At 44.7% G+C, this 72,089-nt stretch overlaps 1 protein-coding gene across 3 annotated transcripts; it reads left to right on the top strand.

Annotated features, from left to right (window-relative positions):
* The first annotated feature begins 33,254 nt into the window (after positions 1–33,254).
* On the top strand, positions 33,255–40,949 carry OSR2 (odd-skipped related transciption factor 2). Of its 3 annotated transcripts, none has more exons than XM_059672127.1 (4): positions 33,255–33,682; positions 37,647–38,410; positions 39,510–39,609; positions 40,370–40,949. In XM_059672127.1, the coding sequence occupies exons 2-4, from the start codon at positions 37,755–37,757 to the stop codon at positions 40,550–40,552; spliced, it is 939 nt and encodes a 312-aa protein (XP_059528110.1). In that variant the 5' UTR covers positions 33,255–33,682; positions 37,647–37,754; the 3' UTR covers positions 40,553–40,949. The 3 variants fall into 3 exon arrangements, with proteins under 3 accessions (XP_059528110.1, XP_059528112.1, XP_059528111.1); XM_059672129.1 differs by having other exon boundaries at positions 33,257–33,682; positions 40,452–40,949; XM_059672128.1 differs by lacking the exon at positions 33,255–33,682 and adding an exon at positions 36,403–36,426.
* The last annotated feature ends 31,140 nt before the right edge of the window (positions 40,950–72,089 follow it).

Below are 72,089 nucleotides of genomic sequence, written 5' to 3'. Positions count from 1 at the left end.
CAAGACACCCAACACAGCACACGTGCTCCCTGCACCACAGAGCAGGCATTACCAAGCCATCCCAGTCCATCCGGCATTGTTTCCTCTGATCCTAGTAGCCTCACAAGTTTTCTCATGCATCAAATCAGCCAACCATTATCAATCCACAAAAGCAAAAAATTTAAAATTTTTAATTAAAAGAATTTTTATTAAAAATTATTTTGAAAAAGAAATGTCTTTTAACCCCCTGTAGTAAATATAGCTCTCATCCTGTCATTCAATAAACTCTTATTACCACTTAACTAGAGGCCTGGTGCACGAAATCTGTGCACCCAGGGGGGTTCCTCAGCCCAGCCTGTGCCCTCTCGCAGTCTGGGAGCCTTTGGGGGATGTCCCACTGATGTCCAACAGGGAGTGGGCCTAAGCCGGCAGTCAGACATCTTTCGCACTGCCGCAGAGGCGGGAGAGGCTCCTGCCAGTGCCACTGTGCTTGCTAGCCATGGGCCAAGCTTCTAGCTGAGCAGCGCTCCCCCTGTGGGAGCGCACTGACCATCAGGGGCAACTCCTGCGTTGAGCATCTGCCCCCTGGTGGTCAGTGGGCATCATAACGACCCGTCGTTCCACCGTTTGGTCGATTTGCATATTAGCCTTTTATTCTATAGGACTATAAAAACGTTTTATGTGTGGTTCCTCAGTTAGACTATAAAAAGCTGGAGAGTAAGGCCTATATTTTCTCTTTCTTTCCCTTGAATTTCTAGCTCAGTTCTAGAAGTTCACCTAATAGTTACTAAGAAAATACACATTAGAGGAATGAATAAAATAAATATTAATTTGTGCTTTAAAGCATGCTTAGATGATCACCTCAGACAATCAAGGCATGAGGCAGCCCAGCAGCCAGAAGAAGTACATTCGGCATCCAGAACATGAATTTCTCTCCCATGAGCACTTGTGGCCATTTTGTCTTCTGGGCCTCGGTTTTCCGCATCTGTAAGAAGGGACTCGATTAGATTATTTCTGAGGGAAGACATTAGGGATGGTTTTGCGTTTGCTGGGAGAAGAAGCACTCAGATGACCAGGTCGCCTGTGGAGCAGGGGCCCATGGGAAGGATGTAGGACCTTCTCCATGTCCCTGCTGTCATATGGGTCCCTAAACTTCCAGGCCGTGGCCATGTGCCAGGCCTCATGGAGAACCCGAACCACAGGTGCTGACAGGGAGCCTGACGGACTGCCCTTCATCAGTCTATCCCTATTGCAAGCTGCCAAGAGCAAACACTGTCAAGGGCAGTTAACCGCCCCCTATTCAGCCTACAGGTGATTGGACTGGACACCAATCCCTGGTCTACCCAGCTGGGCCAAGCTCTCAGGGTTGCTTTCACTCAGGGGAATAGTCTAGCATTTTATATAGGAAGGAACTGGTTTGGGCCACTGTTTGCAGAAAAGGGGGCTGCAGGTATGGCACAAACCTAGTGCTCTATAAACTCTTTTCCTCTTCCAAAATGTTTTATGTGATTTAACCAAATAATGCCAATCCTCATTTTTTTTTTAAAAAGAAGTATTTAGAAATGTGCATTACGAATGAAAGATTACACTTTTCACTTAGTAACTTAATTTTTCTACACAGTAGGAAGTATACAGAAAGTAGAACTAGAGAGGAGGGAAACTGTACAAATGCATAAAAACCAACTCCCTAAAGACTTTCTGGGATCCAGAAACCTTAAACATAATACAGTATTCCTTCAGTATTTAAAAAAACATACGTTTTAAAGAGGACACAGAGTATGAAAGTGTTTATAACCTTCTAATGTGTCACTCATCCAAACACAGCCTGCAATGTATGCTGATTACAGAGAAATGAAACATTTTTCTCTCCACCTCATTGTGGGGGTGGGTAGGTAACATGGTGATGCAAAGTTTGGACTCCATGTGCGAGAAACCTGGCCTAGAACCCTCAGTTTCACCATTTTTATCGCCATGTGACTTTAAGAAACTTTCTTAACTCTGTAAGCCTCCATTTATTTATATGAAAAGATGGGGATCATGATTCCCACATCACAGAATTATTGTGAGGATTAAGTGAGATGATACATAAGTAAAGCCCCTATGCTTGTCTGAGTCACCATAAGCTTTTATTATGAACTATGGCTATTCTTAATTCTAAGCTTCCTCTCCTTCCCTATCCAAACAGCACTACCTCACAGTCTCAGTTCATCAACGGCTTTGCAGAAATTTGCTTAGAGATGACATAGGTTTAAGAGAGAAAGAGGAGAAATGTGAAAGAAAGAGAGGAGAGAGGGTAGTTGCTGGGAGGCGCTGTCGGCACGTCAAGCCGGCCTCAGCCTCCCAAGCCGGCTCAGCGGGAGCAGCAGGGGTCCCGGGGCTGAAATTCCATTCCCAGGTAGCTCACAGGGCAGATCTGGTCACCAGGGCGATGTGCAGACTGTGCCCACCTGCTGCCCGGAGCGCGGCCTCATTCCAGGCGGGCTCCCTCGGGATGCCCCAGCCCTGCGGCTGGGATGGAGGCAGCTGGGCAGGGCAGAGCAGCTTTATGTGTCCTGTAAGAGCTTCTCAATTTCCGAAATCCTCAGCTTTTCAAAGTAGAGCTGATCTCTACATAGAAATGTGACACTGCTGTGAGTCAAATAAATCATTACTGGGCGAGCTGGGAAAGAGTGGGCAGGAAAGAGGACAAAGGGTCAACCCAAGGCTTTCTCAAAAGGATTGACTTCACATGTGCTCTCCACTTCTCTAGTGCAGTCACCCTTTAGCTCACAAGATTTCTGCTCTTCCAAGGAAGCGCCTGGGGCCGTGCCAGGGCGGCTGCAGTAGCATTCCACCCAGTTGAGCTATTGGAGTTTCCCTGATTCTTGAAACTCTATTCTCTTGGCTTCTATGACATCATCCTCTCCTGGGCTTTCTCCTCCTTCTCCATCTCACTCTCCTTTGTCAGCCATTTCTCTCGCACTCGACCTTTAAACGTCACAGTTCCTTAGGGCATGGCTCTAAGCCCTGTCCTCTTTTTTAGCTTTCCTTCTTCCTTTAGGTCGCCTCATCCATTTTCATGACTTGAAATACCATCTACATCCTGGTGACTCTGACATTTTTATCTCCAGCTCAGATTGCTCTTCTGAGCTCTACACCTGGACATCACCAGGAGCACTCTGTGCCCCAGTCACAAAGAACCACGTACTGAATGATTCCATTTGTGTGAAAGTCCAGAACAGAGGAGTCTATGGAACAGAACATAAATTAGCGGTTGCTTAGGGTTAGGGGAGGAGGTGGTGACATAGAAGGGTGGTAGATAAAGGTTATGAATTTCTTTTTGAGGTGATAATGTTCTAAGTTAGTGAATATACTAAAAACCATTGGGTGGCACACTTTTTTGAAAATCCTCATCCGAGGATATGGTTTTATTGATTTTTTTAGAGAGAGAGAGAAAAAAACAACATTGATGTGAGAGAGAAACATCAATTGGTTGCCTTTTGGACATGCCCTGACCAGGGATTGAACCCAAAATCTAGGTATGGGCCCTGACCAGAAATCGAACCCCAACATTTTAGTGTATGGGGTGACACTCCAACCAACTGAGCCACCCGGTTCAAGGCTGGGTGGCACACTTTTTATTGCTGAATTGCATATGAAAATTCAAGCTCAAAAAGCATGTGAACAAAAGGATTCAATATCACCTATTAATAAAACATATCTTATGGAATAAAAAAATATCACAAATAAGACAAAACAAAACTAACACACACAAACCTCATAGGTTAAATGGATGCTAGGGAACCAACTCTTTATTCTGAAAACGAATAAAGAAAAAAGAATCAAGCATTTATCCTGTCTTTCCTATCTATTGTACCTTGGGATAATCCAAAGTTGATGATAGTAGGCCCTGGCCAAGTAGCTCAGTTGGTTAGTGTCCTACTGATATGCCAAGATTTTGGGTTCGATCTCCGGTCAGGGCACATACAAGAAGCAAACAATGAATGCATGAATGAATGGAACAACAAATCTCTCTCTCTCTCTCTCTCTCTCTCTCTCTCTCTCTCTCTCATCAATAAACAAAAATTTTTAAAAAGTTGAGGAGAGTACATTTCTCCTTATAGAAGTATTCCACCTAATAAATAAGGACGCAATGATAGAATAGCACCATTTGTACCCCTAATGAAATAGCAGATCCTGGCAATGACGACCAAAGGCTATCATAGCACAAAAAGAAAGACAATGAAGCATTACAAGCCTCCTGGTGAAAGTGCTCAGTGCCACCTATGAAATATTCTTGCCGCTGAACAAACAGCATGCATGTGATAAAGCCCCTGGAGCTAACTACTGGTCTCCCAGATAAGGGGAACCAGAGGAACGTGTAATGTGATACCGCAGGGATGGGATGAGCAAAGGCCAGGTGTGGGAAACGCTAAAGGACCAATCAATAAGCACACGCTATGAAAAGGAAAAAAGAATGAGAGGAAGGGAGACGCCTAGAGATGAACAGAAAAATAAAAACTTCTCGAAAATAGATTGGAGAAATCATTGTTTTGTTTGTATAAAGTTAATCCAGTGCATAACTCTGGTAAGGAAAGCACATCCTCTCAGTCGGAGTTGCATCATCTGCAAAGAAGAGAGAATCATCACCTGGCATGTTGACTCAACACCCACTCCTGCTGTGCAAGACTCTGGCCTTCGTCCAGACTCCTTGGGACAATATGTCCACATGTGTCTGCGCGAGCCAAGGAGATAGCGGGCAGGGAGATTCTCACATAGGTATTTCAGGGTTCCAGCCTCTTGCACCATATTTGCCCACTCAGGCATTAGATCAAATCCCTTTCCACATCTCTCTGTGACCGAGCCTGAGGAAGAGAATCTCCCATATCAGGCACAGATCAATCAGGAGCACACAGAAATCCAGGAATGGGAGCACAGTCCCCCTGGCAATCACCGCTGGCAGGCACAGGCTGCTACCTGGGGCCTCTCTACTGAGAGACCTCAGTCTCTTTCAGCCTCTGTTTCCTTATCTCAGAAATATTGACGCTTGATTGATAAGGCTGCATTGAAATTCCAAGGTTCTTCCGTTTCTTTGCATCTAAATATTCACATGGTAATGCAGTAAATTAAGGTGAAAATGATCTCAGCAACTGATTACTCAGTTAATGCCCATTTTTTAAAAAAATCTGTAAGGTAGACTTACTTGCATACACACACACACACACACACACACACACACACACACACTCCACTCAAAAAGTAAGGAGCTTGAATTATTTCAATTGTTCACACAGGCCCACATTACTCAACGTTGCACGTCAAGGCTGCAACTGACATATTAATTGTGCCAGCTTGTTTTTAGTCCTTTCCAACTGTCCTAGCGTCTCATTAAGTGGGATGGATTTCTAAATAAGGGTCCTCAAACAGGATGGCTGAGCCAGCACCGTATGCTCTGGGGCATGTGAGAGCTAAACGTACTGATATGCTGAATATGTGGCTGAATGATGGCTCTATGACACAAGGAGGGAAACTAGTGGTTGACAGAAGAAAAACATGCTGAGAAATTGACAATGAATAAATCTTTCATTAAATGAAATCATATTTTACGTGATGTAGGACAATTCCCTGTGTAGGACTACATTTTAGAAAGAACACTGGATGTAAGTATAATGTATTTCTGCCACTTACTGTATAACTTTAGGGAAGGTCCTTCACCCCTTTCTCTAAGCGTTAGTTTCCCCTGTGAAAAGTGTAGATGAAACACCCCCTCAAAGGGTGGCTGTGAGGATGAATTAGAAATTGCATGTGAAAGTGCCTGACATAGCACCTAATATACACAAAAGTTACTTAGATATTAAAAGAATTATTTTATCAGTTGAGGAGTCCTTTTGAAATGCAAATAATAACCAACACTGGGGATGTGGAGGGGGTGAGAGATCAGCTAAAGGACTTGTTTGCATGTATATAGCATAACCCATGGACACAGTCAGTAAGGGGGTGAGGGCATGTACTGGAGGGGGTAGGAACAAGCAGGGGGAGGTCAAAGGGGGGAAAGGATTCATATGTAATACTTTAAACAATAAAGAATTACAAATAATAATAATAATCAACACTGATTGTATGTGTGTGATTTTAAAAACTGGGTCTTGTTAAAATAAAATAAAAATGTCATCAGGTGAGACATTCATTATTCCATCATGCAGAGCACCAACCACTCTGAGAGAAAATACCTTCCACCCCTAAGGCCAACATGGTACCTCATATTTCCTCTACAAGTGATAGAAATCACGGATTAAGTCACAGATTCTTCCTGCTTCAAAGACCTACAAGGGAGCAGCGGATTCAACACCTCTTCCTGGAAGCTCTCAAGGAGTCTTCTTTTACTATTTCAAATGCCCCTTTTCCCCTGTTGTGGCGCAGCCTGCACAAGCTCCAGAGGTCAAGTCCTCAAGGCAAGAGGAGCATTAGCCTAGTGCTGGACATGCAGGGAAGGGTTGATAAAGAATTGAAAAGGCAAATAGAGAACAAGCACCAGGTCTAGAATCAGCCTCCACAACTGAGCCTCAGTGTCTCTCTGTGTGGGACCTAAGCATCGTTGCCCTCCCTGTCTCCCCTGGTTACTGGGAGGACCCCATGACTATGTGTGACAGCGAAGCATTGTCCAAATGGAACGCGTTATTGTTAACCATCACGCATGCAACAAACATTAGCTGAGCTCACCATTCTAGGGGTAGAGGCTAGCGCATTAAATCTGCCCCCTGTGCAGCTTCCTAGTAATTGGAAAATACTTTCAGTTTGAGATTAGTACTAGTGGGAAATAAACAGGGTGATGCAATTAGAAAAAAAAAGTAGAGGCGTGATGAGAGTGGTTCTAAGGTACACAGGCCTCTTTGAGGACGGGAATCTGAGGGATGAGAAGGAGTCAGCCACAAGCAGATCTAGGGGAGGAACATTCCAGTCTGGGAAGAGCATCTGCACAGGTCTTATCTTAAGATGGACATGAGCTTGGTGTGTCAGTGGAATAGGAAGACAGCCAGTGTGGCTGGGGCATGGTGAGCAAATGGGAGAGGCACAGAGATGAAGTCAGAAAATAGGTGGACGCCAAGGCATCTAGGTCACCCTGAAAATGATTTCAGACAACCTCTTTATGTGCACATTTCTGACGACCTGTGTAATTGCCTCAAAACTTAATAGGCACCCAATTTTAGATTGATATTTAAATATTTATTATAAGTAACTATAAATGTTTAGATTAATTGATTTTCTACGCATAATGTCTTGGAAACGTCTGTGATTAACAGCCATCTAACGGGGCAGCACTCTCAGTGACTGGCAGCTGTACCAGCACAGCCTTTCTAAGGAGGACAGTATTGCAGATTGCATTCCAGGGCACAGAATCCGGAGGTGGGCTCCTCAGCATTCTTGATAGGAACCTCTCCTATCCCCGTGTACATTGCAAATCCCAACCCCTTGCCAGATATCTGGAACTGAGCCCAAGGTGAGGGCTGTGTCTTTTGGGTCTGAGGGCTCAGAAACCAGTCCTGGCGGGGGAAAGACCACCAGTTAAAGCCCCCTCTTTGTTCCTTACTAGCTATGCATCTTGAGTAAGTTAGTTACCTAATAATAATAAAAGTAAAAGTTCCTTACTTGTATTCACTCAGTTAATCTTCAGTTTCACCATCTGTAAAGAGGGGATAATAATAGTACTTACTTCATAGGCTGGGATGGCAAGTGTAAAACAGATTTGATAATAAATGTTTGTTCCCTTCCCTTTTTCCTCTAAAGACTGAAATGGCTGCTTTCAAAAACACTAGTAGAGGGATGACAAGAGATAAACCAAAGAAGTTATATACTCACTAGAGGCCCAGTGCATGAAATTCGTGCACTTGGGGGGTTCCTCAGCCTGGCCTGAACCCTCTCACAGCCTGGGATCACTCAGGGAGTGGGACTAAGCCAGCAGTCAGACATTGCCCGAAGGGGCCTAGAACTGGCGCTTTGCTCTCCAGCCATGAACCTGGCTTCTGGCTGAGCAGCCCTCCCCCTGTGGGAGCACACTGACCATCATGGGGAAGCTCCTGCATTGAGCATCTGCCCCCTGGTGGTCAACACGTGTCATGGTGACCAGTGGTCCCGCCATTCGGTCAATTTGCATATTAGCCTTTTATTAAATAGGATATTGCTTAGCCCATGGACACAGGCAATAGGATAGTGAAGACTTGGGGGAAGGAGGGGATGGGAGATATCTGTAATACTATCAACAATAAAAAATATACTTAAAAAATTAAGTCCGGAATAAAAACAACACACTAGTAGAGATAATGTATATAAAGTGCCTGGTCCATGGTGGGTGCCAAGTGTTAAAGCTGTAGCAATAGCAATGTTACCAAGTCCTCCCAGTGAAGCCAAGCCCCAGTTTACCAGGGTCAAAGCCCTGCTGGGTGGCTTATAGAAACGAGCTATTTGGGTCTCTTCCTGCTGCTAGCTTATCCTAGAAAGGGACGAAGAGCCTGGCACATGATAGATGCCCGACAAATATTGTTTCCTCTCTGCTGCTGCACGGTTTTACTATCAGGCGAGGAACTACATTAAAAGGTCTTATCTCAGAAAAGACAACTTAATATCAACTGTAGAAAAAAATCTCTTTGCTTTGGGTGGCCTTCTCCTATGTTTAAACCCACGCCTCTGCAGAGAGGTTGACAAGTGGGACGTCAGGAGGGGGGCCTGGTGCCGCTGTCAGTCATGTCAGGACCGGCCTCACAGTAATGGGAGTAGCAGTGTCACAGCCAAAAGAAGAAAGGGTCAGGGGAGCTCGGCTCAGGCAGATGGGCCCAAAACCGTGAAGATAAACCCTGCTAACGATGGGAGGATTTCTCAAGCAAGATGTGCCTGTGTACCAGTGTCAAATACTATATTCTTTCCAGCTAGCACCATAGATAATAGGCCCTAGGGAGTAAGAGTTGAAGGACCCCTCATTTGTCTCCCCCACCCCAGCCGGCCACAGAACGCATATTGAAGAGAGACCCTTTGATTCTAATATCTATATCTCCAGAGACCTCTGTGCAATGACAAGATTTGGCTGGACAGAGGTAACACATCCATCCATCAGCACGTACCTGTAGATGAGTGTATTGTCTCCACAGATAAGCTGACTCTTGTCTTAGAAAACTGAGAGAAGAGTTCAGAGATAGGACACGGATGAGAACAATCTTTGTCAGTTCTCACACAGGCCAAAAAATATCTGAGATTAAAAAAAACAACCACACACAAAAGAGAACAACAATTGCCTGGGGGGACTGACTGAGAAGGTACATAAGAGATCTTTCTGGGGACACGAAGATTCTATAAATAGCGATGGGGTGCAAGTTACAGTGGGTGGTGTATCCATTTGTTAAAACTATACAGCTAAGAGCTATGCATTTCAGTGTACGTAAATCTTACCTTAAAAAGCTGTGAAAAAATAAGAATGGAGTGGGGAGGGAGAATAGGGGTGCAGATGACATAGAAATGGCAGCATGTGATGGGTACATAGAGTTCATTAGACTATTCGTTTTCCTTTGTACATGTTTAGAATTTACCATGATAAAAAAAAAAAAAACTAATTATGTCTTTGTCAGGAGCAAAGGGAGGTATGATAGACCAGGGGCAAGGAGGGGGCTACATGGGGTGAGGGCCCCTGGGGTCAAAGGGCAGCAGCATGGGGAATGGACTGAAAGTGCTCAGGTGGAGGGACCCCCTTTGTCTCCTGCACATTTCTTACCTGTTACATTTTTTGTGTCTTATGAATCTGGTCCTTTCCCATTGAATTTTCTAACTATATAAGAGTAAGCTAATACTTTTATGTATTTGCACAGGCCACTGTCTTAATCGTTCCAAGCTCTCTAGGGGGAGGGGAAGTAGAAGGTAAACGACGCTGTTGGAACGCGTGCCAGGCCAGCCCTGCTCACACCCAGGGAGAGACATCAGAGGAGAGGGACCCACAAACCCAAACTCGAACTGCACAAGAAACGTCCACGGGAGGTCTGCTGTGTTCCCAGAAATGATTCTCGTCAAACAAAAATTGGAGGTGGGGATAGGTTCGTGAATAGCCTTCATGTGTGGATAGATTACTCCACCAGAGATGGGGTTGACAGAACGAAGCCTGCACACTCATGGAAATTAGCAGTAATGAGACATAAACAGTCAAACCTCAAAATAACATCTCTGGCCTCTAAAATCAACACAGCTCTCCTGTCAGCCTGCACCTGGCCTGTCCGGCTGGGTCTGGGAGCCAGTGGGGTTTTAGGCCCCTTTTAACAGCTGCCAAGAGCACATTACTCATGGCCAGGATGCCGGCCTTTTATGTTGCCACAAGTGGCCCAGCCGTTGTTTGGGCCTGGCGAAGTCCATTGATGGTTTTTCCCAGGGCTGGGGCCTCGCTCTCGGATTTTTCCAGGAGTTTCAGTTTGTCCAAATGTTACCAGTGTACACTGAGCAAGCCCCCCAGGCTCCTGTGCTGGCCTGTAGCCCTGCTCACTGCCTGGCCACATCCTCTGGTCCCTGGAGAGACTGGGCAAGAGGCTGAAGTTAGAACAGCAAAAGGCTGTTTTATTTGTCTTGTTGGTGCCTGTTAGGAGCCTGGGTTCCTAACAAATGCAAATTGCCGAGCGGGTGCCCGTTGAACACAAAATACCCACCCAGGGCATACCTATAACATTGCCAAAAAGCCTAATTGTAATACTTGTGTTTGAAATACACCATTGAAGTGGGTTGGTCAGTTGAGTTGAGAGAGTCCCACCTATACACGTTACTAAGGTCCTTCCTGGATCAGTGGGGCCTGCTGAGATTGGATTTGGGGTTAAGTCCTAATGGGGTCATGATAGTATATGATAATGACACACTCATCATATTTAATGCAGTTATTTGTTTACCACCTGTTGTTTTCTTTTCAAGGGCAGTTGTGTCTGTCTTATCCATTGCTTTATCTTCAGGGTCTGGCTAAGAGAAAACCCTCCAATGAATCTTTATAGAACGAGGGAATATGTTGAATCCTGAATCTTCAAGCTGCTAGACTCAGCCTACGAATGCCTGGAGGTATTTCATACTGCACAGAGTTCTTCGTGACAGCCCTTGTTAGCTGAGAACTTGATGGTGTTGCCCTATCTCCCTTCTTTTTGCACTGCATGTGGACTGTAAAGCCAGACAGTATGGCAGTCACCTTGCAACCAATAAGCCTGGGGAGGAAAACGTGACATCTGAGGGTTATAGAGCAGAAACTTAAACGTGACCTGGGTCCTTGGACTTGGGTGAATCACCAAAACTTTCCTGATACCACCACCTCTAGCCTTCTTGTTTAGTGAGAGAATGTAAACATTTGTAATGTTTAAGCCACTATTAGTCTCCTATTCTCTATTACCTACATTCAAGTAATCCATAACTGGTACTTTCCTGACATCCACATTAGGTAGATACGACAGAGACTGTGCTTTGTTCAACTTATATTCCCAAGCACGTAGCTCATAATATGTAACTAATTACATTCAGCAATTACTTAATGAATGAGTGAACTCATTTACTGTTAATGAATAAGGAATTCATTTACCGAATGTCTACTATATATAAGGCATTGCTGGTTGCTGAGTAAGAGCTGCTAATATTTATTATCTGGTTGAATATTTTAGAACTACGAGTATTTATAAGGTACCCTAAATAATAAAAGCCTAATATGAAAATTGTCCCCTCGACCGGGAGTTTGACTGGGAGTTCGACCAGGGGGTGGGGCAGGCCAGCCAACCACCCGAGGCCCCTCCCCCCAGCCAGCCCCTCCCCAGCTGGCAGTGGCAGGCAGCCAGGGGAAGGGAGGCCCCGGCCTGCAGCCAGTGGCCGTTCGGGACCCTACTGTGCACGAATTTTGTACACTGGGCCTCTAGTTGGTTATAAACTATTATGATTTTTGGTTCTTGCTCTTTGATTTATATAAATTATGGTTTATCAAAGTGTATGCTGTTTGCTTATTTATATACACATATTTATTCCTGAAGTTTGAAGAAAAGTAACTCTTCTTCTATTGTTCATTATGGAATCCTTTCTATGAAACGTGGAAACTATTTTTCTTCCTCAAAATTAGCTAAAATTGGTTCCACTGAGGATTGACAAACTCTGGCTGTTTGTTGGCATTATTTCATTTAGAGCACTAGGATATGCAAAATGTTTGATGTCTAGAACATTTAAATTTTTTAAAAAATGTGGAGCCTTGATCAAATGGAAAGGCTTTAAATATATCGAATGCACATTGTAATGAAGTGAAATTTATATAGTTTACAATCAGTAGCCCATGATAGAAGAAGGTCAAAATAACAAAAAGGACAGAAAAAAATGCAAATATTATGTTAGTAAGTCTGAGGATTGATGAATTATAATAAAATTTCTCTTTGACGCTGTTCTTCAGCAGGACCCAAGTGAAACAAGTGCAATCCGTTTTCCATCAACAGGTGGCAACACTGGTATTCTTAGCTTTGCAGAGAGGGCCTTGATTGCATTTCAGAACAAATGCACTACACTGATAGCTGGTGAAGATGAACAGGATACTTTTTTAAAGCAACCACATCCAGAAATAACATCCCATGCAAACATAATTGAGAATTATGTCAGAAGAAATCATAAAACAATCAAACAAGCCTAAAACCTAGCACTACTTGCAAAAATGGCCCAAGAAACTCAGGGACATTTCCTCAGATAAAGATAGATTCTCCCTGGGCTGAAACTACCTAGAGTACCACACTAGGAGGAGGAATGGTTATGCAGCCTGAGGAATCCTCTATAGCCATTAAAATTTTTAAGTCTGGAGTAGCAACCATGTCATGGAAATGTATACATGGAATACAATTAAGCAAAAACAGAAAGCAGAACATGAAACTGTGTGAACACACAAATTACAGCTTTGCAGAAACACGTGTATATGTTGACAGTGATGGGAGAGACTTTGGAGGCATGTCAACGGTTTTATGTCGAGCCAGCTAGTGTTTTATTTTTTTCCTTTGGAAGTTGTTTAGATTCATGATATCAGAAGAGAGGAAAAGCCTCCCACTGAAGCAGTCCATGGTATCCTGAAAGAGTTGCCAGGCCTTCTTAAGAGGCTCATGGAGTCTCTTAAGAAGTGTTTGTAAGAAGGTCCAGAGAGCTCACGTCAAGAAAGCAGGGAAGCCAAAGACAAGGATGCCGTTGTTACCCTGAAAACTTCGAGGAGACGGTTCCCCTCCCTTGGCAGGCCTCCCAACTCTTGTTTCTTTCAGACTGCAGTTTGGACAGCAGGGAGAACCCTTGTCTGTTTAATAAGTTTGTGAACAAAGGCTGATTGCTCCCCTTGTCAATAAACAAACATTATCTGCTTCTGTTTCTCTGCTAAATTGAATTTCTGCTTACCCTAACTGGTTATATAAAGACTTTATGTACACAGGAAAAAGAAATGACAAGGTTGTGTAAGCAGGCAGCCCTGGGTAGAGTTGTGAAGTCAGTACAGTTTATTTCTTGGGAATCCTTGCTGCTCTTTTATGCACACTTTTCCCTCTTTCAAAGGCCCAGATGGCTCATGAAACCACTGTTTTCATCTTGCATTATCCTATTAAGAGACCTATGGATTTTTTTCCTTGGGATTCTTTAAATTAAAAAAGCAAAAACATGAAAAAGGGCACCTACAAAGGAATGAATCGCTATAAACTGAATTTGGGCATAGAGGTAGGGTTTATATTTGGAAATGAGAACCTTAAATCACACCACATAGACAATAGTCCTTGTAAAAGTCAGAGCTGAGAAACAAAATGTTTAATTTCCTGGCTCAAGGTCGAATAACTAAAAAGAGGGAAAAGTCAGGATTAGAAGTCAGGTCCACAGAAAGCAGTAGGTGCAATGAGACACTGGGAGAGCTCAGAGAAATGGGAATGAACTCAGCTTTCTCTTCCCAGAGGGGAGTGGAGTCTGGGACAGTTTCCCCCAAAGGAGGGGCCTTATGTCCGTAAAGTGCCTCAGGATTGTTGCTGGTGTGTAACAGTGTATGGTGCCCATCAGAAGGAAGAGGATAAAATCCCCTGGATTTGATGAGGCAGGGAGGAGACCAGTAGAGAAAACACTCACTACCAAGTGTTCAAAGCTAGATTTCCTCTAGAAGGTTGTCCTGCAATGAGAATGGGGATGCCAAAGTCCAAACCTTCAGGGTAGCCCCAATAAGGTCAGATTGACTGGATAGAGTGGGTGCAATCCAAAGTCATCCACCAAATTCTGATTGCTGACTTTATGCACCAGGCTGCCATAGCTCTCCTGACAATTCCTTAAGACAAATGTTGGATCTATCTTTTGGCTCAAGCATCCTAATTTTTCTGACAGGCTTAGTGATATAGTGGTTATTTACTTTTTTAGTTAAAATAAATACAAAATAAGGCATCCAGACTTGAAAATTTAAAGATACATGAATATTCTGCAAAAAAAATTTAGCTCTCTCATAGAGCAGATGGGCAGATTGGCAGCAGAAATGGAGAGAAAACTGTTTTCTGTAGCGTATGCTTCACTCACTCATTTATTTAAGGGGCCAAGGTTTTGAGGAAATAGTAATTTAAAATCCTTAGCATCTTACAGTATAGAAGGCAGCACCATAGTCTTCAATTTTAAAAATCTAAACTCATTTAAACACCTTTAATTGTAAGGATTTTTCAAGCCCCTCTTTCCATCTGAAATTTGTATTGTTGTTGTTGGCCCAGACACCACTTTTTTGATTGGCCTTGCTGCTTGCTGAGAATGCAATCTCTAAAGCACTCTGTTTAATCTTTGAATCAGCTCAGGAAGATGGAATTACCACCCCTGGAAAACTGCAGTTTCATTTCAAGGAACTTAGTGCAGCTGCAACAATAAGATGGAAATGTGATGGGTTTGGAGGAGGCAAGGATTAAAGGTATGGGATTAAGAGAGCCTGGCTTGCCCCTGTGGGTAGAATGATCACATAAATCACAGGCTAACCTTGGCTCCACTCAGCTCCTATGAAAGTATGCAGTGTCACAGCCTCCCCACAATTAGGATTTGTCATCTTGAGCATCAGGATGGAAGACACAGCTGCCAAAGAGAGGCCAGGGGGAGAACAGAGGTTGAGGAGGAAATGAATAATTTTGGTGACAGTGACTACTATTTTGATGGGAACCAGAATGTTTGCAATATTTCAAGAACCATGTATAAGGGCAAGAGCTGTTGGAAACGTGCCTTCCAACTTCAAATGTGCCTGGCCATAAGAACGCTGATAAGCGCTAGGAGAAGAGCAGCTGGAAGTCTGCGGGCTGCTTGTGTTTCTTTTCTTGATATTCATTCTGACATGACATTTGCAGCTGCCTTATCTGCTCCTTGGAAGTTCTTGTATTTGGGGAACCATTAATTGTAAAATAAATACCTACTTGCTGACATGGAAATGAAATTTATTAGTCAACTACAGAACTGATTGTCTGTTCATGCATATAGAGGGAATCTGGAACTTTCCATTCTACCCAACATGTCCTTTATGGGAACTCAAGTGTATTGCAGCTCATGCAGCCTGGGCTAAAACATCACAAATAATGTTCTCTTCAAGAGAAATTTTTAAAAATTATGTTACCCAGTAATAGAGATGGGGACCTGGGAAGAGTTTTTTGAGTAAGAGCCAGAGCTTTGAAAAAAAAATGACCAGAAGAGACCAAATGCAAATACAGTTGTAAGAGCAAGGCCACTGAGAAATAAGGCAAAGCCCGGTCTTGCTAAAATGGGGCCAAGACAGGTTGGGATTTGGAGCAACACAGGAAGAAGTGCAGGGCAGAGGTGAAACTGTGAGGAAACTGACTCTAGGCTATCTAAGGCACACTATCTTAGGCTACAGTCAGCTCAGGTGTGGTCAATACCAGCTGGTCCAAACCAGCAGGTGAGGCAGGGTGCCGAAAGGTCCCAGGCAGCAGTGGTGGGTAGTAGAGTGGGTGTTCGTTAGACCTACAAGAGTCATGGGACCAGAATCCAGACCAGGTTTGTAAGAGCCACAGCCAAGCAAAATGAAGTTCACAGTGTGTCCCAGTTATGCACAGGGCCAGAGGGTCAAGGCTGGGTAACTAAGTAGCTATCAAGCTGGAATCGTGACATCTCGAGGGGCCCAGTTCTGAGATGGTAAATAAGGGTGATGATGCTTCCAAGTCAGAACTACATAAGGCTCAGCCTCTGAATGTGAGATCATGCCGGCCACCCAACTTCATTCCAAATCACACCGAAGGGCAGGGCTGAGGCTGTTTCTTTCCTGTCCTGGTCAGGATGAGACCAGGTGTTGGCCCAGTAGTGAACATATGTTGCCCGCCCAACATATGACTTCTCTATGATTCGATGTGATTTAGGTATTAACCTCCCAGTGCACAAGGGTGGGAATGTGACTCAGATCTGGCCACTCATTCCCCCTCCCATACCGATTTATCCAGAGGTAGGCATATGGCATAAGCTGAGCCAACTCTTCTATTGAAGGTCTTCTCCTACTACTAGCATTTATAGAGGGCTTACCATGTGCCAGGAGTTTTCTAAAAGCTTTAGATGCATTATCTCATCTAATTCTCATATTAATTGAATAAGGCAATGCTATTATTATATCCCTTTTACAGATAAAAGAACTAAGACAAAGATAATTTGTCTAAGATCACACAGCTGGGTAGTAAAGGCAGACTGTGTAACTGGGAAGTTTTGTACCAGAGCTTGGGTTATTGATGTGCAAGGAAAGACACCCTTGTTTCCTCTGGGATAGTACACTATAAGGATTATATACACTGGAGATGCAAATGACTATCAAGGCCTGAGTGTGGGAGTTGTCTGCAGTCGGGGAGATGAGGAGGTCATATATTCTGAAAAGGAGAGAGGGCGAGAGACTCATAATATGACTTGAGTTTCTGGGTCTAGGTGTGCCTGAAGCTGTTCAACCCATGGACTTTTCAATTACATGAACCAGAAAATTCTCTTTATTGCTTAAGCTAGTTATAGTTGTGTGTTTTGTTGTTGTTTATTTGCAAATATGAGTCCTGATTAATGCAGGCTTGTCTGTGGGATACTTGGGTATGAGAGCAGGAGAAATGAGTCTGGATGTGAAAAGCAACTGACATCCTATGACATGCACACAATTGTTGTGGCATTCCACGGCTCCAGTTCTCCTCGCATTACCAGTGCGCCCTACCTCCATGATGGCCTGCAACCACACTGACTGTGCCTTCACAGATGTAATCCAAGGGCTTCTGGAGCGAAGTCTAAAGTTAAAGCAATATAAGGCTATTACCTCACCCGGGGAAAATGCTTGCTCTGCCTTTTCAATGCCTGGCCTTACAGCACACTGCACATAACCTGCAGAGTGCTGGCTGGACACAAAAAGGCCACACCTGTGAAACTATGAAAAACAAGATAATAGCAATGCTGATGCTTTGAAATATACCTATAAGCCCCCTTTAGAAGGTTAGGCAGTGATTGGCAAACTGCGGCTGGCGAGCCACATGCGGCTCTTTGGCCCCTTGAGTGTGGCTCTTCCACAAAATACCGACTTCTGCGCATGGGCCACAAAGTTTCAATCGCACTGTATGTGCGTGCCCACATGTGGTATTTTGTGGAAGAGCCACACTCAAGGGGCCAAAGAGCCGCATGTGGCTCGCCAGCCGCAGTTTGCCAACCAGGGGGTTAGGGGATTGAGTGATTGGTTGGTTGGTCAGTCCCTCAGGAATAGCTAGATAGAATTAACCTTTGACTAATCAAGTGTCTTTTCTAGATTCCTGGGCTTTGGCGTGTTCGGCCTTGGTGTTAATACAAGTGAAACACCTTTGAACAATGAATGGGATGTAGTAAGTACTTATTAACCAAACACCATTCTTCTCTTCTCATCTTGATTTTCAAAGGTGGGATGAGTGGTGAAGAGTTTAACAACTGGATGAACTATTTACTATAAGAAGACTCTCTAATCAATATTCCTGCACATGGACAAGTGTTAGACACGAGCAGATTTTTAATCAAAGGTCAAAACTGGAAAAACCAAGGCTAAGTGAATGCCCAGGGTCACACAGCTGAGGAGTATCAGCACTGGGCTTACAAGATCAGGTTGTTACCATTAAGTCGTACCCGCCTCTTGGTGTGCGTTGACAATGAGATAATTAAATCCCTATATTTTTTGACCGTGTTACAACCCAATTTTTTAAAATGTGAATTAATTACCACAATTTTCATCGAATGAATTAGCTTGGTCAGCACAAACCTATAGACCTTTGTAGCTGAAAGGAACTTTAGAAATCAAATAGGTGTGGGGAAGACTGGATTAAACAAATGTCTTTTCTGTAGGACTTCTCAGAGCTCTGATTCTCCAACAGGGGAATCAAAGTAGTTTGCAACCTTTCCCAAACTTATTTGACAGTGGAATCTTTTTTTTTTCTCAGCAAAATTATTAAAATCGTGAGGTGTCCTGAATGCTGTCTAGGAAATGGAGTAAAGGCTGCCATTTTATCCTATAAACCCTAATTTTCCTGCTAAGGCCCAGAATGACAGATCCTTCCTTTTCCTGCTCAGTGGACCGCAACTCCCCTCAGTACCTGGGTTCCTGCAGAGACCTCTGGATTCCGGTTCTCTGCCCTGCCCTGGGCGTCCTGGGAGGAATGGCCGGACCTGCAGCTGTGGCCCAGGCCCACACACTCCACTCCAGCACTGCGGCTTTGAATCCCCCGCCCCTCCCACCGCCCCCCAGCCCCCGTGTGTAATTATAAAGTATGGGTTCAGCTATTTACTGTGTTACCTAATCATCCAGCTCACGAGTAAGCCTAGCTTTTCTGCTGTGAGATCTGAATTTAAAAAAATTACAACCCTGTATCATTCCAGGTTAAAAAGAAACCACTACTTAGGGTGCTTTTCAAAAACACAGAAACAATGATTCTCTGTCCTCTTAGAAATGCAAGCAAAATTGTAGAATTAAGACGTTTACATGGATTTTGCTGTTTCTGACCACCCTAAATTGCCTCATTTTGAAAGGTAAAACATAAAATGCCTATGTTTCTTCAATTTCCAGGAACCGAGTCCGGCAGCTGGCTCACTTGTCTTTCAGAGTTTGAAGCAAGAGAAATTACTACCAAAGTGGTGTTAATTTGCTCTATTTATCTTGGGAATTAACTTTAAAGCTTAATTGTCAGAAACAGTGACCTCTATGCTCATGAAAATCCCCAGGGAATTACAAAGGCAGACTACTTGAGTGGAATGTGAATGTCATTCTGGGGTGAACCGGCTGTGCAGAGCCTGAAGGAAGCGCTCAGCCCAGGAGGGAGGGCGCGGACCCTACAAGTTTCTGTACTTCTCAACGCTCAGACCTGGTTTCTAACCACTGCTCCCATCTGACCCAGGTTTCTGCCACTGAGCTGGTAGCAGAATTGCTTATGGATGTGTCTTGTCAGAGTCTAGGTATCGAAGTAGCTGAGCTGGAGTCCTACCACTGGCCCCATTCAGCTCCTGAACGCCCCTGGGAAGATACTGCAGTGCCTGGGGGGTGGGCTGAAGAAGTTCTGCTTGCTTAGGAAGGTTCTTGGGCAGGGTTTTGTCCGGAACTTCCCCTTACTCTGGCAGAATTTGGAACAAATGTTTGACTGAAGCCAGACACTATCAAATTAATAGAACCATGTAGGATAGAGAACAGTAAGTCAGAAAACAGAAAAGCAAACATACAGCTCATAGTGTCTATTTTGTGGAAGTAGTACAATGCTGAAAAGGGACACATCACACTCAGTGGAATAACCACCCCACCTCACCCTTTCCCAGCCTGATTCATCTTGCACATATTTAACTAAAAAAAAGAAAAAGAAAGAAAGAAAAGAAAAGAAAAGGAGGAGGAGGAGGAGAAAATCATTTGAGCAAATAATGCCCTGGCTTCTCTCTGCTGTGGTCAGTGTAAGCCCAGATACTCAGTAGATGACATCACCATTATAATGAGGTAACAGTGAATAGCTTGGAGAGGTGCTGGGCTTTGGTAACAGCTTTTAAATAGGCACAAAACACTTTGTTGATGGGCTCCACCCTAAGTCATTGCCTTGTAAGAGAGGAGCCCATCAGAACAAAAGCAATCACCGAAACCGGTTTGGCTCAGTGGATAGAGCATCGGCCTGCGGACTGAAAGGTCCCAGGTTCGATTCCGGTCAAGGGCATGTACCTGGGTTGCGGGCACATCCCCACTGGGGGATGTGCAGGAGGCAGCTGATTGATGTTTCTCTCTCATCGATGTTTCTGACTCTCTGTCTCTCTCCCTTCCTCTCTGTAAAAAATCAATAAAATATATTTAAAAAAAAAAAAAAAAAGCAATTAATACTGAACTAGATTAAACCCTACTGTACACAACAACCCCCTTTCCTGGAATGGGTGAGTGCAAGTGCAGAGCTGGTAACTATGGTTAAGTGCTTTCCTTTACTAACATAATAGAGCTCATTAACTGATTTAGCCTTGACTTACTCTGGGATGTTATTTTTGACCAAAGCACAACTTCAGGAGGGACTTTAATTGCTTGGTGAGATAGATGGAGACTTGCACTTAGCCAACCAGATTAGCCCATCGATCCTGGTGATCATTGGCATATCAGATATGGCACCCAGATCAATCCAACGACTGGATCTCAAAGTTATCTAACGAGGCCCCCCAGGATAGTTCACTCCTGTTACTAATAATGAGGGATGTGGAAGAGGACATTTGGGAATCAAGCAAAGTTTATCTTCTCAAATTGGGAGCAAGTGAGCAGCCAATGACAGGGGAGGAAAGTAAGAGAAAATGCAGTTAATAATAATAATAATAATAAGCCTTTGTGACTTGATATCTGAGAAAAACAAGGTTGCTGCTTTCCATGGTTTACCTAGTCTAAATTATCAGTCATTCTCAAACAGCCAATTTAAGGACCCACTGATGGCTACTCACCTGGCAAGAGCTTTAAATATCTAGATTCCCAGATCCACCTATAGAGAAAGTCTAGTATACAACCAGAGAAACTGTACTCCCAGGTTTAGTACAGAGATTTTTTTCAACCGGTGTGCCGCAAGAATTTTTAAAACATGCCATACCTGACTATTTAGTCAGGGGTACTGACCTCTTTTCCCTTAGATTGTCAAATTAAAAAAAAAAAAATGACAAGAGCCAACACAACAATAGCCATCTAGTGTGAACGAATCAAAATTATACCTATTTTCTGTCAGATCGGCAAAAGATATATTTTTTGGCGTGCCGAGGAATTTTAGTAATTAGTTTATGTGTGCCATGAGATGGAAAAGGTTGAAAATCGCTGGTTTAGTAATAGATTGAGACTGGACTTTAACAGCATTTGTATAAGAACAGATACGCGGTAGGAAGCCATATTAGGTTCTTAATGCACCAGAGGAAAATAACAGAACAGGTCTTCAAGGAAACAATCTGGCAGGAGAGGCAAACCGCCTCGGGCCTAGGATCTCGTTCAAATGCAGATTCTCATTCAGCAGGTCTGGCTGCATTTCTAACCAGCCCCCAGGTGAGACCAAAGCTGCTAGGCCTCCAACTGCATTTTGAAAAGCCGAACCCTGAAGGTTGGCTGAGGCTGGAGTTCTGGGACTCCCGAGGCTCTTGGGATAGCACAACAGGCCGCTGGGATCAGCTCCACATCTTTTCCTGGAGGGAAATTCCAGCTTCAATCTAGATGAGATTGTGAGATAGCACAGGGCCCTCTCTGGAAATCAGGAGTCCCAGCTCTGGGTTGTGGAAAAGTCAGCTAGCTAGAGAAAATTACTTGCCTCCTCAGCTTCTGTGGCCACATTAGGTAAGATGACAGGACTGGATTATATTGCCTCTAAAATACTTTCTCATTCCACGATCCTAAATTCTCCAACCCCAGCACATAGAATAAGGTCAAACCAACTTAGGTGGCCTTTTCTAACCCTGTAGGTTATTAGTTACTATATTTTAAAGAATCAACATGAATATCTTACATCTTTTCGGTATGTTTGCTATAAAGCAGAGGTCCTATACATCAATTGTATACATTATGATTTAGACATGTAATTACACCCTAAAAGGGGGAAATACATTTGTATGTGGGGGGTTGATAAAAGAAAATGCTATTGTATACAGACTGAAAAACACTATACTTTATTTTTAAAATATTGTAAGGGCTGGTATAAACAAGTCATAGCTTACAGATGTGTATAAAAGCTGCACGAACTGTGCACATTAACTATTTGGAGGAGAAAAAAAACGTTGGTTTTAAAAATTGTTTGGACTGTATGTTCTTTTCCTTCTTAGCAGGGTGGGGAGACAAAGGAATTGAGTTACAGGGGAGAATATAAAATGCCTCCTTTAAGGAAATAAATGTGTAATAGGAACTATCCGGCCAGTTCTCTCAGGCATGGGGATCCCCTGGGGCTCGTGTAAATGTGTATAAGTATGTCCTCCGTGTCACTCCAGATGTTTCTGCAGGGAAAGAATCCTCTCCCCCACACATTGGCATTAACACTCTGCGTGCAACCTCCAAGCCAAGCCGCATCCTGAGGGGGTACCCCAGGTGAGATTGGGGATACACAGGCCCGTTCTGCCCCCATCTCTCTACCCCTGGAAGGTTATGTACGTCGCTAAGTATCCTCCTAGGCTTGGCCTGTACATATGAACACAGGATAAGGCCCAGGAGCAGTTTATCAGGCAGAGAAGTCAGGCCACCTTTAAGTGGTAATTAAGTCTCTCCACACTTATCTTTCGAGATTGTCCTTGGGTTCCAGCTGAGCAGGGCTTTCTCTGCTGTGTGTGGGGTCTGCTTGTAGTTTTGACTCTATCCCTCAGGGCGACCTGCCCTGCACATAAGCTGTAAAAAGACAGATCCTGGCTTCTGCACTTGCCCCGCCCTCTTCCCCACCCCCCACCCCCACCCCCAGTCTGTTTTACATGGTCACAGGGCCAGAAAGAACCCTGGGCCTCCTCTTTTCCTCCAGCATATTCTCTCTCATTTCTCATCCCATGTTCCAAGGGGAAAAATGAAGTTCTGCAGAAGACCCACTCACATGGCCTGGCTGACACCCCAGGGCCATCCCACAAAGGAAATGCTGCCACGTGGTAACAGTGGCATTCTCCACAATCCACACCCAGATCTCCCCCAGGCAGGCTCCTGACACATCTTATCCCACTACCCTCACCCACCTTCTTGGTTCACATCTCCCCAATCTAAGCAGCAAGTCACATACCAGCAGCCACAACTAAGAGTAAGTAGTGGCAGCATGCTGAGTGGTTCCAAAACAGAATCCTACCACTGCATATAGTGCCTAAAACCATAGAATCAGCAAAGGGGACAGTGAACACTATCTGGGACCAAGGACAGTGATTATGTTGCCAACACATGTATGATAACATATGTAAAAACAAAGCACCAGGCCTAGACATCCTATAGAAGACACTGGTCATCCCCTAATATACATTCTTATTTAGTAATACAAGCCTGAATTTTAGCTGAGCCTACGGACACCAGATTAAAGACTACAGCAACCAGCCTCCCTTTCAGGAGGGTACAGCTATGTGACTAGGTTTTGGTTTCTGTGGAATCTCCTTAAATCTCCTTAAAGCCGGTTTTGGAAGGGCAAGGCCGGCTTGTCCTTCTTCATGTCTTCCTTCTTGCTGCTGACAGGAATGAAGCCATCTTGGACTATAAGGTGAAAGTCATTTTTTTGAAGTTGGTGGAACAACAAGGAGTCAAAGTACCTGATAATCAAGGAGTTAGCCACCATATTAACGCTGGCTGGCCTTTGTTTATGTAAGAAATACATGAACGTCTCTATTGTTTAAATCCATGCTCTTTGGGTTTTCTAATATCAGAGCTCAGTTGTGTTCTAACCTGTACTATTGCCTTCCTCTTAAGACCTGAAATAGCAATGACATCCCCAGATGAATTGCATCATTATTTCATTGAGAGTATAAATGATAGCTTTAAAGCCTAAAAAAAAAAAAATCTATTCATAATAGATCTATTCCATGTATTCTCTAATTACAATGAAATAAAACAGCGTACAACAAAATGTAGTGCACGGTACAGTATTCCCACTTTTCAATTAACAGTGAAAATATAGACATTTTCTCTTGATAAAAGGCAGATGAACTTGTCTCTAGAAATACTTGTTGGGGCAACTTAATTTCTGTACTCTTGACCACTAAATACTAGACAATGGGTCAGATTTCTTCTTCTTGGTCTCTTCTCTAAGTCCTTGGAGGGGTGCAGCGGTTCTCAACCTGTGGGTCGCGACCCCTTTGGCGGTCGAACGACCCTTTCACAGGGGTCGCCTAAGACCATCCTGCATATCAGATATTTACATTATGATTCATCACAGTAGCAACATTACAGTTATGAAGTAGCAACGAAAATAATTTTATGGTTGGGTCACAATATGAGGAACTGTATTTAAAGGGCCAGAAGGTTGAGAACCATTGGGTTAGAGGAATAATTTAGGATGGTGAGGTCAGTTCATGTTAATGGGTAAGAAAGAATCATAACTACTGGTAGCATTGAAATGCATCCATGTCATTAAACCCTCAGAATATCCTTAATTTGGAGATTCAGAAACTGAGGCTCCAGCAAGCGGCATGATTTGCCCGAGGTAATAGAGTACTAACGAGAGACCTTGAATCCAGGTTTTCAGATTCATACTATATCATAATTGCCTTTTTACTTGTCTTTCTCCCCTCTAGACCTAGCTTCTTTCCCATTCATTGGTGTATCCCCGGCGCCTGTCATAGGGCCTAACATATTAAACATCCTCAATAAATACATGTTAAATGAGTTAACAAGTCTAAAACCCCACTCTGCCAATGCTCCCTTGGTCTGCAAAGGTTCTACAATCCAATGCTCTTAATATATTCCAGGTCACTCCCAGGCCATATGGCCTGTCAAGAGAATGTGGTCAAGGATGAGACAGAGGGGAGCAGGAGTGGTGAACACACCCATATGACACACTTGTGTTCTCCTCCACACTCTCCCGGGCCTGGGTGGGCCCACCACGTAGGGCATTTGGATGTGTGCCCCACGGCCTGGGAGACAACTTGCACTTTGTGTACTTTTCCAGGCAAAGAAAAAGGCAACTGTGGCCGAGCACATTTTAGAAGTGCTGCTGCCTGGTGTCCTGACATCATAGCATCCACCCTGTCTGATTCCTGGAGGCAGGCCCACTTGCCAGGCAGAGCTGGAAAGGGTGTAGAGGGAGGGACTATGGGAAGAGGGGTTAGGCCCTGTAACATGAAGTATGTGGCCAAGACAGGCACAGTGACCAGGCATTAGGACGCAGTCCATGGGGTAAGAGTCAGGACGTTGTTTGTGTTTTAGGCTTAGAGGCAAAGGTAATAGAGCTCATCACCCCTTGTCAGACCTGGATTCTCTGAAGCCAACTGGATCGGAGTTGGTCCTGCTCCAAGTTTTTCCAAGGAACAAAGAAGATGGGGCCATCCTAGGCGTTTGCCGCTTCCTTTGCCCATCCCTCCAACAGGGGTGCCAGGGGAAGAAGGTGTTTTGTTTTTGTTTTTTTCCTTCTGTGGCTCCCTACAGAGTTAAGAGGTGAAAAAAGAAAAAAGGCTTGAGTGAGCTATGATCACCAATCATAAAATCTACAGCTAAATTATCACCTGGCATGCTGGAAATAACATTATTGCAAAATGTTGTCATGATATTAAGGCCTTCCAGTTGGAAAGCCAAAAGTTAAGCCTGTGCTGGCATTCATTTTCCAATAAATGAGTTGGCTTAAACGCGGACTTTCTCTCCTTCACTTGTAAAAATGACCAAAAATGTAACAGAGAGTTCAATAAATGTTTTAAAGATTGCTATTAAGTACAAATACTTCAACAATTTGACAAAACCAGAGTAAAACCACCTTACAAATCCTACCTTCCTTGCCCTTGCCCCCGCCCCCAAGTCAGGAGGAAAGTTCAGGGTCTCAAACAAGAACCCATTTGCCTAGTACCTGGTACATCGTAGACAACTGAAAAAACATTTGGTAACAAGGAATTCTATGTGCCTTATGAGTTGGCACTTTACAGACTTTTCAGAGAGTTTGCTGAGTCGGATTAGATTCAAGAATAGTGTATTAATCCTCTGGGGGATATTCACAGGCAAAGAGCTACAGAGATAGACATTTCCCTTTGTTAAAACTTGTATCTGCATTCAAATATTGGCCTTGGCATTTCCTAACTAAGTGTTGACTGCTTTGAATGTTATGTCAAACCATCTGCACTGGAAAGCAAACTCCTGTTAAGAAATATGATCACAGGTTGTAAAAAGATTATCATGTTCCTGACCATTATACATTTTATATTTTGAAAATCCCCCACAAGAAAGGGTCATATTAAAATAGCAACCCTTTGGCAAAGTGGGGCTGAGTGCTTTTATACAATTTACGACTCTGGTCAACAGGAAAATTCATTTTTGTGTGCATTTTCAGTGGCTTCCCGGCACTGGCTCGCTAAAATGAAACCTTTTTCTCTGAGTCCGAAACTAGGCTAGAAGTTTCTAGTTGACTGGATTTTTGAGAGACTCACCACTGCCTGGGAGGCAAGGTGCCTCTACCATCCTCACTGCCCCCAACCTGAAAATCTCAGAGGTTCCGGAACCTTAAGGCCCAGGGGAGGCAGCTCTTCACGCGGCTGAGGACACATAAGTTCAGGTCAAAGCTCTGGAGAGAAAGTGCAAAGGGAAAGCTGAAGGGAGATAGATTTGGCGTAAGAAAACTAGGGAGTATGCATTGCAACCGGATTTTTATATACTCTGGGAGGGGTAAAAAAAACCTATTCTTTTATTCCCAAGCAACAGGGAAGGGCATTCGGCCAAATCTTAAAGTGACAAACATGCTGGTCGAGGACCACGACCTCAACACCTGGGGACGCCTAACCTCCGACACTGGGAAGTTCTGGGCAGCAGGACGCAAGATGGGAGCCTTGCCCCACAGAGGTGAGCAGAAGGGGCTTGTCCGTTTCTGCTGTCCTAAGAGTGTCCTGCGCAGCTTGGCTTCAGGAAAATCCAACTGCACGCGGACTTTGAGCCTCGGTCCAAACATGTTCTGGAGATTGCGACACTCCCTCACACACTCCCCCTGCCCCAGCCACACACTCTGACCTAGTGCAGGGAGGGCGGGAGGGTGTGGGAAGTATGTGTCAAGGTGAGTGTAGAAGTGTATGCAGCAGGCACACCGCATCCCTAGCAGGTGATGAAAATAGAAGGAGAATAAGGTCAGCCCAGGAGAAGACAGTAAGAGTCCCAGAAGGTCAGACTCTGTAAGATGAGGTGCGATGCGCCTGTTGGGTCCTCACAGGGCATTTCCTGCAATCAGATCGACTAGAATAATAAACAAACAACTGGCCACGAAAGGGGAAGGCACCCCTACTGCTTTCTCTCCCTGCTCTTCCCCTGACACCCGGGACCCCACTCCTTGAAGGGAGGAGTCCTGCCTTGTTCACCTGGGGATGCTCAGCTCATTTCCAAGGACTTGGGAGATGCCTGGGGACAGTCAGATGAATGAGAGAGAGAGAAAGTGATGAATGAGCGAATGAATGAATGAATGAATTAGCTGTCCTGGGCCACAAGTGTTTGAGTGCGTTCTCTAGTGGGAAATGAGTAAGGAAGAGAGCCATGGAACAGATAAATCGGACAGGCTCGCAATTGTCCACCTATGCCAGTTTGACCCGGGTCAGCGGTCCTCAGACTTCATTGCGTGCGTCAGAATCACCCAGAGGGCTTGTTCAAACGTCGCTGGGGCCCCACTCCCGGAGGTTCCGACTCAGCAGGTGGAGCTACAGAATCTGCATTTGTAAGAAGTTCCCCCACGTCGTCGCTGCTGCCATTGAACCACAGTCGAAGAAGTGCGGCTCTGGACCATCCCAGCGTCCCAGAGAAACGACCTCTGCCTGGAGAATTGGAACCTCCAAGGCAATTCAAGGCCCGGCTTTTAAACAACAACAACAACAGCAACAACAACAACAACAACCACCCTGGCCGCTGAGGACAGAGAACAGAGCTGCTCAGCTTCAGCTCCGTCAGAGAGAGCTCATTGGAAATCAAGGTTTTCGTTTGCATGTTCCCAACGTGCAAACGTCGGCAAGTTCATCTGTCAAGTGTAAGCCCCGTACGAACAGGTTAGCAGACGCTGCCCTAGTCTTTTCCCAGGACGATCCTTTCGGAGCGCAGGGCTGGGCCAGTCCCACGCGGAGCAGGTGAAGCTGCCCCGAGAACGCACCATCCGCACAGGCGCCGGGTCTTGCCCTTTGCTGCCGATTTCTCCTGTGAACCCGGCCTCCCCAGTCCGCTTTCTCCTGTAAGCCCGGCCTCCCCAGTCCGCTTTCTCCTGTAAGCCCGGCCTCCCCAGTCCGCTTTCTCCTGTAAGCCCGGCCTCCCCAGTCCGCTTTCTCCTGTAAGCCCGGCCTCCCCAGTCCGCTTTCTCCTGTAAGCCCGGCCTCCCCAGTCCGCTTTCTCCTGTAAGCCCGGCCTCCCCAGTCCGCTTTCTCCTGTAAGCCCGGCCTCCCCAGTCCGCTTTCTCCTGTAAGCCCGGCCTCCCCAGTCCGCTTTCTCCTGTGAACCCGGCCTCCCCAGTCCGCTTTCTCCTGTGAACCCGGCCTCCCCAGTCCGCTTTCTCCTGTGAACCCGGCCTCCCCAGTCCGCTTTCTCCTGTAAGCCCGGCCTCCCCAGTCCGCTTTCTCCTGTAAACCCGGCCTCCCCAGTCCGCTTTCTCCTGTGAACCCGGCCTCCCCAGTCCGCTTTCTCCTGTTAACCCGGCCTCCCCAGTCCGCTTTCTCCTGTGAACCCGGCCTCCCCAGTCCGCTTTCTCCTGTAAGCCCGGCCTCCCCAGTCCGCTTTCTCCTGTGAACCCGGCCTCCCCAGTCCGCTTTCTCCTGTAAACCCGGCCTCCCCAGTCCGCTTTCTCCTGTGAACCCGGCCTTCCTAGTCCAGACACCAACCAGCGCCTTGAGCAAAGCACCTGGAATGGAATTCGAAGCTGTCCCTGGAGGCGGGAGCCTGGGCGCTGACCTGGCTCTCTCTGGACAGGCAAACTGGACACCCGCTTTCCCAGGGGCCCTGAAGGCGAAGGGGCACCCGGTCCCGTGCATCCCGGGAGCCCGTGCCCCCCGCCCCGCAATACAGGCTGCGTGGCCTCGGGGCTCCGGTCCCGTCCGCACCCAGCACGTGGCAGAGCCAGCCTGGCGCTTCGGCTCCCGCCCCTGGCACCTCGCGACCGGCAGACAGGGCGCCGGCGGCCCCGAGTCGGCTCTGGGCCCCGACCACCTCACCCAGAAAAGCCACACCCAGGCCGGCTTGCCCACCCCGGTAGGAGCTCTAGTTCACTGTCCGACCCGGTCTTCGGCCTCCACAGGCAGCTCCCCCTTCAGGGGGACTCGGCGCCTCGGTCTCCAGCGGGATGGAGCTGAGCGAGGGGCGCAGGCACAGCGAGCGGCCTTGGGCCCAGCACCCTCTCCCTGCCCCGGGGCAGAAACCACCCGCGGGCCGGCCTCGGGCTTGGCCCGACTCGGGAGGAGGCTGGGCGCGGGGGCTGGACGGCTGCAGGCGGCGGGTGGTCCCCACGAAGCGCTTCCCGACGCACAGCTTCAAATGCTGGGTGGGATGGGCGTAGGGCGTGGGGAGTGGGGCATCCTTCCCGAGCGCGGTCCCCTGGGAGACCCTGTGGCCTCTCCGACAGGGACAGTGTCCGAGGCCGTGGAAAACCCGCCAGCAGAGGAGTCCCTGGGGCCACCCCGTGGAGCGCTCAGCGAGGCCCAGCGGTGGGGGAAGAGCGGCTTATGGGCCCAGACAACAGGCCCAGGCCCTCTCCCCACACCCCTGCCGCGCACGCCATTCTTCCTCCGAATCAAACGGGCCGGGGTGGAGGCGGAAGGATTCCAGCCGCCGGAGGGGTCGCTGGCTGCTCCGCACTCGCACCCGGGAGCCAGCCGCCCGAGTGCCCGCCCGCGGCCCGCGGCCCGCGCCGCGCAGTGCTCGGACCTCGCCTCCAGGGGGCGCTGCGGGTCTTCTCACGGCGGCTGAGCTCCCGCGGCGGCGGTGCTTGTCCCCTCCCATCCGCGCTGTAAAGCGCCGGCTCGAACTTACTTTTTTTAAAGATAAACTGCTTAGTTTTTGGACCCCCTACGTCCACACCCACAGTTCTGAACCCAAAGCCCGCTGTCCTTCGCGGGCCTCCGCACTGCTCCGAGGCTGAAGTGCACGCTGGGCTCCCAACTCCGCCGGGCCGGCGCAAAGCAGCCTACAGTGCGCGAAGTTCAAATGCAGAAGGTCCCCGCCCTGCGGAGGCTGGGGAAGGCCGGGGGAAAGGGTGGCGAGCCCTCGGAGGTAATGGCAGCTGGGATCCCTTTGGAAAGAATGGGTTCCCGTCATCTGTGTCTTAAAGATTTTAGGACGCCCGCAGCTCGCGGTCCGAGTGGGAAGACTTGGCGTCGGTCCGACACCTGCTCGCCGTTGCACTGGCAGAGCCTCCTGGGTGGGCCGGGGGGGGGGGGCGGTGGAGGGGGGAGGAGGAAGGGGAAAGGGGAAGGGACCTGCGCTCGGGCCCCCTCCTCCTCCTCCAACTCCTCCGCGCTTCCTCTCGCTGGCCTTCATCCCGTCCTCCAGGGGCGTAAACTTTCTCGGCGATCGGGTTTGGGCAGCATCCAGGAGCGCGCCCCTCGTCAGTCTGTTAGCCATTTCCCTGGGAGCGTCCTTGGTGTCAAACGCCTAGAGCCGCCAGGGCAAGAGAAGAGGGAGTCGGCGCGAATGTCAGAGTGAACTGGCCGCGCAGCTCCGCGGGGCGCAGGGGGAATGGGGCGGCTGCGCGGAGCCGCAGCCCCCGAGCGCCGCTGGGCCGCCGTGGGCTCCGGGACGCCCCTCTGCTCACACCCGGACCCCACAGCTCGCTGGGCCCCGTGGCCAATCTTCCGCGCCAGGAGGTGTCGCCCGCAGAGCCCGGCAAGTGAGGCGGTTCCTGGGTGGGCCCCCACCACGTGTGCGCCCTAGAGGCCGGTGTGGACCTTCGGGCTCGCGGGGCTGCGCGTGGAGGAACTCCGGGGCCTGCCGCGGGTGGGCGCGGAGGGGACTCCCGGGAGCCTGGTGCGCTGTGCGGCACCGGGCTCAGCCTCGGGCTCGCCCTCGACGTGGGTCGCGCACCTGCCGACGGAGTTGGCCGGGCCTGGAGGCTGCAGGAACACGCAGCTTCCCGCACAGCCCGGAACTCGCCGGCTCCTCCCTACCTTTCAAGCAACCGCAGCGCTCGGGGCCAGCGTGGCCCAGACTCCATTGTGGGACGTCGGAGGCGCGGGTGGGCGAGGTAAACGCATTTAGGGAAAAGCCGAGGCTCAGGAGGTTTGCAGAAAGAGGGCGCAGCTCATGGGTGGTTGTAAAATCTGTCTACTTTGCGGGGAGAAGCAGGCGGTTTCGCACCACACACACACATACATACACACACACACACACACACACACACACACACACACACACACGTAGGAAGGTGTGAAGTCCGCCCCTGGGGAATTGCCACCACTTTAGTGAAAAGGAAATGCAACGCGTAGGAACACTCTTCAGGTCACCACCCCTGGCGTGCGTGTCCTGGGGGTCTGAAAGAAGAGAAAGTTCCCTCCAACTCTTCCAAATTGAGAAAAGCTGCGGAAAGAATGAGGCGGTTAGAGAGAGGGGACCACAGGCATCCCGGTAGCTGGAGCTCAGGACGGAGCACTAAAATGAAAGCACCCCTATAGAAGCCACCAGGGAAAACGTTTAAAAAAAATAAAAATAAATCCTGAGCTCTTAGACGTTCTACTGCTTTCATGCTGTTTGTCAAATCTCCTTCGCAGCAGTTCAACACTGAAGGATATTAAACACCCAGGTCTGCCTTCCGAGCTCACTTTTTAACCTTTGCGAATTGGAAATTGGAAAGGAGAAAAGATCTGCTCTCCCTGAATTATGTTTTACCCCAAAGGAACGAAAAATTCTATCCACCTCGGCATAAATGACATAGAATTGTATCTTCATAAACTAACATCTCATAGCTTCTACCTGCCCGTCCCCCCACCCCCATCACTAGTTCACCTTTTGACAGTGTTTCGTCTTATATTTTTGTCCACTTCCTTGCACGATTGAGATTATTTTAATTGCTCTCTGAGGTGGCACATCCAAAACCACTTTTTTGGCGGAACACTTGAATTGTACAGCCTGTTGGCTGGAAGATCTTTGCCCCCAAAACGAGGGCTTGCCAGGGGGGCTGAGGCAGATCCCCTCCCCCGGCAAAGAGCTGGAAGAAGGACGGTTTGCTCAGGGTTGCTCAGCCAGATCTCAGCTGCAAAGAGGCTGCTTCAAGTGAGTGTGTGTGACTCGGTCACCCCACTTCCAGAGGAGCTGAAGGGCTTTCTGCAGTTCCTCTCTCCCAGGACCAAACCTGTAGAAGAACCTGAAAAATGTATCACTACACTTCAAACTCGATGAAGGTTCCTGGCGACTAAACAATGAGCTCTACTTTTATTATTTTATTTTTATGTTTTGGCTGGGAATGAAGATGTACATGTTTTGAGACGCTAAAATAGTATGTTCCTAAATTTTGTAAATGATCGTTCCTCACCCAATTCCAGGCGGATTCTTTATTTACCAATGCGTTGCAGAAGCCCACCTCTTTAAGTCGCTTCACTGCTTAGGAAACGTATACAGGCTGATGAAAGCTTAGATATTGGAAGACGTGTCTTCTGGGATATTCCACCATATGCCTTTCCAGCCATTAAGAAATTAGCCATTGTCACCTCAAAAGCTAACTGTTTAGACAACAGGTGAAAGCAGACAACACATGTAGTCAAAATTGACCCAAGAATATGTACAACACTGGTGTTTTAAATTGGGGGGGAGGGCGCTATATGCTGAAGAATACAATCTAGAACTGATTGACTCTACCCTACGAAGAAGCCGGTTATGTTAAACGTGCTAAGATGTGGACGTGAACTCGGCGAGAGTTCCAAGTAAAACTACAACATGTCCTTCCGTTCCCCTGTGGGGTCTTCCAGAGGCAGAAGGCCAGTTGCTCAGATTGTAACACTGTAAGGAAAAGTGGCAGAGAGAAGGAAAGGGGTGGGCGTTGTGTTTGTGTGTCGGTTTTGAACTGAGTCACCTTCGGCTCTCGCTGGGAAACCTCGGGCAAACCTGTACCTTTAAGACTCAGTTGCTATCCAAACACAAGTAAACAGAGTGGACCATTCGCGGGCGCCGGGCGCGGAGGCGGAGCCTGGGAGCGGTGGGCCCCGCGCGGCGGCGGGACGCCCGCCGGGAGGGGAGGCGGGGCCGCTACTAAAGCCCCGGACTCGCGGCCGCGAACAGCCTAGGGAGGGACGCGGGCGGGGACGGAGCTCGGCGCACTCGCTGCCGGAGGGTGATGGCCCTGCGAGGGGGCAGACTCCGACTCCATCCGGAGTCCGCCAGAGGCTCGCGGAGGCGCGGGGTTCCGGGCGAGCGCTGAGCGCCGGCTCCGAGCGCTGCGGGTCTTTACGCATTCCACGTCCACAGACTCCGACGAAGGCGAGGATCCACTCTCGTTGTTTTTTTTTTTTTTTTTTTTTTTTTTTTTGGCGGCTCGTAATGCTCCAGAGAATGTTCGCGGCTGCCGGGACTCCGTGCGGAAAGAGACGTTTGCCCGGCGTGGACCCAATGACCTTTTCAAGCTGTGCGCCTCGCTGCCTGGAGCGGGTCTGAGCGGCGCGGCGCCGGCGGACCTTTCCGCGGGAGGTGAGTGTCCGCCCTGGGAAGGGACTGCAGGCTCCCTGAGAAAGGAAGGGTGCAGGGGGCGCCGATTCTCGGCCCGGCGGTACACGAGTTCAGAAATTGTGAGAAGGGATCCTGTGGATGCGATCCTGGGCATTGTTTCTCACTTGTCTGATCCCAGGCGCGTCATTCCCAGAGAACACCCATGGACACACACTTGTATGTACAGTTTTTAGTTTTGTTGTGCAACATTTAATCCAAGCATTCATCGGGTGTTCTTATAAAAGCTGATCAGCATACCCTGAGATAAAAAACCCCGTTGCTCCCGGGTGCCCTAGGATTCCACCTCCACCCGTCCCAGGGCAGCCGCCGCGGCGCAGCGCGGACGGGCCGGGACGCACAGCGCCCGCCTAGCTCACGCGTTTCAAAAGGGAAGTCATAGTTCAACCCTAGGTAACTCTCCAACCTTGTGTTGTTGGCCTTTTTGATTATCCTCTCACCCTCCAGTTCTGGAGGAGGGGGCGGGAGGCAAATTCCCCCGAGTCTGAAACGCTTGGATCCTCAAGAAATAGCAGCACCAGAAGGAGTTGCGGTTGTAGAAAGGAGGAGGGAGAAAAGGGTGTTTGTGGAGGGAGCGCTGGATCCGTCTCCCTACCTGTTAGCAGAGAACAAAAGAGGGCTGGCGTTTCCCGGAGCGAGACGCCTCAGACAGCTCGTTCCTCTGCAAAACAAACTGCAGTCCCGAGCAGATCAAGAAAATTACTCACGCAGGGGGAGCGAGGGAGCAGAGAGAAACAGAACCCTTATGCGGAAGGCATCTTAATTTAATTAACTCCTTGGGAAGGCAGAGGCGCTGCACAGGGGCAGGGACTTCGCTGGCGGTTGTTTTTTTTTTTTTCCTCAGTTCACCTGATCCAGTCTGGCCATTTTTATTTCACTTTTTCAAAATGACCTCCTTAGATCCACTTGGACTGTAGCCTCTCTGATTTATGTGAAAATCCCATTGTGGCATTGGGGCTGAAATTCAGCGAGCCCATCGATCTATCCGTCAGTCCTCTCAGACACCCACGCACAGGTTTTAGCAGATGACCCCTGACTGTATATTATTTTTAGATAATTCAGTGTAACAACAGTTACCTAAAAGCGAGACTCCTTATCCAATTACCACATCACATACCCCTTTCTTCTCCAGTGCTTTGAAAGCCTCACCGAACTGAAATTAGTATGTACACATCTCACTTGTTGACAGCCAGTGGGCTAAATTTTACAAAACTTCTGTACATGCCTGGAAATTCCTGTGAAGAAGAGTGATGAAAGAAAACCAGCCCCAGCTCCACTGAAATACTTCTGTATTTTCATTGGTTTAAATTTCTTTCCTTGCAAAATTAAAAGTAACCAATGGTCCCAAAGGGCCTGGTGGAGAAATGACAGCAAACGATAACTGTTATTGCTTGAGACAGAGTATGGGAACTCCGTGCTCAACTCCAGACAAAACGAAAGTACTGTAGCTCTCTGTAGATCGACTTAAATTTTTTTTTTGACATATATTTCCAGCAACTCGGCGGGAGAGTGGAAATCTGAACTCCCTAATTATTTATGGCAAAAATGTGAGGTGGATATTTAGGGTTGTCCTGTTTGTAGAAGGGGTTCAGACCTCACCCATGATCTGCTCCTCTGTGAAGAAACCATTTGTCCTGCAAATTAAAATGAACACAGACTGTGAAATAGCACTTGTGTACCCCCATGAAGCTGAATGACAATGGAATCTGTAATTTTTGTGTTACGAACCATTAGGGGGAAAAAAGGGAAGGAAGATGGCATTCAACTTTATGCTGGCAGGACATGTAACCTTTATGGCAGAGTTCACTTTGTGTATTTGGAATCGAAACCACAAGTTGTGGTAGTCCTGCAACTGGCAACACACACACACACACACACACACACACACACACACACACACACAGAGAGAGAGACATAGAACATGGTGGGAGTTGTGCTTGCCTCCTGTATTTATTTCTAAGAAATCTGGGAATACACCCAAATAATAATTTTGGTTTCCTCTCTATCCGGGAGGCTGCTTTTTAACACTAGTGGGGGGGGGGGGGGAAGACTATTTTGAATCTCTTCTTGGCCCTCATTATGCAAGAAGAAGGAAATAAAGGTGCAATTTATTTTAATGGAAGAGGAAATAATCAGATAGGTTAGCAGGGATGTGAGGAGAGTCCTTTTTCTAATCTCTCTAGGAGAGGTCTGGAGGGGTTGCCACTGAACAAAACTGAATCGTGATTTGTGGTGGGAAAGTTTGTTCCGAAAGGAGGTTTACGGTTTCGGTTGAATGGTCTGACTGAGACCCTCTGACTGTTACACACCTCTCATTAACTCCAGGCCTGAACTCCCAGACCGCATACCACCAGGCAGAAGCGGCTCATTAATAAATCCCTGTCTCTGAGCCTTTCCAAGCAGAGGAGGAGGGAGTGAAGGTGTGGGCCTGGTGGAGGCAGCCAGACCGCCTTGCCAGAGCGCTGTGTCATTAGCGCGGCCCCCTACGTCCGCCCTCAGAGCCACTGGCAACACCACACACGAGAGAAGAAAACTCAGGGGCAGAAGTGGGTGGGTGGAGAGGGGAGGCTAAACAAACTCTCCCACCTTTCTGCTGGTTTCAACAGCCAGGCGGAAAGGGGGATGGCTCAGCCGGGCCGCCAGCTCCTCTCCAGGGACAGCTTGTAGCAATGGAGTCCCGCACCTGGAGAGCCGCCCTCGGAGACAAGGTGCGGTTCCGAGGAGCCGGCAGAACCCGGTGCTATGAAGGGGTTGGCGGTGGGAGACGGTAGGCCCACCCTGAATGCACGCGAGGATCCGAAAGCAGACCTCCGTGTTGCCATTGGGGGCGCAGGGAGAGCAGAATGTGCGCGCCCTGCCTGGGCCCAGGCCGCAGACCTCGGCCCCGCGTCCAGGTGGCAGGAGCACCGAGCACGCGTCTCCAGGGGCAGAAACAAGCTTCCTCCAGGCCGCCAGGACCTCACTGAACCCGCCGCTGCGCCCCCCCTGCGGCTCCTTCCCCTTCCCTCCCCAGGGAGCCCGCTCTCCACCCTTTACTCCCGAGGTCTCCTGGGGTAGGAGCCGCTCCCGGGACCAGGTCGGGAAGCCGCTCGAGCCTCCCTGGGGCTTGGCGCTCCACCCGGGAGAAGGGTTTCGGGCCTCAGGGACGTTCTCTGACCTCCCCCACCTTCTCCCCGGGAGCCGAACCATCTGGAAGGGATCTTGGTGGGGGGTGGGAGTGGAAGGCCCCTGGGAAGGAGGAGGCGATTCCTGGTGGAACCCGGCCCCGGAGGTGTCACTTTTCTTTCCTGCGGCCCGTCACCGCTGATGAATGGGACGGAGGCAGAGGAAGGAAAAAGAAAACCTCCGAGGTCAGCGCGGGGCGAAGCGGGCCTCTCCGAGGGCTCGAGGGCCCGGGAGCACGAAGCACCCCCAGCTGCGCTCCCGGCACCCGGGCCACTGGGCCCGGCCAAGTGCGGGGCGCACCGGGAGGAGCCGCCGCGCGGGGCTGGGCCGGGTGGGACCCCCAGCCCGTCCTTCTCGGGCAGCTCCCAGGCGACAGGGGCTGAGCCGGGGCCTGCGTGGTGTTGGCATCAGGGTTGTCGGGGTTGACTGAGCTTCGCTCGACAGGGTGAGGTGGGCGGGCTGGACCCGGCGCTGCCTCTGCTGGAGCGCCCCTGCCCCCTTCCTTCTCCCGGACCTGAGTCTCCAGCTCCATCCCTGCAGGAGCCCGACCTTCCTGTGGGTCCCCAGCTCACAGGGGACCTTTCCTGGCCCGCCTGACGCCCTGGCCAGGCGCAAGGGTTCCCTCACCACCTCTTCGGGGCGCGGGAGGAGGGTGGGGAGGACTTAGAAGGAAGGTGTGGTAACTCGCGCCTGCGCCAAAGTTCAGACCGAGCTGGTTTGGATAACAATCACGACTCTGCCTCTCTCTCCCTGTCATTTTCAGGGTGTCTCTGCTGTCGTCTCTCTGGGTTTTCACGGGAGCCCCACACCGACGCGCCTCTGAGTCCTGGAAGAAAGGGGCGGCTCCCTGCGCCCCCCGGAAGCCCGGAAAATGGGGAGCAAGGCCCTGCCGGCGCCCATCCCTCTCCACCCGTCGCTGCAGCTCACCAACTACTCCTTCCTGCAGGCCGTGAACACCTTCCCCGCCGCCGTGGACCACCTGCAGGGCCTGTACGGGCTCAGCGCCGTGCAGACCATGCACATGAACCACTGGGCGCTGGGGTACCCCAACGTGCACGAGATCACCCGCTCCACCCTCACGGAGATGGCGGCGGCGCAGGGCCTCATGGACGCGCGCTTCCCCTTCCAGGCTCTGCCCTTCACCACTCACCTCTTCCACCCCAAGCAGGGAGCCATCGCCCACGTCCTCCCAGCCCTGCACAAGGACCGGCCCCGCTTTGACTTTGCCAACTTGGCCGTGGCCGCCACGCAAGAGGACCCCCCGAAGATGGGCGAGCTGACCAAGCTGAGCCCGGGGCTGGGCAGCCCCATCTCGGGCCTCAGTAAATTGACTCCGGACAGAAAGCCCTCCCGGGGGAGGCTGCCCTCGAAAACGAAAAAAGAGTTTATCTGCAAGTTTTGCGGCAGACACTTTACCAAATCCTACAACTTGCTCATCCACGAGAGGACCCACACGGACGAGAGGCCGTACACGTGTGACATCTGCCACAAGGCCTTCCGGCGGCAGGACCACCTGCGGGATCACAGGTGAGAAGGAGCCGGAGGTTGGCCGCGGGAGGTGCGGCGAGGTCGCCCTAAATACCAGAGCCTCAGAGGCACCCCGAGTGCCACGGAAAGCCCCGCTCAACTAGCCTGGATCCCAAAAGGCCCCAGCGACCCGCCAGTAGTTACCTTTTCCCCTCACCGGCCATTGCTGCGTTCTAGTTCGGGATGCACGCGGGAGGTCCTGTTTTCATGCTTTGGCAGCTAAAACCGGGTGGGTTGGTTTTGGTTGCTGTGATCGGTTTCTCAGTTTCCTCCAGGTCGCCCTTGGGGTGGGGGTAGCAGGTAAAGCCTGGGGACCCCAAATCCCACAATGGCAGCCTGGAGACCATTTCTGGATGTCTACTCTGGGCCACCCCCAACTGGGTTCCCTCCCTTCCCTATCCCCTACCCCCACGCCAGCGTGCTCTCCAGAGCCTAACGCCCGGACCTTCTACCTTTTACATTTATTTGCGGAGGTCGGTCTTGAGATCCCAGAATTTTAGGCACAGTTACACCCCCCACCCCCACCCCCGCCCCGCCCTCAGGAGCTTAAACTCTGCATTAATCAACGGCAATTGAAGAAATACTAGAAACGTAAATGTTTTCATCCGGTAAAAACTTCCCAGGAGTGGGGGTGGGGTATCTCTCTTGGGACTCCACTAGCTGTTTGTTACCCAAGGTAGGACTTGAGTGCCGATCCTCCGTGGCTGGTCGGGGATTCGCTAAAGTCAGTCCCCACCCCTCCCACCCCAACTCCCCCTCGCTTTCCATCTTGATTTGGCCCGTTTAAATCCCTGGCGAAATCCTAGAGGCCCAGAAGGACTCTCTCGGCAGGATTTCGAGCTCCAGAATACGCCAGAGAGGGCGATCAAGTGTAGATAAAACCGACGTCCAGTGAATGTTGGGAAGAGTCTGTTAGTTGAGGTTAACCATAAACAGAATTACACGGGGGGGGGGGGGGGGGAAATACAATCTAAAAACATACATAATGGGGATCCTGTTTCTTTTGTCCTTTCATGACACTCGAGTTCAGTAATTGTCAAAAGAGTCTCCTCACTGTGGTGGGAAAGCCATTTCAATGAAACCTTATATTGATTTTCAGGTATATTCATTCCAAAGAAAAGCCCTTCAAGTGTCAGGAGTGTGGGAAAGGATTTTGTCAGTCTAGAACTCTAGCCGTTCACAAAACTTTACACATGCAGGTAAGTTTGTTTTCTTGTTAAAAGCAAAACAAAAACAGTGACTGGTTCCGTTTTATCATGTTTGCTCGGCAAAAGGTGTTCAGTGGCAGAGTCTTCCTCTCAAAAGACTCTATTTAGATTATTTTTTCTAGGTGGGAAAAGCAATACTCCGTTTTTTTTATACATAAAATTAATCCTATTTAACATAAAACAGTGTTATGTTTTCTTAAAGAACAGGCCACTCTATTCTACATCCTAATTTTAGAATTATTATTATTATTATTATTTTTATCCCATCTGCCCTGCATGTAAGGCTTTCGTGTTTGGGAGGAAATAAAGGTAATTTTGATAATGGAGTCATGGTGAAATCCCATATGCTCTCTCTTTCCCAGGGGCCTCATAATTTGTAGTGTTCAGAACATGGAGGAATAGTTTAATTTTCCAGCAAAGAGGAGACTTATTACCCGGGAGAATGTCGTTCCTTAAGAGAGGATTAGAGTTTTTCCTTCCCCCTTTTCCTGCCCGTGACATGGTGATGAAATGTAAAGAGCTGGCAATCACAAAGCCCACCGCGGTGGCCAGCAGACCCGTTATCAGTGCAATCGGCCCCGCTGTGTGCCTGCGCGTGTGTGTTAGTGATTGGAGGATTAGGGGCAGGGATTTGTGCCCTCTTTTGTTGCCGTGCGTGCGTGTGTTATGTGATACCAATGAGACAACTATTGAGAAGGGTGCGGTGGTGGTGTGAAGGATTAATCCCTTTGCTTGCTTCACATCTGAACAGGAATCTCCACACAAATGCCCCACATGTGGAAGAACCTTTAATCAGAGAAGTAATCTGAAAACTCACCTTCTCACCCATACAGACATCAAGCCCTACAGCTGCGAGCAGTGCGGCAAAGTGTTCAGGCGAAACTGTGATCTGCGGCGGCACAGCCTGACTCACACCCCGCGGCAGGACTTCTAGAGAAGCCCAGGATCTGTCCCCGTGCCCCCCTGCTCCCCTCTCCCCAGACACCCCTCCACACCTCCCACCCGGGGTTCCACGCCCCCCCCCCCCAGCAACCCTTCACTGACCCCAGCTCTGCCCTTGCTGCAGCCGCACCTGCAGCTCCAGGGAGTTAACTGAGCTTCTGGAGGACTGAGAACTGTAGACAGCCACACACGTACATCCCTTCACAAAGAGCATATGCGAGTTCCTTGTAGATATGCACAGCTCATTTTAGAGCTCTGTACATAATGTCGTGGGTCTTGTTGTTCTGTTTGTTTTTGTATCTTGTTGGATGCACCTGGATATGGAAAATGGAAGCCAAATTTATCTTTAAAGACTGTATTTTCAAAATAAAACTTTTTTCTTGTTTCAACTCTCCTGCAAAGGGTCTTGCTACTTAGCCTCTGTTTTTCCTCTGTGCTCTGCAAGAGTGGGCTGCCTCTAAAATAGCCAGTAGCGAAGGGTGTATTCCCCCCCTAGGCTTTAAAAACAAGACCTGCAGTTCTCTTACTGGAACTTCAGCTCTTCCCTTTTTGTATTGTGGCATTTTGGAGTTGGACAGCTGTGCTCTCCTTTTGTATTATTCCTTCAGATAAAAGCAACCTAGTTATTAATAAGCTGCAAGTCCAATGATTGCCCCACTTAAAGGCACAAGGTGGGAAGAAGCAGAAGAAAAAAGAAAAAGGGAACTGCTCACCATTTCATTTCTTTAAAGTCCTTGACCTAGTGTCAAAGTTTATGATGGGCAACTTCTCTTGCCATTAGACTTTGAACACTGTGATTTAGCACTATAGACAGACTTTACCCTGCCTTCAGGGGAGAGGTCTAAGACCTGCAGAACACGGGGGTGGGGGGGTGGGTAAGGGGGGAAGACTACAACCTTCAGAAGATGGAGGAGGAGAGGAGAAGCGAGAGGCCACTTGGCTGTGTTTGCACACAATGTTTCTTTCCAAGGGTAGAGAACTTTTCTTCCAGAAGTTTTGGATTTCTCTGCAAAGCAAACTGAGTTAGGCCACCAGCAGGGTTTCTGTCACTAGTTGGCCTTTTGTCCCTGGGAAAGTGCCAGAAGTACAGGTGACTCTGTGCATAGAACTCATGGCAAATCTGTAATCACCTTCTGAGGCATTTCAACTTTTCCCAAATGGCTTCTGGGGAATATGACACTGATAGAATGACAACCCTGTGCAGGATTTGGGAGGAGGACTTTGGCTGCAGGTAAACAGTAGTACGATGCGGAGTCTGGAAGGAATAATCACTGAACTTAAAGGGGGAACATCAGAGGAACCTGTAACCCAACAGCCCAGTAGGGTCTCACAAACTTTAATACTGAACAGCAGCGTGAATTAGATATTTTCAGAGGTTTTTTTTCCCCCACATTTGTACATTTGTGTGGAATGGCATGTTTTATGTTCAGAGTGATACTAGGCAACGTGCCCTCTATTTGCACCTTATAATCCTCCAGAAAGGCAGGTAGGGATTTGAGGACTAGATTCAAAATTTCTCACCAGTGCCTTGTTCAATAGGACTGACAAGGAGTTTTCAAAATTGTTCTGACTCACTGCTTCCTCTGTTCTCAGGGGAGCTAGCTGGAAGTCACTTCTGCTTCTCATGAGAGATACCTCTCTTCAACAAAGTGTCCACCCACCAGCCTGTGTGTCTATTACCCGCACAAATGCATTTCCCAGCATGGGATGGGCCTAAAGGCTTCCCTGAGGAGAGAGGACAAGGACGGGTGCATATGTGTGTGGTATTCAGAGGAATGAGACTGTTTGTTTTCTTTCATTTGTATAGAATTAACTCAGTGACCTCCCTATCCCTACTCTCTCAAGATCCTGCCCACTTTGGCACAGAAGATTTGAATGCTTTGGTCAGGGTTACACATGGACTGTCCCTAAAGCTTTCCTAATCCTGCAGGCTTTTCCCATGTGGTCAGTTTCACAGCCCCACCCACCTCGACTGACTACAAGCCTCAACAGTTCCATTGCACAGGCTTCAGTCACATTATCAAAGAATGACTCTTGCTCACCATCAAGCTCAGGAGTAGTCTTGAAGTCCCTGTCACAGGGATCTGGAGGTAGGTATAACCAGAAAACGATCCCTCTTCATTTGTCTTTGTTGAAAAAATGGGAATCAGAAGTGAATGAGGAAAATCAGAGAAGAAAGTGGAGAAAGCATTTCCCCTTTCGATCTATACATTACTTCACAATTTAAGGCTAATTTATCTATGCAGTCATTAATTTAACAAATGCTTATTATGTACTTTTCATTTGCCAAGCCCTGTGCTTGGTTCCAACGATTTTCATGATCAGTTTCTGCCTTTCCATATCTGGTGGAACATTTTAGAATAATTTAAAAATCTCTAATAGGACTTAGTTTTATAGCTACCCTCAACCTACACTCTTCAGGATCTCAGGTGAACTTTAGAACAGTGGGTTCCTCTTCAAATTCTGAGTGTTGTTTCTTCTTTAGGATGTCCAAGTGTGCAGGAAGTGAATCTTACATGAGACAAACTTATGAGACATCATAGAGAAAACGATACATCTTATCTTATGAAATTGGCCTGCTGCGCTTTTTTTTTTTTTTGGTGGTTTTGGGTTTTTTTGGTGAGTTTTTTTGCATAGAGAAGAGTCATTCTCTGAATTTTAAGATTAGCCTGTGTTTTCCTTACAGCCTCTATCATAGTCAACTCATGAATTAATACTCCTGGCCAGAAACCAGAGTGAGAAATATCACAAGTCACAACCACAGTGTGGAAGACCTTTATGAGCACTGTACTGAGCTATGATTTTAATCTCATTTTACAATCTATGTGCGGGGGCGGGGGCGGGGGGTTAAAAATAATTTCTAAATATGAATTACGTTGTAAAGTAATTGTTACTCTAAAGTTACCAATGTGTGTTAAGTCCACTTATTGGTGCTAATATTTACATAGAGGTCATTGTGGCCTCGCGCTTTATAATGTAGTCATTAAGATTACTGTGCTGCCCAGGCACATCCTCTTTTACATTAGAAGGCCTTTCCAAAATTTGACTCTAGGACAACTAAATATTTAAAACGTAAACAAATCTCAAATCTCAGATCATAAGTAGGCCCAAATACAACTACTGATGAAATCAGAGGCAGTTAATGCGAGTCTCTTCTACTGTTCATTTGTCAGATGTTAGCATAGGCATTTAGATTTCTTCCCTTAAGTCATGTTCAATCAAGTACCCTTGCCCCAAATTTGATTCTGGAAGGGTCCGTCTACCCCTGGAAGGCACTTGGGAAACATTAGTTCTTTACTATTGTCAACATGATAGACGAGATGCATTTGGATTAAACACAGTGTAGAAACTTCAGCAAATTTTAATATGAAAGGGTATTACCATGGCATGATGGTTGCCTTTCTTATTACCAAAGTAATTTTATTATTATTATAATAAAGAAATTTAAAAAAATAAAGCCTTGTAAAAGAAATTTGAAGCCTTGCCCTATAGTGCAAGCAGGAATGGCTTTGTATTTTGGAGGATTATTTGTGTTCATCTTTATTTGTATGTTATATTGAGACCATCTTTCCCAATTTTTCCTTCTGAAATGTAACTTGCCACTGATAAGCACCTCTGCCGACAGCAATGAGCAATACAGGGAGTGGAGATTCAGAATGATTCAGCTTTGATGACCTGAGATAGTTCATGTTTATTCCTGCTCCCTTTCTTTATTGCTTTTTGGTCCTGCCCTCCCCCCTCCCCCCTCCCCACCTAACATAAATTACATTAGTATCTAAGCAAGTAACTTTTTTCTTGAAACTATTCAAGGCAAAAACTGATAGTGAAAAACGGTAACACAAATATACCACAAGAAGAAAAATTTTAAGGTCAATTATAATGCTCTATCTCTTAGGATGCTTCCTACCTACAAGAAACAGAAAAACAGACTAAAAGTGGCTTAAACAATAGGGAATTTATTTTCTTCCGTTAAAAAAAAAGTCTCAAGGTAGGGTTCAGGGATGTGTAGTTAATTGGAGTGACAGGATCATCCAACGCCCAGTTCTTCTTACTTTTCTCTTCTGTATCTTTTGTGCGTAATTGCTCCCTTCATGGACAGAAGATGGCTGCAAAAGCTCCAACCATCAGCTCTAGTACTTCATTCTCACACACATTCCATAGGCAGAAAAGGGGGTTATCTCTTTCTTGTTTCACTTTTTGAGAACTAAGAATCTCCTCCATAAGTCCAACCTGTCTACTTGCTCTCATATATTATTGGGAAAATTAATTCACTTGCCCCTTCCTCAGCCAGTCACTGACATGGAATTATAACCATGATTGACTAAGACTAAAATTCACCTTTTATGCATGGAAATGGAGGCAGTCTTCCTAGGAGCCCTTGGCTGCCTGAAAACACCTGAGTTCTGCAAGGAAGAAAGCAGAACTGATTGTTATTAATATTACACAGATGTTAAAAATGAGGATTCCATGAATAACCTTATGTTAGGACTAGAGGCCTGGTGCATGAGATTCATGCACAGGTAGGGTCCTAGGTGTGGCTGGTGATCAGGGCCAATCAGGGCCTTCCGACTGCCAGCTGGGGCCTCCCTTCCCCAGCTGCCTGCTGCCAACAGGGACATCCCTTCGTTCTGTGCCGCCCCCTGGTGGTCAGCGCACATCATAGCGAGCAATAGAACTCCCGGTCGAACTCCCGTGGGGACACTTTGACTCTTAGTCTTTTATATAGATAGATATGCTTATATTACTACGAGAGGCCTGGTGCATGAAATTTGTGCACAGGTAGGGTCGCTAGGCCTGGCCAGCTGGTCGCCTGCCATTTTCTGCACCGCCCCCTGGTGGTCAGTGCACATCATAATGAGTAATCGAACGCCTGTTCTCCCGGTTGAACTCCCAAGGGAACAATTTGCATATTAGCCATATATATATATATGAAGGATACTCAATGGCATATACAATATTATCCAAACTAATTAAATAAAACCTCTAAACAAAAAAACTAAGCATATACAAAGACTAGCAGAAAATATACCAAAATATTAATAGCAGCTATTCATGAATAACAAAAAATTTTCTTCTCCTTTTCTTATTTTCAACTCTTCCACAATGACCATGTGTTACTTTTATAAAGAAAACAAAGTAAAAACAACACACAAAAACCAACATTATTCTAAAATCCAAGATAAAAACTTTAATTTCCTCAATATTTTTGGTTTTTCATCTTGCTTTATTGCCTCTGACCAGTCTTGTCTCTTTTCATGCACACCCACACATACTTCTTCTAAACCATCCCTTTAATTTAGTTACACCTTACTTTCTAGTTTCCTTTTATTTTTTCCTTGATTTCTATTCAAATCTCCTTTTCCTATCTTTTCTCTTCTCTAGGTTTCTGTGTCCTGATACTTTTCCTCCCTGTTAAGAGCTTCAATAAGTCTAGCTCATGTTTCTCCAGGGGAGATCATTAGAAGTATCCAGGGTACTTATTTCTGAGTCCTCCCTAATCCAGTGGGTGAATGGGATTTCTGGTGATAAAGACTCAGAACTCTGTGTTTTAAACAAACACTTCAGGTAGTTCTTATGTGTATTAGAAACTGAGAACTTTTGCATTAGCCTTTGACACCGTCATCCCCTTTATCTTATCCATCAGTCATTTACTATGTACCTACCATAATAAACATAAAACAAATCTCAGCCTACTTTTCTTTACTTATTTACCCACTGTCCTTGGAGTTGTCAAGTCTTCTTCTGCCTTGGTTCTCACTACTCTTCCCTTTTCTCCCCATCTACTTTTTTTTTTTTTTAATCGTTGTTGTCCTTAAATTCCTTTTTTTCTCCTCACAATAATAAACATCTTTGGCTTTGATAATTTTTTTGTTTTATTTGTTATCTTAGTCCACTCAATAATTTAAAGAGGCAGAAGAAGAAAGAGAATGTAATAATTGATTAATATGAGGAAATCACAGAGAGGTAAAAACAATTTTCTTTTCAATTTATAAATTGAAATATCATCACCAAATGACTTGTTACTTCAGCTTCTATATGAAGAACATTAATTTGCTATGAGTAATGCTTTATGTATTGAGGTGTAGGTGCATGTTTATTTTAAGATCAGAGCTAAGTGACATTTTTTATTATTATTTATATTATTATTACACAAAAATTTCAGAGCAGGAGGCCATTTTGTGATGGAAAGAGCCATGGACAAGAAGTCAGAAGGTGAATTTAATTTTATTTAAGCTCTAGAATTGTTTACAAATAAGACACTTACCCTCTCTGGGACTCAGTTTTTCATCTGTAAAATGAGAATTTGCACTACATAATAAGCAAGGCCTTCTCTAGCTGGAAGATTGGTGGTTCTCATTGAGGTAACTATTGTTGATAACGGCTAGAAAATACCAAGAAATCATATCACTTTCCTCCCATAAAGAATTTTAACTCAGTAAAATTAAAAGTGGGTTTACAAATTAATCTCTATTTGCATACTGTCATATCATGTTTTCCTGAAACTGTTGATATTTTAGATTCTCTTTAGAAGACTATTGATTGGTAGTTATGTTTTTAAACTGGAAAGTAAATGTATTTCCTTATTATTTTCCAGATGATAACAATCATGCTGATTGTAAGAAATTCAAACAATATAAAACTGTATAAAGTAAAAGTCTTTTCTTTTTCCCTTACCCACTAATGATCCTCTTAATTTTATTTCCCAGAGGTAGCCACTCTTAATATTTTGGGTATATCTTTCTAAACATTTTTCTGGGAACATGCAAATGTAAGTGTACACTTAGAAACATGCACACACAAATAGGCTCATACTCTAATAGTCCTTTGCAACTTGCTTCCCCCTCTCCTTAACAATAAAACAATATAAATTGGGTCTATTGCTACTTTTTCATACCAGTATAAATAGATCTTCCCCTAAGGTAATGGGGGGAAAAAAACCTAAGAAATTTTAAGTTTGAGGATCCATTATTTTCATTAGAATTAATCATAAAGAAAAAACACATACATTGTAATTAATGGTAACATCGCAATAGCTAATAAATGAATTTTAATGAAAGAAAAATATTTGCAAAAGGTAAAATTTGGGTAACTATCGAGTTGTTCTATTCATGTAACATTTTATTTTCTTGATCCACTCTTTAGTTTTGAAACAAACAATTATAAATTTGAAAGGAAAAATAAATTTCAATTTTAAAGATATTAAAAAGAATGAAACATGAAATTAAAAAGTCATTCTGAAATGATGTACAAAAATGCCATCTCTTTAACTGACAACCTGTAGTTCCCTACCTTCATGATGGCAGCTCAGAAAGTGCCTCAGGGCTCTGAAGATTCTTCAAGGTGTGTCATATTATGGTTCACATCAATGCACATGATATACCTCCCTGGCAAGAACTGAAAGATACAGTTCTTAAATCCCCTGGTGACCCATTATCCATGGATCATTGACAAGCTAGAATGTGAGCTCCTGTCTTTTTACCAAGGTAAACTTCCCAGTAAAACTGTAGTGTTCGTGTACTACGTCTTTTATCTAAACAAGAAAATTCGTCTAGGAAAAAGAAACTTCATCAAGTAGACAATACAAATACCCTCCCATTTTTATTATATTTTAATATTTATTGAATGAGGAAATATCTATTGAAGTATAGTAGCTATTTAATTGCAGAGACTAGACTGAGGAACTTTTTCCCAGAGCCTACCTTTCCAAATAGATCATTTGAAATTCAAGCTAAGTGAATTACACAAGATCCAGAATTTGGAACAGCAAGTTAAACTAATAGATATTTTGCCTATTTAAGGACAGCATTAAAACAGTAGTACCATTGGTGTGATTGGCCAGAATTTAACATTTCTCATTGTTTTGCTGTGGTTCTCTATCCTAAGAATGATTTCACTTGTGAACTGGGTCATAGTCACAAATTCTCAGAGAGACGAATTCACAGGCCTCTGCAATATTTGCCATGTGGCACTGTGTTTTGCAACATCACAGAGTGACAGTGCTGTGTCGTAAATATCATAATGTGATGACAGGACATGGCCATGTTTTTTATGTGGTTCTGATCCAGATACATCTGAAAGATCCTTATTTCACGAGAATCTTCTTGATTTCTATAAGGATTCAGCCCCATTTCTATCTATTTAGAGATAGAAAAGGTTAGAAATGGAAAGATGATGTTCTAGTCAACTTGATTAACACTTTCTTTCCTTCCCAGGTCAAAAGCAAAAAAGAAAAAAAGGAAATAACTTGATCAACTATCTCCATAGAAATAGAGGCAAAGGGTCAGATATTGTGGCCTAGACTCGTGAAGATATATATATATCCTTTCGACCCAGCAATTCCACTAGAGAAACTCAAGCACATCTGCAGAAAATGACATGGGCAAGAACACTGTCTGAAATATTGCTCAGAGTAGAAAACAACTCAAAAGAACATAAATATCCACTAACAGGAGAATGGATAAATAAATCATGGCTAGTCACAAAATGGAATATCATGTAGTAATTAAAATGGGTTAGTAGTACTTGTATCAGCATAGATTAATCTCAAGCACATCGTGTGTAAAAAAAAAAAGGCAGGTTGCAGAATGTTAAGTAGATATAATTCATGTGAAGTTTAAAGACATAATACATTACTTGTATAAATACAATAAAAGTATAAAGTGTTCTTAAAATAATAAACACCAAATTCTAGATAGTAATTACCTTTGGGGAGAAGGAAGGGGAAAAAATAAGGACTGGTGCACATTGAAAGGGACATCAACTGTATTTATGATACTTTATTTCTTTTAAAAAATATGAAACAACTATAGAAATTGTTAAGACTGGACAAAACTGAGTGGTGTGTGTAGGGGTGTTTATTATGTCTCCATACTTTCTATATACTTGAAACTTTTTATAATAAACTTTTTTTTTTTTAAAGAATGATTTTAGAGCTGAGAGGGACTTTAGAAACCTTCTAATACTGGATATTTAATGGGCAGCTACTCAGTGATGCTAGAGACACATTGGTGTGCCAGAGAGGCAAGGCCTCTACAACCCTGGAAGCTTACATTCTATTGGAAAGAGGCCAAATTAAAAAACAAACAAACATGTATACATACAAAAACAGATATAATAAGGACCACACAAGGGACTTCATTCCAGAAAATTGAGGTGCAGAAAAGTTAAGTGACTTTCTCAAGGTGCAAACCAATTCTAGAAACTTGCCTTCCCTCCCTGCCTTCCCACAAGTCTATTTTCCCCTGGTCACTCCCTAGCTTAATGTTATTCCAGTTGTTGATGGTGTTAGGCACAAACACAATGACGGTGCCTTAGCTGTTTTGTAGCCATTTTCAATTTAAGATACAAGGCAAAAGGTACATATGCATCAAACACTAAAACTTAATCAAATAAGCTTTAAATTATCAGAATATTTTGAACATGACATTAAATTCACACAACTTTCTTATTAGGTAGGTCAGCATTGTCTTCATTTCATGGATAAAGAAAGAGATGAATGGGGGAATAGTAATGGGATGAAGTAAGTTGCCCAAGGCTCTGTAGGACATAAGAGTGAAAGGTCTGGATCAGAAGCCCTAACTCTGGCTGATCTAGTGCAAAATCTTGAGTACTTTTCTTTCTGATCTCACCTTTCAGGTCAATGTGCCTCACTTGCATACCCTCCTGTAAAGCAATGCTACTCTTTTGAAAATGGTAAGAAAAGGGCCCATAACACTAATATCTTGTTAGACAAATTGAGTATTTTTTTCACATTCAAAGTTGGAAATTCACTGGTAAAAATGTTTGAAATAGGCCTTTGTGTCCACGTAAGTGTGCCAAACCCTTCTCTCCAGATGGTCTCAAAGAATTTTCAAGGAAATAATTTTCCAGGCTGCAACTATTCTCTTCAGATCTTTGAAGACAGACTTCAGGTGAGCTTTTATCTGCTGTTGGCAAGTACAGGGAGCAGAAGAACAGAATAATTATAGTGACCTAATCTACCTCGATGGTGTTATCACATCCATTCTACCCATAAAATTCTAGCATTCATAAAGTTTCTATTCAAGTACTTGTCTTCATTTCTGCCTACTAAAATAATTGTTTTACTATCATGATAGCCAAAGGTAATTGTTTCAGCTTCTTTTTCCTGTGCTCATCTAAAAAAATTGTCACTTACAGAAATGAAGCTCTTATGGGAAAAAATTATCCTGAGCAGAATTTAAGTATTCAGCATCAGAATGTAGTATAGTCTGACACTATTGCTACCCAGGAGTCTACCAGCAAACTTTACCCCTGTGCACTATATACTTCCCTGCAAAGCTGATTATAGGTTTATGTGGTAAATGCTCAATATTGACTGGTACAGGAACTCTCCAGAATTACTCATTATCTTCATTTTCCAATGAGTTCTTTCTTCCCCTGGTTGATGTGTGAAGCTAGGCTTCTAAGGACTTCTTCGGTGTACTTATTAAGAACATCTGTAAAGAGCATCAGAATGAAGTGTTGAATTTCACCCATTTGGATTTCATTAAAGTGTCTATAGTTGTCAAGCATTTAGAAAGTCAGGACACTAAGAGTTTGGGGTTTGACCCAAAGGAAATTGGTCCTCATTTTAAGGCTAAACAGGAGGGATAACCGAGCCAAAGTTTTTTAGGGAGATTTTTAAAAAAATCATTCCTTTTAGATAGATGCCCCTAAAGAACTGAAGCTTAAACAGTCATGCTTTCTACTAGCAAGTTTTCCATCTTGCCAAAGCAAAGTGAAGTTTTATTGCAGAGGTTCTTAACCCAGAGTTCCTGGACTCCTAGTGGGTCCACAGGCAGAGCTCAGAGAGCCCCTAAACTCTGTGAAATTGTAAACAAAATTTCATGTGCACATACACATGTGTATGTTTTTCTGGGAAGAGGAAGCTATAGCTTTCATCAAATCTTCAGAAACATCTGTAATTCAAAAAAGGTTAAGAAGTGTTGGTTTATTTTCTTATGTATTTAGATATCTTAAAATTTTCAAAGGATCTGAATGTGCAAAGCTTTTAATTTCTCCTTTTACTAAGAGCACAGAATGTGCTAATAAGGTAAACTAATGTTTAAATATTAATCAATGACCAGAATTTTGGTAACTTGTGAAATCTCAATTATGGCTAAATTCACCTACATGTAAATTCTGATTCAACCAAGTATGACAAAAGTAACATGACTATTTGGAATAAATGACATAAAAAGAGTAATTTGGTTGAAAACTGAAAATATGTTGTATTGGCAGAAAAAATTGGTGAAATAAAGCAGTTTGAAAAAATTCCATTATATTTAGTAGTAGTAATAAAAACCTAACCAAAGTATTCATTACGTTACTTAATTAATTGTGCTCTGATTACGGTAAAGTGGCATAAATTAATATATATGGTGACTCAAATCCACTTTGAGTAAAAACAGCAATTTCATTTTATAAAGAACACTAAGTGAAATAAATTCTGATGTGAAAAACCCAGTGGGAATTTCTCAGTTTTGTAACATTTAAAATGAATACCAAATAATCTGATCATTATTACACTAATTCCACCTACATTTATATTTGGAACAGGTGGCAAAATTTAAGAGATCATATTTTAAATTCAAATACAATACTTTATTTCTTCTCTTCACGTGATTTTTAAAAAGTGTTGTTTTAACTGGATCCTGTAATTCGGTTTGGCTTTTTAAAATCGATTATTTAGTACACTTGAAATAACATTTCTTCAACCTTGTTTTCTTGGTGAATCATCCACTTTAGACTGGAATCAAAACACAGACTGCAGAAGCACAGCGTGAGTCTTTGATTAATAGGCTATCTGCCACTTTTCATTTTATATCACAAGAATATATACAAGTTATTTTTTCCCTTGACTTAAACTTCAGACATCAGTCCATTCTGATTTATCTTTGCTCCGTGTGCAGCAAGCCTTCTTTGGCCACCTTCTTGAATTACCTATCCTCTCAGACAGTTCTTTGGCTTATTATACATATGGGAACCTGGCTTGTTTCCAAATTAACTTGGCTAGTCTCTTAATCTTTCCCATCCTCTCTCAAAAGTCCTGATCAGCTCTGTTGATACTGACCAAACCAAATTTAATTTCCAGTCTCCATACTCCCTTGTCCCCCTGTACCCCGTTGATATGGAATCCTGTATATCATTAAGCTTTCTTTCCTCATATTATTATTCAGATGCCTTGATTCGCTCCTCTTGTCTTTCTAACTTTGCCTCAAAATATTTTCTTCCTTCTGCTATCTCTTCAAAACATACTTAAATTTAAATATTAGTGAAACATGGATTCCTTAAGAGTTGCTTATTTGTTTTAAACTTAAGGTTTCTTTCTGTTTTTTTCAGCTTCAAGTTCCTCTCTCACTATTTAAATAAGGTTAAGAATCGGTAATGGTTGCCCTAGCTGTTTTGGCTCAGTAGATGGAGCATCGGCCTGCGGACTGAAGGGTTCTAGGTTTGATTCTGGTCAAGGGCACATGCCCGGGTGGGTTGTAGGAGGCAGCTGATGGATGATTCTCTCTCATCATTGATGTTTCTCTCTCTCTGAAATCAATAAAAGTATATTTAAAAAAAGAATCAGTAATGGTTGTAGTATATGAATTATATCTCAATAAAGCATTTTTGAAAACAAAAAAGTGAAGTAGAGGAAAAAAGAATAGAGGAATTTATGTGAAAGTGTTTGGAAAGATATAACCTGCAATATGGACCCTATATATTAATCCTTATTATAATTACTTTTACATGCACTATTTAATTTTACAAAGTCTCTGAAACCTTTTTATAAACTAATAATTTAAACTCTTCTGCTAACTCATGGTTGTAGAACTATTTATCCAAATATAAATTATGTCCAAGCTTTTAGCAGGTATATAACAGGTGTCCAATAAATGTTAAAAAATAAAAAAGTTAAAGTACAATTGATAGAGTCAAGTCATACTCATTACTATAGAATTTAAATACTAGAAGAATTTAACCTTTGCCTAAAATAATAGGAGCTAATCTAAAGTTATTTTAAAAATCTTATTGATGTTAGAAATAATATATGCTATTATACAATATCAGGTTAAACATTTATTTTTAGGCCTTTCTTAGAAGACTATTATTAAATGGCATTTGAAAAAATGATTTTGTAGAGTAATATGTTGATTCTCATTCAACTTTCTCCACATTATGGGGACCTCACAGTTTTGGTGACCAAAGAATATTTATTCCAACGTGGTTCTTTCTTTTGGAAACAGAGAGCAGCTTTTTCATTTTGTAAAATATGCAACAATGACTGTGGAGTTCAAGATATTTTTGTTGCTCAGGAGGTGTTTTTTGCCCCCTCCTATGTCAACCATACCTCCCTCTCAGTTTCTCAGAACCAATGAAGAAAGAAATATTTATCAAAGAAGGTGAGAACCAGAGCTGATGGGATACTGGTTTGCTAGGCAGGACAGTTAGCTTATTTTCAAAGTTATGATATTTATTATGTTTCCAGAATAGTAATGTCTTTGGATTGGAAGGAACTTTAAAAAATGTCTTTGTCCATCACTTAAATTGTATTACTAAGAGGAAGAGCAGTCACTATTTTGTAAAGCCTCAGGTTCCATTGTTAGAAAACTCTGTTAGAAAAGTCTTATGTTCAATCAAAAATCCGCCTTGTTGCCCCTTCCAATGATTGGCCCAGTCCTGCCCTCTACTTTCTCAAAGCTGTAAACTTGGGGGAGGGGAGAATTCTTATATAAAGAGATAAGATGTGTGAGTTGAACCTCTAAAATGTTTAGAATTGTTAGGGATTGTTGTCATTACATCGTCAGGTCTTCAGAATAATACATTGCTTATTCTAAACTAGCAAATTTTCATCTCTCAGTTCAGATAGGCCAGTAAATGTAGCAAATGTTCAGTCTTCCTGGGAGATCTGCCAACAATTATCAATGAATCAATGTTAGTAGACCTTATGGAAGGAGGGAGAAGAATTAGAAGCTTCATAGTTTTATTTCCTGTGCTGGTGATATTGGTAGGAAGGAGGATCAACTGGTTAGAGCTAAATCCCTAACCCAGATTAACTGAATGATCCCAGCGTTGAGCCCATAGGTTGTCAAGAGTACTTGTATCACACCGATATGCCTGATAATTAATCTGTTTGCAACCTCCTCCACATTTAAGAGGAGGTTCCATTGTCCTCCTCTTGCCAAGTTCTAACATGCTATATTCCTATCTTGATTTAAAAGGGTCTGAACTGCATGGTAGTGTGTCAAGCTGACAAAGGCCACAGCTTCTTCATTCAAAAAGAAAAAAAAAAAAAGGAGGGGGGATTATTATAGATCAGGCAGCAGGATTCTTATAGTCTACACCTGGCTGGCCCTGATTTGGCTTTTCTTCATCTATTTATTCATCCAAATAACTTCAAAAAAGTAAGAAAAAAAAATGAGTCACCCTGGTACCAAGCCTGAGATAATGTTTATCAGCTTTGATCACATGCTCTGGGGTTTGGAAAAATGAATTATTATATACCGGGTGTCATCTTCAGTTCTTCCCTGGAAACACTTTTCTTAAATGTTGCTTTTGATCATGCTTTTTAAAGATGTAATTAAGGATTCCTTTTCCCTAGTCATGTTTTCTCTCTTGAGCTAAAACCTTATGGAAACAATCCAATGGAATTATACAGCCATGGTTCCACTCACAGGAGCTCTTGGTAATGATTAAGGTTGCCCTGACAAAAGAGTATGGAATAGGTGTCTGCATAGTGGGTGTGTCATGGGGGGTTGTCCTTTTTATCTTTCTATAACCTAATGTCCTATGTGGAACCCTCTGGCATATCTGAAACCAAGAGATTCATATGATAGAATTTATATTGTTTCCAATACTTATCATTCACTTGATAACCACTCAAATATTTGAGTTTTAGTATGCAAGGCACTGTGTTAATCTAGCATGAGAGACAAATAAAGAAAAAGAATTTATTATCCATGTATGTGTTAGCTTCTATGATAAGCATGTAGAAGGTTCCCTTGTCAATGAGGGTGGAAGACTCGCTGGAGGAGGTGAATGTGATTCCAATGATGGGAGAGCATTGAAATTACTTTCTCCAGTGGAAGTATGTTATCCCAGTGCTGATCAGATAGTAATGACAAATATAAGTTTTCTTTAAAGCATAATCCATGACAAAAGTCTTTTAGACTCTGAGACAAAAAAGATTTTGTAGTCAAATACATTTGAAACTTCACAATACATGTCAACAGTTAATGTGTCTGAGAAGCACAGTGGTAAAGACACCTGATTAACAAAGAATAACCCAACATTTCCCATACTCCCCTAACCATAACTCTCCTTTTTTTTGCGGGGGGTGGGACACCCATTGCCTGCCTGACAGACTCCACTAAAATTCTTAACCTAAAGAGGATAATTCCCCATGAAAAACGGGTGCTGTGGGTCAGTGAAATACATTTCAGCTTTTCTGTTTCACAGTTACCTATTACCATAAAAATGATTAATGAGGATGGCTTTTAGAATGGGCAAACTGAGCCACAGACTTGGAGTCTACTGCTTTCTGAAGCTGTGTGCTTACCCCTCAAAAATTCTGCATAGGAGCCTCACCTTAGAGGTAAACAGCCTGAAGCCCTAGGGCAGAATATGTCTCTACATTCCTTGAAACAAGTGTGAAGAAACAAATGAAAGAACTGCCATTATGAATTGTTCTAAAGCCATGATCAAAAGTCCCTATACTTTGAAATAGCTAACCATATTACAGGATTAAAAACACATGAGTAGCCGAAACCGGTTTGGCTCAGTGGATAGTGCGTCGGCCTGCGGACTGAGAGGTCCCAGGTTCGATTCCGGTCAAGGGCATGTACCTGGGTTGCGGGCACATCCCCAGTAGGAGATGTGCAGGAGGCAGCTGATGGATGTTTCTCTCTCAGCGATGTTTCTGACTTTGTCTCTCTCCCTTCCTCTCTGTAGAAAATCAATAAAATATATTTTTAAAAAAACAAAAAAAAACAACAAAAAAAACACACATGAGTGAACACTAACCGATAATTTATTCATTTCTATATCTTATACATCTTTTAATTTTGAAAACGTGAAATTGTGGTTCTTTCTCAATTATACTGACAAAATTATTTCTCTTATTTTCAGTCTGGTAGGTCCCTTTTTCTATGTCTTATTGGACTACAGTCACTTTCTGGCTTTATCCAAACTCATTTTTTCAGAGTGACTTTTGAGTAGAAGAAGACCTAAGGGTCATTAAAGATTAAGAGTTGGCACAAGAAGTCTCACCTTTTTCTAGGAATAATGAAAAGTGTGCAACCCCGGTAGGAATGTTGGGTTTCGTTGTGTCCTAATAAGACTCTACCGTTGAGGCCATAGTGTAAATCACACTCCGAGAGGTAGACAGGGCTGTCTCTGAAGAAAGTGGGCATCCTCTGTGTCCATAATCTGCAAGGGGCAGTTCCTCAGAAAGATTAACAGGATCTTGGAAGATGAGTCTTGGATCTGAGTGAGAACTCCTGACTCCCTGTGGGATCACACCTTTGCTGGACTTTAAAGTATATAGACTGAAGATGCTTCCTCAGAAAGATGGCTTATCCAGGTTCTAGGCAGGGAAGTGGTACCCCTGTGCGGATACTAAAATCAAGTGATACACTTTCTAGCTTTATGTTGCTCTTGGGGTTCATTCCTATTTGGCTGTGCCCAAGGATTCAATAAAATAATGCATATCAAGACCCAGGCCATTGACTAGAAGATAACAGGTATCTTACGTTTTCCTTCTGCCTTTCTGGCCATTCCTTCTTAATGTCCTTAAAAGCTATTCTCTTACTCTATGTTCCCTATTTTTTTTTCTTTAATCGAATACTCTCCTTGAATGATCCAACAAACCGAGGGCTTCAACTACTATTTTTATGCTGGTGATTTCTAAATCTTTTCCTTCAGCCCAGATCACTGCTGAACCTCAGACCCAGGTAGCCATTCATCTGACATCTTCCACTGGATGTCTCACAGACACATTAAACTCAACATGTCACAAAACGAACACATCAACTTTGTGTTCCAACCCTGGCTTCTCTCTTGGTAAGTGGCATCATCAAATGTCCAGATACTTAAGCTAGAAGCCTGGGAATCTTTCTCAGGCTCCCCACTCTCATCTGTCACACTTAATTAGTCACCAGGTTTTCTCAAGTCTCCTTTCCTATTATCTCTTGCATCAATCCCTCCCTCTCTCCCTAACCTCCTTCAGTATCATTACTACAGCCACTATCATTGTCTAAATTCAGACTCTCATCACTTCTATCAGTCATTACTGTAATAGTCTCCTAACTGGTTTTCCTACTATCTATCCAACCCTCCTATGTGTCCTCAACATTACTGTAAAATGATCTTTCTAAAAAACAAATTGTGTCATTCATTTCCCACTTAAAATGTTTCAAGAGCTTCCCATAGCTTTCAGGATAAAGTTCAAAGTCAGTACAGCAGGTCGTTTAAAATATAGCCTCTTCCTGCTTCTTTAGCTGTATTCCTTTAATTTTAATTTTTACCATTTGTCTCTGCTTTGAGGGATTACTTGACCTTTTCTAAAGGAAGCTATCTCTAGCCTTGGGCCTTCAGGTGTGTCCTTTGGATACCCATTGATGCCCCCACCCTCTTCCCCAACCGCCCCCTTTCAACTTTTTCCTGAAAGCTCAGCGGAAGAGATACTCCTCTGGAGAGCTTTTCATTTTTTTCTGGATCTTGATTCTAGTGTTTCTTCTTAATGCTCCCCTGACACCCAAGTATTGCCATGTAACAGCAATTTCCTTCTAACTATCTCACTAGTCTCTAAACTGGACCCCAAAGTTTGCTCAATATAGCATCCTTAGTACCTAACCCCTAAATCATAACAGATGCAGACTGTTGGCTCATGAAGTGAACTCAGGAAGAGTTAACTCTTGGCTATATTGCATGTAAACCTAAGAAGCTAAAGGAAAGACAAGGCTTTGAGTTAAGGTGGCATATTGCTGGAGAGCCCTTAAAACTTTTTTCCCCCACCCAGTCCTTTCTTCTCCATTTTACTTATGGCCAGGTTCTGCCACTTGCCCTAAGAACAATAAGATACACAGCTTTAAGACACACTTGATGGAACAAGCAAATAAGACCCAGAATATTCCATTTGACAGTCTAGAGAGATAAGAGGAAGTGATTGGAACCTACCAAGCCAATACATACCCTAACCTGTACAAACTTGAACTTCATCGCTCCTTTGTAAACCTGAACCAGAGGCTGGGCACTAAAGGGCTCGGTTTGGTTTTATTTTCACTGGGGAAACTGGACACTTTAAAAAAATTACATTAGTTGATCTTTCCACTTTCTCCATTTAATTTCAGACTTCTCTGAATACTTATTCCTGACTTTAAATGGTAAACTGTTTCTCTCCTCGAATGTAACAGAGATTAAAGGGGTTAAAGAGAAAAGCAAAAGCCACCAATTCGAAAGCTAATTGACATTTTAAAAAGCCTCTGTGGGGGAGGGTCTCTGAGTTGGAAAGGGATGGCCATAGGAATTATACAGCTCACCCAACAACATTACTTAGTGAATGACGAAGGGAAAGCGGGACATAGTGACCTGCCCATAGCCATTTAACCAGCTGAGAGAAAGAGTTGTATTGTATTGTGGCCCCCAGGCCCCAAAATTGCAGTCTTGGCCATGTCTTTTTTTCTTGAAGACTCTCTACTTGTGCCCACAGCGAATAGATTTCTGTTTATGCCAATCCAGGTAATCTGCAAAAATATATTTATTATAAATGCTATATTTTTATAATTTCCATAAAGCATATAAGGTTAACACACTGAGCAGAAAGAAGCCACGCAGTCAACGCGCCGGGCTCGGACGTGGCCCTCCATATTTTGTCTCTGGGAGAGGAATGAAGGTTACCAAGGGGCTCCAAGCTCGCGTGCACCAGGAGCCTCCGCTGGACAGAGCCCCTGTTCCCTCTCCAGTCTTGCTCCAAAGGACGAACTGCCGCGCAGAGGGAAAGCCAGGGCCGCGCCTGCGGGCTCAGCCGAACGGTCCGAGCAACCTGGAGGCGCACCCTTCCCGGTCCCGGCGCGAGGCACCTTCCAGGAACGGGGGTCGGAAGCGAGAGTCTTGGCCAGCTCTCCGCTTCGGGGCTCGGGCGGGGCTCTGGACACTGGTCCCCCGGGGGAGCGCGCGGCCTGCTCCCCGGTGGGACATTTACAAACCTGGCCCCGGTTCCCAGGCTCTCAGGACTCTGTGCGCCCCTTCGAACAGGCGGCCCCAGCCCTGGCTTTGCGTCTCCAGAGCCTGGGCGGGACCCAGGTCAGAGCGATGGAGCGAATGGTCTTGTCACGTAGCCAATGCAGCCAATGCAGCCCTCTCCGCTGTCACCGCTGGCGAACGGGGACCTTCGCCTTGACCCAGAGAGGCGACCCTCTGCGCGTGGAGTTCCATTTCCTTCCTCTTTTCGGAATTTACGCAGCGCCCTTGGATACCAGAAACTGCATTAAGTGCTGTAGGTAAAAAAGGTGAAATTAGCTTCATATCTGGGGGCAGTGCATTTCCGGATAAACTAGGCAACAGTGAGGTTATCCGGTGGTGAGTGAGCAAATAGACCCAAATACAAACAGGTGTGGGGGGCGGAGGCGGGGGACACACGCCAGAGGGGAGGAAAGGGGGAGAGGGAGGTGAGCGAAGGAGAGGCGAGGGGGGGGGGGGGGAAGAGAGGGGGTGGGGGTTTGGGGACGGACGGGAGAGGGAGGGGAGTTGGGGGGAAACCCGGCGGAGCGGTGGGGGAGGGTGCGGAGAGGAGATCCGAGGCGCGCGGGGGGAGGTAGGGATGAGAAGGGCCGAGAGAGGCCTAGTTTGGGGCCGGGAGACCACTCCTCGCCGCCCTCTTCCATTAGGAAAGTCTCTCAAGCCCCCAAATGCGCTCCCGGGAAGCCTCCCAGCCTCGCTGGCCAAGCGCCTCCTGGCACAGAGAGCCCCGCGGGCGCCGCGGCCTCCGAGAACAGCGGTGCGCACACCGCTCGGCGCCCACCGCCGCCGAGTCTGGGCCGGCCTCTTCCCGCGGGAAGGAGCGAGCGGGAGGCCTCCTCGACGGCCTCGTGCCCGCGGTCGCCTCGGCCGCAGGGCGCCTGGGCCCGGCCCCGCCGGCGGAGAAGGGGGCCCTGCGGCGACGCGGGGCGCAGGCTGCAGGCTCCAGGCGGGAGCCACGCTGGCTCGCGGCGGCCGTGCGGGCGGGAGGCGGCCCCGGCTGGTTTCTCCGCAGTGGGCACGTCTTTGAGCTCCTTGCCTCCTGGAGAGGCTCCTTGGGGGAGTCAAGATGGAACTGCGCCGCCTGCCCCGGCGGAGGCCGTGGAACGCAGAGGAGGTGAGCCTCCGACGGGGACACCGAGCGCGCGGGCGGCTCGGGCGCGGGCCACGCGGGGAGCAGGTGTGGCGCGGGGCGGGGGCGGGGGCAGCGCAGGGGGAGGGCGCGGCGCGCTGCGTCCGGGCCGGGTCGCCGAGCTGGCAGCGGGGCCCTTGGCGACCAACTCGGGCGGCCAGCCCGCGGGGCGCCCTCGGCGAGCGGGCCGCCCGGCCCTCCGTCTGGCGCTGGCCCCGGGCACTGGGAGCCCGGCGCCGAGGCTGCTCGTGCTTTCCCGCCAGCCTTCCGCGCGGCGCCGGCTCCGAGCGCCCCGCAGCCCCGCGGAAGGAGGGCGGCGTCGGGGCCGGCGGCTCAGCCCCAGAGGCCGCGCTTTTCCGCGCTCTCCACCCCCGCCGCGAGCCGCGGCCCCAGGACCAGCAGGAGGCGCTGTGTGGACGAATTAAAAAAGTAACAAGCTGTTAGGGGTGTTATTACATCCTAGGACAGGTCTGCTTTGGTTGAGTCACATGACTCAGATCATCCCTTTCACCTCCCCCCTCTCCTCTTTAAAAGGGGCGTGTGTGTTGTAGTCAGAAGTATGAAATGTCAGGAAGGGGTTGAGAAGTAGCAAGTCTTAAAATGTCAGAGTTGCTGACCATTTTTAAAGGAACACGTAAGGCAGAAATTCTAATTATTGACTATTTATAAAGGGCTTGCCTATCCCTGCCACTTATTAAAGATCCTAAGGATCTAATTTTATAGGACATACCCATTCACAGGGTTTGGTTCAAATTCTTTTTATTGAAATAAAGGTTTATACAAGACTATTTCTGCTGATTGCATTCTGGAAGATCACGTAGTAACAGGAACAAGAAGTAATTCCAATATAATTGTAAAAATATTATTTGGGACGGCCTTTATCAAGCTATAAAAAAATCCCATTATTTGCGAATATATGATGTCCTGTGAATCATTGGTGAATCCGCTGAAGCAGTTATGGAAAAATGAAAAATTAAATTTATTGTCATTCTTTTAAAAAATATTGATTTCAGAGAGGAAGAGAGAAACATCAATGATGCAAGAGAATCATTGATCAGTTGCCTCCTGCACAAGCCCCAGAGCCCCCAACCCAGGCATGTGCCCTTGACTCCACTCAAACACAGGGCCCTTCAGTCCACAGGCCGATGCTCTATCCACTGGGCCAAACCAGCCAGAGCTTTATTGTCATTCTTAAGTGTAGGAACAAATCATACCAGTGAGTAATCTGAAAACTCTGGTCACCAATAAAGGGAAATCCCTGAACCCATGCCATGGCATGTTAGACTCTTGAGTTCTAGCAGAATGAAGGGATTAGGAATGAAGGGATTACATGATGGTGCCTCCATCCCTGTATTCTCAGCCTCCTGGTAGAAGCTGGCACTCTAGGGCTTTGGTTTTTTAAAGTGATTGATGTCATTTTGGAAATTATTCAGTAGTTATTACAAAAGCAACATATTAAAATATGTGGAATATAAAGAGACAGTTTATTCTGTTCATGATTTGTCTATGGAAGAACTGCTTACCAAACAAAACCTAAAGAAAGACTATCATTTGTTTTATGGTAGTGTTATTTGGAAGTGGTGCCATTCTAGCTAACATAACTATATTAGGAGCTAAGAATATTAAATTTAAGATCTGCAGTTTTGGGGAAAAAGGAAGAGTTTATAGTCTAGACCAGTGGTCGGCAAACTCATTAGTTAACAGAGCCAAATACCAACAGTACAACGATTGAAATTTATTTTGAGAGCCGAATTTTTTAAACTTAAACTATATAGGTAGGTACATTGTTATTAACTTAATTAGGGTACTCCTAAGGCTTAGGAAGAGCCACACTCAAGGGGCCAAAGAGCCGCGTGTGGCTCGCGAGCCGCAGTTTGCCGACCGCGGGTCTACTCTAGACAGATGCCAGTTCTACCAGGCTAGACAGTCCTTTACAGCTTTGCTCAAACACAATGCTTTAATCTGATGGGCAAGTTTCTGATAACGTGATTCTACTTCTTTAAACAGGTTAACTCCAAAATAGGTAGAAAGTAAACCCTGGTTAAATAGAATAATTTTTTTTTTTAATTTGGTAAGGAATAGGTTAGATAGATAGGTAGTAAAATTACATAGTTAAATATATAATAATCCCATTAGCTTACCTTGGTGTAGCATTTTGTGACTTATAAAGTACTTTAAGATACATTTATTTCATTTAATTCTCACAGTAAACTGTTGGTTTTATAGTTGGGGAAACAGGCTCACAATGGTGACCTCAAGTGTATGTAGCTAGTTTGTGACAGAGTTAGGACTGAAATCCCAGGTAGGGATAAATGTTACTTTTTTCTTTTTAAAAAATATTTGCTTTTTTAAATGGTACATTTTAAACATGTGTTTTTAAACTTTATAATCAATGTTTCTTTCAAATTACTCAATCTAGATTTTTGGATGATCTATTCTACTTCAGTAAAGACAACACAGAGGTGTAATTGAAATGTAGCAAGAATTCAGATTCAAACACTAAATACCCTCTACATGAAATAGGCACAATTCTGTAATACCCTTTCCAGTATTTTCATGTTTTGTTGGTTTATATAAGTTAAGAGAATTATTTTTTTTATTATTATTTGGAATGCCTACTTCATGAGTGTAGAAAATATGTTTATCCATCTTGTTAATAGATGTTTATATCCTCAGTACCTTACCTGTGCTTGGAATTTAGCGGGCATATTAAAAACGTGGTAAATGAATGATGCTCACACCCTCCTTCAGTTCATTTTTGGAAATTTTACCCACCCTTCAAAGCCTGCCTCAGAGGCTACATCCGCTGTGAAGTTCTCTGATCTCTCCCACCTTTAAATGTTTGTGATGCCCTCATTTACAGCATTCACCTCTTCCCATTGCTTTCTATCTGTGTGCATGTTTCTATCTTGCCTCCTATACAGCGGACTTCTGTGGCTAATGACACCTCCTTTGCACTGTGTATTACATTGTGAACTAAGTGAGTAAACCCAAACTGTCTACATGTACTACCCATTATGAATTTATATAACTTGATTCTAAGTGTTATGGTAAAACTTATTAGCAAATATAAATTTGTCCTAGCAATAACGTGCAATATTGGTCATAATCGTTTTCATTAGGGGTAGTCTACAATTTTTTATTCAAGATATAAAACTAGTATTTAGCCCTGGCTGGTTCGGCTCAGTGGGTAGAGCGTTGGCCTGTGGACCTAAGGGTCCCAGTTTCGATTCTGGTCAAGGGCACGTACCTCAATTGCAGGCTCCTCCCCGGAAGGAGCACATGCAGGAGGCAATCAATTCATGTGTTTCTCTCACATTGATGTTTCTCTCTGTCTTTCCCTCTCTCTTCCACTCTCTCTAAAATTAATGGAAAATATCCTCGGGTGAGGATTAAAACCAAAACCAGTATTTAGCATTGTTATTACTGCAACTTTTATTTTTTATTTATTGATTTTAGATAGAGGGAGAGACGGCGGGGGGGGGGAGAGAGAGAGAGAGAGAGAGAGAGAGAGAGAGAGAGAGAGAGAGAGAAAGAGAGAAACACTGACTTGTTGTTCCACTTATTTATGCATTCATTGGTTGATTATTGCATGTGCCTTGACCAGGGATTGAACTCACAACTTGGTATATCCTAACGGCACCTTAAGGAACTGAGCTATTTGGCCAGGGCTCCTGCAACTTTTAACATTAGCCATGTATCTAGAGTAACAGTTATAGGGATTTTCAGTATAACTTTTCATGACTAATAGAATTAATTTACCAAATTACATACTACTTCTTCTCCAGACATAAGTAAAAAGATGTATGCTATAATAATACCATTGATTATAATTTTCAGATGGAGGACTGATTAACATTTGGTGATTTCACAGTCCTTATTTTAAAAACTCTAGAAATACATTGTTTAATGGCAAGTTTTTTAAAAAGACCTGACTCATAACAACTAGTATGCTTTCTTTTTACCCCTAGAACACAATCTCAGAAAAAAAAAAGCTTCTTTGCTTCATTTACTCTGATTCCAAAGTTGGAAGTGATTTGGTCTCAATGAGAAGATATGCTTTGGCCTCAGTGGGAAATTCCTGCTTTTCACACCAGTAATTTTGCATATAGACTACTACCGGAAGTATACCAGGGATAGATACACTTGTTGACTGAAATGTATTCCATACCCTTCCAGTACAAGCATTACAAGCCAGCTCTCCCTAATAGTATTCTATTAGGATATTTGTTGGGTCACTTGATTCTTACATTTAATTCAATTAACACTGTCAACTGGAATAACCAGCAACCAATAATATCTTGATTTTCACGTTGCATCAAAGACTCAGTGTTCCGGAAGTCAATGGATGGATTCTCAGCTAGGGAAGGCAGAAGCAAAATTGTGACATAGTCATGAAGTGGGAGGGCTGTGTGTGCAGACAGGGTAGATGATGTTCCTGGTCTAAGATTTAATATAAAAGTATACATTGTGAATCCCTAAAAACAGTACTGTGATAGGTTTGTAGCTAAAATAGTACTGCTTTCTTTAAAAGGGGGGGAAAAAAAGACCCATGCAGCTCAAAATTCAAACATATAATCCTAAAATGTCTTTTTTGGTTAATTTCACTAAATTTAAGCAATTTTTAAAAGTTATTTCCTTAAACTTTGAAATGTAATATATTTTGGCCAGGTGACTTGAAATGGGAAACAGCGGTGACTTACTGGTTAGTGAAACACCCGTCTAAACAGCTTACTCCTCCCCCCCACCCCCTTCTTCATTTCCCCTGCACCAGCTGTTAATGTTTAACCTTCATTTACTACTTCAAGAGTCATATTTACACTTTTCCAGCAACACTTTATCCATATGTTCCTTGGCCTTATACATTATATAAGGCTCTTTTAGGGCAACTTCCTAATCTTCTCATTAAGAAAATGTCACACTCACCCCAAATAACCCTATAGAAGATGTCAGATGATATCACCACTAAAATAACCCCTATAAGATGTCATCTGATATCATTTATAGGCTCCCTTTCATTTTGCCAGTAATAGACTTTGCCAGGTTGTTCTTCCCATTCAAACAGCTAGGATGTTTCCTTTTCATTATTGATAGGAAAAAATCTTCTAAAAATACTTCACAATTCATTTAATATCAGATGACAAATTCAGCTTCCTTAAGAGGATGATCTAAAACAAGTGACCATTATTTGCTTTATAAATTTCATACTGGAACGTTACTGTTTTAAGACCATAGGCGATATGATAAGAAAGAACAGAATGGACTTGATCTCTTGTTTGAGAACTTGCTTATTCCAAGTTCTTTACATTCCAGAGATGGAAAGAATTGACAAGTAAGGTTTAGGAAATGTTTTTATGAACAATCAATCTCATCATTTTGACTATGTAAGATAGTTATATATATACTAGGGGCCCGGTGCACGAAATTCATGCACTGTGTGTGTGTGTGGGGGGGGGGGGGGAGGGGGAGTGTCCCTCAGTCCAGCCTGCCCCCTCTCACATACTGGGAGCCCTCAGGCGTTGACCCCCATCACCCTCCAATCGCAGGATCGGCCCCTTGCCCAGGCCTGACGCCTCTGGCTGAGGCGTCCGGCCCAGGCAGCGGGGACCCACAGTTGCAGCAGCCCCGCGATCATGGGCTTCGCTTTAGGCCCAGGCAAGGGACCCCTAGCTCCTGGGACTGCCAGCTTCGACCGTGCCCAGGTCCCATCGCTGGCTCCACCCCTACTTCCTGCTATTACTGGCCAGGGCGGAAAAGGCACCTGATTCTCCGATCATGGCTGGGGGGCAGGGCAAAGGCGGCCCCAGGGCTGCCTTTGCCCTGCCCCCCAGCTCTTAGCTCCCCCCTGGGTTTCCGATCTCTGTCAGTGGCAGGGGGCTTCTTCCTGCTTTCCCTTTCGCCTCCCTGCATTGTGCCTACATATGCAAATTAACCGCCATCTTGTTGGCAGTTAATTTGCATATAGCCCTGATTAGCCAATGAAAAGGGTAGCTCGTACGCCAATTACCATTTTTCTCTTTTATTAGTGTAGATTAGGGGAAAAGGTCAATGAATTTTCAAATTGCTTTGTCTAGGTTTGGTAATTGGTTGTTAGTGGGTTAATTCAGTGATGTTGGAGTTATGGTTCTTATATTTAAAACTTATAATGTACTGATTATCTAATTGACCTTTAGCCATCCAATATAACCAGGTTCAAGGTTTTCATCTGTAAAATAGATATATTTATCTCTTCTGAGGAATATTTAACATTTTGGTTTAACAGATGCCAGACAAGTTCTACCATAAAATAAACTTAATACATTACAACCAATTATTGATCGCTTGTCTCTTTAAAGTTGCGTAGTGATTTACAACTAACGTGTGATCTGAGTGAATGTCTTATTCCTCTCTGATTTGTTCTTGGCTCAAGAAGCTCATTCCTTCCAAAGTGGGCCCAATTGGCCCAAAAAGAAAAAAAAAAAAGTTGATTTAAAACTTCATTTTGTCACCTTGGCCCAGTAGCTCAGTTGGTTAGAGCATCATCCTGCTACGCCAAGGTTGTGGGTTCGATGAGGGCACATAAAAGAATCAACCATTGAATGCAAAAATAAGTGGAACAACAAATCAATATTTCTCTCTCTCTTTGTCTCTCATTCTCTTTCCCTTCCTCTCTCTCTGTAAAATCAATAGATTTGAAAAAAACCTCTTTTTCTCAAAAATAATTTCCTCTTTGCACAGAATTAGGTTGTCTCACCTTCGCAGTTCTATGTAGTTATGTGGTGATGATTCTCCCTCTTACACTCTTTCATTTTTGAGTCTAAAGAATCATCTCTATGCATGTCCATTTCTGGAATCAGTGTGAATGAAACTGTGCCTGAAAATCCATATATCTACAGCAAAAGTTCTAGTGATTTTCTGTATAACTTTTGTGATCAATAGAATTCTCTTACCAAATTACGTACTACTTCTTTTCCAGATTATACATCATTACGCCAACGTTGCCACTTGTGAGAGACTGATAGGTCCTGTTAAACTACATTACAATTCGCACATTTAGACTTACTATTCCCACTTCTGGTCCTTAATGCCTGCATCACTAATTTTGGTGCTTACTCACTGACTTGCATTTTAGCATTCTTCTTCTTCTTTTTTTTTTTTTTTAAATATATTTAATTGATTTTTTACAGAGAGGAAGGGAGAGAGACAGAGAGTTAGAAACATCGATGAGAGAGAAACATCGATCAGCTGCCTCCCGCACATCTCCCACTGGGGATGTGCCCACAACCCAGGTACATGCCCCTGACCGGAATCGAACCCGGGACCCTTCAGTCCGCAGGCCGACGCTCTATCCACTGAGCCAAACCGGTTTCGGCTCTTCTTCTTCTTTAAATTTTTATTGTTGAGAATACTACAGATGTCCTTCCATTTCCCCCCATTGCCCTCCTCCACCTGGATCCTACACTGCCCCAGACCTTCACAACCCTATTGTCTGTGTCCATGGGATATGCATATATGCATATTAAGTTCTTTAGTTATTCTCCTCCTGTCCCCACTCCCCACTTCCCTCTGAGATTTTTAAGTCTGTTTCATGTTTCCATTACTCTGGTTCTATTTTATTCATTAGATTCTTTGTTTATTTTGACTTTTAAATTAAATTATTAATAGATACGTATTTATTGCCATTTTATTGTTTGTATTTTTTATCTTATTTCTTCTTCTTAAAGACCCTTTAACAATTCATGTAACACTGGTTCAGTGGTGATGAACTCCTTTAGCTTTTTCTTGTTTGTGAAGCTCTTTATCTGACTTTCAGCTCTAAATGATAGCTTTGCTGGGTAGAGTAATCTTGGTTGAAGGTCCTTGCTTTTTATCACTCTGAATATTTCATGCCACTCCCTTCTGGCCTGTGAAGTTTCTGTTGAGAAATCAGCCGACAGTTGTATGGGCACTCTCTTGTATGTAACTAACTACTTTTCTCTTGCTGCTTTTAAGACTCTCTCTTTGTCTTTAACCTTTGGCATTTTAATTATGATGTATCTTTATTTTTAATCCTTACCCAAGGATATTTTTTCCATTGACTTTCATGCAGAGTGGAAGGGAAGGAGGAGGAGGAGGAGGAGAAGAAGGAGGAGGAGGAAGGGGAGAGAGAGAGAGAGAGAGATCAATGTGAGAGAGACACATGGATTGTTGCCTCCCACAAAAGCCCAAACTGGGGCTGGGGATTGAACCTGCAACCACGTTATGTGCCCTTGACTGGGAATAGAACCCACAGCCCTTTGGTCCATGGACCAGCCTTTAACCACTGAGCCAAACTGTCCAGGGCTATGATGTGCCTTGGTGTGGGCTTCTTCGGGTTCCCCTTGTTTGGGACTCTCTGTGCTTCCTGGACTTGTATGTTTCTTCTTTCACCAGGCAAGGGGAGTTTCCTGTCATTATTTTTTCAAATAGGTTTTCAATTTCTTGCTCCCTTTCTTCTCCTTCTGGCACCCATATGATGCAAATTAAACATGCTTGAAATTGTCCCAGAGGCTCCTTACACTACTTCATATTTTTGGATTCTTTTTCCTTCTTGCTCTTCTGATTGGGTGTATTTTGCTTCCTCATATTCCAAATTACTGATTTGATTCTCAGTGTACTCCACTCTACTATTGATCCCTGTAAATTATTCTTCATTTCAGTTAGTGTATGTTTCATTTCTGACTGATCATTTTTCATTTTTTAGGGAAAGTGAATTTTGTTTATTTATATTAAAATAAAACTCTTTTCACTTTCAGTTTAAGATTATTCCAGAAGTTTGACAATTTCCAGATTCTTGTTTGTGGAGGAGATGGAAGTGTAGGTTGGGTTTTGTCAGAAGTTGATAAGCTCAACTAGAATAAACAGGCAAGTACTAATTCTTTTCATTGCTAGCTAACACGAATGTATACTAACTGGCTGGCCAGAGAATTGTAGAACTGTCATAGCCCCTATTTCTCACCTTGTCTGAGGTCTTCCAGTTGTGTTCTTTCTGTGTCAGCATGGAGTGCTGCCTTTGGGTATTGGAAATGATCTTGCCATGTTCTTGGCTGGGGAGGTTCATACAATGATGACACTCAACTTCCCCAGATACTAGAGAAACTGGAACAAGCCTGACTGATCTTTTTTATACTATTGATGTTCCCTCTAAGTTTTTTGAAGTTGTCACTAAGTCCCTTGAAGCTCTCATTAAGATCCTTGATTAATCTTATAACCATTGTTTTGAACTCTGTATCTGATAGTTTGCTTTTTCTGTAGATTTCTTCTGTTCTTTTATTTGTGACATATTTCTTTGTCTCTGCATTTTGGCTGCTTCCCTGTGCAGCTTTACTTAATACATAGAAACAAACTATGTTTTAAGTAAAGCTGCCATCTCTCCTGGAATTGGTAGAGTGGCCTTGTGTAGTAGGTGTCCTGCAGATCCCAGTAGCTCAGCTTCCCCAGTCACCTGAGCTGGGCTCTCTAGGAGTGCCCCTGTGTGGGCTGTGCTCACTGTCCTGTTATAGTTGAGCCCTGCTTACAGTTGGTGTCACTGGGAGGGATTGACCAATCTGCTGTGCAGACCAGCTGTGATTGCAGTTGAAGAGCTGCTGTGCAGGAGATGCCCTATGGAGCAGGCATCCCTTCCCCCTTCCCCTCTAAAATCAATAAATGAAATAAAAAAAAAAACTAACCAAAGATTGACTCATTTGGCTGGAGAAAAATCTGATTTGAACTGACGTGAAGCTATTTATAGTTTCCATTTATTCCATTTAAGAAGAATATTCATGTTTCACTTTAGAAATATTAATGCTTTCAATTATGGTGATGTTATGTTTTACATGCTATATATGTTATGTTACCTTTTGAAATCTGAAAAATTCTGACTTCCAAAATACATTTGACCTCAAGAGTTTTGGGGATTAGGGATCTGTATAACATACAAAAAAGTTAAATTATAAAATATTTAAATAACAACTAATATAATAATATTAGAATCTCAAACCGTTACTTGGAAAACTGCCTGAGGGTTATGGTGTCTCTGTTGGGTGTCCCTGAAAATGGGCAGTGACTCAGTCTTGGATCCCAGGTGCCTAAGGCAGATGACTTGGGAGTATTTTCCTGACACGTCCCGGCATAATAAGAGCCAGAGAGTATGTACCAACCAAGTCCTTTAGAGAGCACTGAGGATCAAAACCAGGGCACCAAGTTCAGTCATCAAGGGATAAGAGATGGCCTAAAAAATGAAGCCATAGGGACACTGAAATAGAACGAGGAATTAAGGTTAAAGTGAGAGTCTTGGACAGTTGTCACAATCAAGGATGATATATCTGTAACACTATGCTGCATAAGTGGATGGCTTTGATGTAAAGTGTAGAGTTGGAATAGGCTGGTACAGACAACTGTTCCTTGGATCTGAAAGGGGCCTTTAAAGATTATTTACCCCTGCATCTCCCCCTACATTAAAAATGAGTAATCTGAAGTAAAATAATTACTTTAAAACATCTACTTAGTATTTGAGCCACAACACAAATCCAAGTTTCATATTGCCTATATAATAGTATAGATAATATTTCAGTCCATAATGGTCATGAATGACTGCAGAAGATATGAGATTTGAATTAAATTATAGTAATCTCTGAATGTTTTTTTGTGTGTATACTTTTGCATGTTAAAGTGCCTTAATGCCAAAGACTATCTTAGTTTTATATCTTAATTTTTTTTAAAAAAATATGTTTTATGATTTTTTACAGAGAGGAAGGGAGAGGGATAGAGAGTTAGAAACATCGATGAGAGAGAAACATCGATCAGCTGCCTCCTGCACACTCCCTACTGGGGATGTGCCTGCAGCCAAGGCATGCCCTTGACTGGAATCGAACCTGGGACCCTTGAGTCCCCAGGCCGACGCTCTATCCATTGAGCCAAACCGGTTAGGGCATATCTTAATTTTTTAAATTTCTAGATTACCTAGGGAGTATTTTGCACATAGCATAAATGAAAAAAAGGTTGAAGTGGAGGCAGATAAAAAAATAAGAGTGTTATAATGGCCCTAACCGGTTTGGCTCAGTGGATAGAGCATTGGCCTATGGACTGAAGGGTTCCAGGTTCGATTCCGGTCAAGGGCATGTACCTTGGCTGTGGGCACATCCCCAGTAGGGAGTGTGCAGGAGGCAGCTGATCGATATTTCTCTCTCATCGA

The sequence above is a fragment of the Myotis daubentonii genome, chromosome 17 (assembly GCF_963259705.1).
Source record: "Myotis daubentonii chromosome 17, mMyoDau2.1, whole genome shotgun sequence".
NCBI lineage: Eukaryota > Metazoa > Chordata > Mammalia > Chiroptera > Vespertilionidae > Myotis > Myotis daubentonii.
Note: the sequence above shows the minus strand (reverse complement) of the source record. Positions and strands in the feature narration are given on the sequence as shown.

What these genes read in the sequence shown, in the direction of transcription:
- OSR2 (XM_059672127.1), top strand. Translation starts at nt 37,755, where the DNA reads ATGGGGAGCAAGGCCCTGCCGGCGCCCATCCCTCTCCACCCGTCGCTG. An exon ending in GACCACCTGCGGGATCACAG is followed by an intron (nt 38,411 to 39,509) that starts GTGAGAAGGAGC and finishes ATTGATTTTCAG; the next exon opens with GTATATTCATTCCAAAGAAA. An exon ending in ACAAAACTTTACACATGCAG is followed by an intron (nt 39,610 to 40,369) that starts GTAAGTTTGTTT and finishes ACATCTGAACAG; the next exon opens with GAATCTCCACACAAATGCCC.